At 40.4% G+C, this 72,089-nt stretch overlaps 4 protein-coding genes across 8 annotated transcripts; 2 read left to right on the forward strand and 2 right to left on the reverse strand.

Moving 5' to 3' along the window:
- Positions 1-9,043: 9,043 nt before the first annotated feature.
- Positions 9,044-20,931, reverse strand: LOC137813671 (uncharacterized). The gene is made up of 2 exons (XM_068616049.1): positions 19,981-20,931; positions 9,044-19,800 (listed from the first exon to the last, which is right to left on the reverse strand). The coding sequence occupies exons 1-2, from the start codon at positions 20,921-20,923 to the stop codon at positions 18,299-18,301; spliced, it is 2,445 nt and encodes an 814-aa protein (XP_068472150.1). The 5' UTR covers positions 20,924-20,931; the 3' UTR covers positions 9,044-18,298.
- A 1,938-nt stretch (positions 20,932-22,869) lies between these two features.
- LOC137813670 (uncharacterized) lies at positions 22,870-30,038 on the reverse strand. 5 transcript variants are annotated; one of them, XM_068616045.1, is made up of 3 exons: positions 29,710-30,038; positions 27,911-28,066; positions 22,870-27,786 (listed from the first exon to the last, which is right to left on the reverse strand). In XM_068616045.1, exon 3 carries the CDS (start codon positions 25,612-25,614, stop codon positions 22,870-22,872), a length of 2,745 nt encoding a protein of 914 aa, XP_068472146.1. In that variant the 5' UTR covers positions 25,615-27,786; positions 27,911-28,066; positions 29,710-30,038. The 5 variants fall into 5 exon arrangements, with proteins under 5 accessions (XP_068472146.1, XP_068472147.1, XP_068472148.1 ...); XM_068616046.1 differs by having other exon boundaries at positions 22,870-27,487; positions 27,664-28,066; XM_068616047.1 differs by having other exon boundaries at positions 22,870-28,066; positions 29,725-30,038.
- An 11,486-nt stretch (positions 30,039-41,524) lies between these two features.
- On the forward strand, positions 41,525-41,905 carry LOC137815585 (uncharacterized mitochondrial protein AtMg00820-like). Its single transcript, XM_068618700.1, has one exon. The coding sequence runs from the start codon at positions 41,525-41,527 to the stop codon at positions 41,903-41,905; it is 381 nt and encodes a 126-aa protein (XP_068474801.1).
- Positions 41,906-42,506: 601 nt separating this feature from the next.
- Positions 42,507-43,091, forward strand: LOC137815586 (secreted RxLR effector protein 161-like). Its single transcript, XM_068618701.1, has one exon. It carries the CDS (start codon positions 42,507-42,509, stop codon positions 43,089-43,091), a length of 585 nt encoding a protein of 194 aa, XP_068474802.1.
- The last annotated feature ends 28,998 nt before the right edge of the window (positions 43,092-72,089 follow it).

The raw sequence follows: 72,089 nt of genomic DNA on the forward strand, positions 1-72,089 counted from the left end.
TGTATTCATTTCTCTTTTCTATTTCCAACATTTACTCTTCAAAATTGTGTTTGTTATGTAATCTATTAAAATGTGGAAAATTATAAAATTAAATATTTATATTTACTTTTAATTATAAAATTTTAAAATTGTAAATAATTTTTTTAAATAAAATTATATAACTTTTTAATACTATTTTTTTTATAAAACTAATTAAAGTAAAGAAAAGTAAGTTAATAAATAATAAGATAAACATAGAAGGGTATTGATATATTAATTTCAAGTAAATTTCATTTTTTTAACAATATTAATTTATATGCAAAGGAATATGTCATATTTCTTTATTATAAAATTTAAGGGAAAAAAAAGAGAAAATATCCAAAATATGAAATTGATCAATTTTAAATGCAAATGATAACATTATAAAATACTTTTTTTAACTGATTTCATAAGACTGTTCTTGTCTTTAAAAACTCACATATTACAACATAAAAAAAATTGAAAATTTATAACTATTAATAAAACATGAAAAACATACTATCAATTTATTCCTAATCTTTATTCGTCTCTCCAATTTTCTCTTTTTTCTTATTAATTTTATTATTTCTTTTTATAATATATCAATTTTTCACAAAATGTGGGAAGTATGGTAAAAAAAGAATGTGGAAAGTAGGTACGTGAGAATGAAAGAGAGAGAGAGAAAGTGGGAAGTAGGGCAAGTGGTTTATGTGTAGTGAAGAATCATAAAATCTGTTTCTTAAATAAATTTTAAAACTGGTAGAATAGTGGAGAGTAATTAGGAATAATAAATGTAGTGCACCTTCTTTCAAATTTAATATTAACTATTTTTTTAAGTTTTAAATTTATGTAATTATAAAATGACGAAATAGCCAAAATAAAATAATAAAATGAAATATTGATATAAAGATAAAACAGGAAAATAAATTTATACAACCAAAAACAGTTATAATGAGGAATCTCCTTTATATATAGGTATAGAGTATAGATAACCAAAATAAATTAATAAAATAAAATATTAAATACAAAATTTAATCAAATTAAATAATATATTACTATTGTGTTAGTCTTTTATTACTTATATTTATATTTATTTTTAATTAAATAGGTTTAAAATAGTTAAATAATTATATTTTTTTATCACAATAAATTGAATGTAATATTATTGAAGAACTTAATATTTTAACAATGTGATTCTTAATGAGTGAAGAAATTGAAGTTATTAATTTATAAAATAAACTAAACATCTCTATTACTATTGAAAAAAAAATGTATACATTAAAGAAATGGGAAAAGAAAAATAAAATAAATAAAAGAGATGAAATATGAAGAAAATTAGCAATGCACAATTCCAGAATCTCAAAATTAGGGTTTTTGAAGCATTCAGGAGATGGAAGACATGGTGAAGTGACGGTGATGAAATGTGAAGGGGAACAACAATATACAGTTTCAGAATCTCAAAATTAGGTTTTTGGAGGCATTGAGGAGGCAGAAGGCCATAATTGAATTTTTTGAATTTGCGCGCACTTGGGGCTCTGTTGAAAGAATATCAAATAACACCGGACCACACTTTTTAATATGTTTTTATATTCTTTCTCTCTCACGGTTTTTTTATATATCACTCTTTTCACCCCTCTCTCTCCACTCTTCTCTAGTGGGAACAAATAAACTAAAATTTTAAAATTAAAAAACCACTTTATTAACTTCTAAAATTATAAAATGTCCAAATAACCAAAATAAATTAATAAAACAAATATTAAGCAAGGATAAAATAGGAAAACAATTTAGAGTAGTTAAAGTGGGGAATCCCCTATATATATATAGGTATAGATGTTGTGAAGAAAACATACCCAACATAATAGTTATATATAATAAATTTACAAATGTCATACAAAATTATTTTATTAATTTATTTTGGTTATCTATACCTCTATACCTATATATATATAGAGAGAGAGAGAGAGGGAGTCCCATTATAACTATTTTTGGTTGTATAAAAAAATTTCCCTATTTTATCTTTATATCAATATTTAATTTTATTATTTTATTTTGGTTAGTTCGTCATTTTATAATTACTTAAATTTACAACTAAAAAAATAGTTAATATTAAATTTGAAAAAAAAGGTGCACTACATTTATTATTCCTAATTACTCTCCACTATTGTAGTAGTTTTAAAATTTATTTAAGAAACAATTTTTATGATTCTCCACTACACATAAACCACTTACTATACTTCCCACTTTCTCTCTCTTTCCTTCCCACTTACCTACTTTCCACATTCTTTTTTTTACCATACTTCCTACATTTTGTGAAAACTGATATATTATAAAAAAATATAATAAAATTAATAAGAAAAAAAGAGAAAATTGGAGAGAGGAATAAAGATTAGGAATAAATTGATAGCATGTTTTTCATGTTTTATTAATATTTATAAATTTTTTATTTTTATTGTTTTGTAATATTTGAGTTTTTAAAGACAAAAACAATCTTTTGAAATCAGTTAAAGAAAGTCTTTTATAATGTTATCATTTGCATTTAAAATTTATCAATTTCATATTTTGGATATTTTCTTAAATTTTATAATAAAGAAATATCACATAAGTTCCTTTGCATAACTAAAGAGGATATAATCTCTTTATATTGTTATAAAATTAATATAAACAAAAACTAAAAATTGTAGTCGAGAATAAAATAAAATATAAAATCCTGTGAGACAGAGTTAGCCAAAAATATTTTTTTGCAGTACTTTATATTTAACTAAGAGGGTCTAAGAAAAAATAGAAGAAATATAGTAGGAAAAGAAATTTAATAATCCACCAGTAATATGTAATATGCAGGTATGCAAACTTTAGAATGACATGAAATGAGAATTAAGCTTTTTTCCAATATTAAAAAAAAAAGTATGAGATTCAAAATCATAATGATCCTGCCTGTTGCCCAGAACATTGGAACTTGCCTCGTCAAACTTGCATCGACGTGTGCACCGCTTCAACCTCCGTCCTCCGCCAAGATCCACCTCAAGAACCTGCAAAAGAACAGAGCGGCGCCGCTGCGGCCGATCGCACTCCAACGCCCAAGTCAGTGACCGAACCACCAAATACTAAGAGCAATAACACTCAAGAACTCTCAAGGAACCGTGCAATGTTCTCTCTCACAGTATGCTCAAGAACTCGCAAGCGTAAAGAGTATAATCTGAACGTGCGTACCTCAGAAGTTCGTTGGGGAACCCTTAAATACCTGGTCACTTTCTCTCTCCTGGCAGTTACAGACCTGGACACGTGGCTCGCATCCAGTCGTACACGTGCCATCATCTAGAGCCTCCTTGACTTGGGCGCTGCTTTTGACTTTCTTTTTGGCTAAGTTACTTATGCATGGTATTGCCCAGTGCATAGCTAACTTGGGAGTGCGATCTCTACTGGAACTGGCGAGTTAGGGTGCCTTCGTACACCTTCCCTGTGGTCTCGCCGGCCGCCTTCATAATCTGCACCACCTTCATCTTCGGCGATGTGCTTGCTCTGGCGATCTCCAATCACTTGGTCGCCTGAGTTTACATCTGGCGACTTCATCTTTAACCCGGTGATCGCCGGTTCTGGTATGCTGGAGTTCGGAACACGCCAACTTAATAACTGGCGACTTCACGAGCCCACCGACTTCCTTCCCTTCTGCCAACCTGGCGCCTTGTCAACACGCTTATACTGTAGCTGGATGCCACGTCATCACTTCCGACTGCCAGGGCGGTACACAAGCCCCCCAGTCTTAAGCGAAGACTTGTCCAGCGAAAAGACTAAAAGAGTCACGTCATCTACGTGGCACTGGCGCAGAATTCCAAGCGGTTGCACTTTCTGCTCCTCTGACGCTCCACCAGACATTCCCCATCGTTCGACACGTGGCTTCATCAACGGTTGCCTTCAGTTAACGTTTGCGCTTCCCAAACCCATTTCGAAAAACCCTTAAACCCATTTTCGCTCCACTGTTCCATCACTTTTCTTCGTATCCTCAAACGCTCCAACTCTCTTCTGCAAAAAAGCTCTCAGCGTTCTTCAACATTCTGAATCACCAACATTCTTCATCGCCTTCCTGATCATAAAAAGGTACTTCCTTTCCTTCTTCTGGTGGTTTTTCCTGCATTTTAACCGATTCGCATCATCCTTTAACTGTCTGGTGCATATGTTGTGGGTTGTTTTTGCTATTTCTCCTTCTTCGTAACTTAGGGCTCCGTCAACGTCACAACGAACCTACGTTCGTTCGTTTTCACCCTTCTTCCATGATCGAGTCAGCCTCTGTGAACCCTGATCATTTTTCCTTTTCTTCTTCCTTTGCAGCTTCAACAATGACTCGCTCAAAGATCACCCCAAATCCTCCTCCTTCATCACGAAACCCTTCCTCACAAGCACACGACCCACCACGAGCACGCGGCGCTTCGTCTTCTCAGGCTGAGAGGCCTGTACCTTCCCGCCCCAACCTGGCCCAGGCGACTCCGCCTGTCACCGGAGGAGCCTCCGTTCCCCCACCAGACTTCAAAAAACTATATCCCTGGGCCAACTCGACCTTGTTGAGGGAAACGTCTTCTGTGAACACTGCTGGGGCAGTTTTGCGATTGACGAAGGGGGATGAGCCTCACCAATCATTCCACAAGGAGCACGACGAGAAGATGACGGTGCTACCTTGCCCCCATGACCTGCCAGTTTGTGCTGACGACAAGGCAAACAACGGGGGACCCTTCTGCTTCGTTTACACAACCTTGTTCAAGAAGGTGAAACTCAGGTTTCCCTTCACTCGCTTTGAGAGGGAGCTTCTCACCGAGCTCAACATCGCCGCCGCCCAGCTTCATCCCAACAGTTGGGCGTTTGTGCAGGCGTTCCAAGTCATGTGCAACCACCTGGGGTTGCCAGCATCTGTGGATGTCTTCTTGTTCCTTTTTGAAGCCAAGCACCCAGGAGATCGCCTGTGGGTTAGCTTGAACGGGATTGCTGGGAGGTCGATCCTCTCCATCTTCCAGTAATCCTATAAAGACTGGAAGGGCAAATTCGTCCAGGTGCGTCCCAATGACAAAGACGCGTCGTTGCTCGACGGTTTCCCCTTGTACTAGGTAAACAAGGGGAACAAAGAGTCCGAAAGTTGCTTCAGGAGATCCAGAAGTCCTGATAGCATGGGCGCTTTGGACAGAGATCTCTGTTTCTTCTGGAAGAGTGTGGCGGACGCCAACATCACCTTCCTCACCACCACACTCATCTGCTTCGAGTTCTTTGAGGACCAACTCGAAATTCGAATAGGTTAGAACGTATAAGTTCTTGTTCTAATACTACTTCTGTTAACTGTTTCTGGGCGTCTTGTGCGTTGTGCACAAGACTTTGGTTTTATTTTTCTGCACCCTTTATCTGCTTTGTTGCATATTGCCTTATGCATTTTTTTTCTCTCTGAACTAACCCATGCATTTTTGCTCTATGCAGATAATATGTTGGGCCAGGGCAAGCTCGTTGAATTGAGGGCGCTCGCCCGAACCCACGGGTTGGCATCGGGTTCCCAAACCGTGCCAAACTCTATGGTGGAGATCGCCGCTGCTCAAGGCAGATCGCCACCCAGGGGCCCAACTTCCTCTGAGGCCCAACCCGCCAACCAACGGAAAAAGCTTGTCCTCAGGAAACCCAAGAGGAAAGCTCCCCAAGTAGTCCACGAGGAGGAAGAGGAAGACGACGAGGTAACCGAAGATGGCCTTATCACGAAGAGGAAGAGGGTGGCACCTTCTTCTCCACCTGCTCCACCCCCTCTTCCAACATCAACACCGCCGTCTACGCCTGCTCCTCCTCCATCATAGCCACCTCCACCAGCTCCTGCTTCACCAGTCCAAGCCATTCCATTGGCATCTGCGCCACCTGCGGTTGAGGCCCCCGAGCCAAACTTCATGGAGGACCCCCCGAGCGCCTCCACGCCTTGTGCAACAGCTGAAGGGGGTCCTCCTTCAAATGCCTCAGCCGCAGACGCTGCTCCAATCGGGGATGAAGTTGCTCATAACTCTCCAATTCTAATTACTGAATCCCCGACGTCGCCACCTCGCCAAGAAGCACCTGCTGATCAACCAACTAAAGAAGGTGGCGGCGAGAGCCAACAACAGGCCCAACCGGCGCCTCCACAGGCAAGTCTCTCCATCGAGGTTAAGAGGATGTGGGAGCCTTTCTCTGCTAAACTGAAGATGATGGCAGAAGACTTCCCCACCATTATCTCTAAAGCTGTGGAGAGCTCCACCAGGAAGCTCCAGGTCGACCTCTTCAACCTCCGAACTGAGAAGAGCACTATGAGGGTTGAGGTGGAGAAGTTGTCCTTCAATCTGACACTCGCGGAGGTTGAACACTCCCGAGTAGAAGATGCGATGAGCACTGAGCTCCGGTTGGCGCGCAAGGAAGCTACCGACCTCCGCCATAAGGTACAACTCTTGGCTCAAGAAAAAATCGAGCTGGAGAGCAAGATCGTGCCTTATCGCGTCAAGGTGGTTGACCTGGAGGCTCTCATAAAAACTGACACCGCCAAGGTGAAGAAACTGGAGCAAAGGTCAGCCGACTGGGAGGTCTTCCTTGGAAAGGTGGAGAAAGCGAGGGATGACGCCATGGCTGAGCTTGCCGAAGCCAACAAAGAAAAGGGGAAGATCGCTGCTGAATTGGGCCAAGTGCAGGCAGAATCCAAGAAGGTTGCTGAAGACCTTCTTCAAGCTCAAGGGACCATTGAACAACTCAAGAAGCAAGCTGACGAGCTGGAGCAGCAGAACAAGGGGCTGAAGGAACAAACTGAAGAACTCAAGAAACAGATTGAAGAGCTTAATCTGAGTTCTGCCCAAATTCTGGCTGCTGGATTCGAAGCTGCACGGGAACAGTTCGCCTGCTTATTCCCTGATCTGGATCTCAGCATGGTGTCCCTCAACAACGAGGTGGTGGATGGGAAGGTGGTTCCCGCTGAAGACTGATCAATTTCATCCATCCACTACCTTTATGTTTTCTCTTTGTATTTTGTAATGAATTTTTTTCTTTTTCTGTTTATGCACCCCGAACTGATACTCATTTTAATGACAAAGTCTGTGTATTTCCTCTTATATCTTCTTTAGCTGCTTTAACTTCCCTTGCGCAATTTACTTCAGAGAAAAATGACTTAGTAATTTCGTAGGCACGATCTTATAATTGACTGCTTCGAGCCACTTCAACTTCGAATAATAATCACTTTAACAACTTGTAATCTTAAGGCAATTAACCTTAGCGCAAAATTACTCTTCAAGCAACGAACTTTAACTCAACTATTGGCTTAAAACATCGCTTCACCCGATCTGCTTCATCAAAACGGGTTTTTAACTTTCCCGCCACTGTTTGAACTTTTTCTGGTTGCCAAAGACTCTTGGCGACATCAGCTTCTTTCTGGCTTCATACCTTGGCCATTGTTCTTTATCTGGGGTAGAGGCGCCTTTCGGATCCTTCTCTACCTTCCTGAACTTCAGAACAAAGACCAGGTGGCTAGGCGCTCTCTTCAAACCTACCTTAGCCACCTTCCAAACTTCTTCCACCCTTTACACCGTACCTGAACTCGTTCGAGACGAGAAGGATTTTATCTTGCCTGAACTCGCTCATAGGCGAGAAGGTCTTTTACTTGCCTCTACATTGCCCCGGGGGTTACATCTTCTCGCCCCCAGAAACACTGAGGACTTTTCACTGGTGCCTCTACATTGCCCCAGGGGTTACATCTTCTCGCCCCCAGAAACACTGAGGACTTTTCACTGGTGCCTCTACATTGCCCCAGGGGTTACATCTCCTCGCCCCCAGAAACACTGAGGACTTTTCGCTCTTCCTCGCCTGCACTCGCTCGACGGCGAGGAGGTCTTTAACTCGCCTCAGAACGCGTGAGGGCGTTGAGGTCTTTTAACTGGTGCCTCTGATCGCCGAAAGACGATGAGGACTTTAACTTATGCCTCCGATCGCCGAAAAACGATGAGGACTTAAAACTTTAACTGATGCCTCCGATCGCCGAAAAACGATGAGGACTTAAAACTTTAACTGATGCCTCCGATCGCCGAAAAACGATGCGGACTTAAAACTTTAACTGATGCCTCCGATCGCCGAAAAACGATGAGGACTTAAAACCTTTTAGAAAGCATGCAATATATCTTTAACTTGCCTTAAGTCACATATAAGTGACAAGGTCTTTCTTCAAAACTTTCTGAAAACAACAGGTACGCAATCTAAAACAACTTGTACTTTGAAAACTTCTCTTCATTGGGTGGCCTCATTAAAAACCCTCCTTAGGGAAAAAAGAGTGCCCCCTAAACTGTTTTAACAGAGACATTGTAATATAACTTCGTGTTTGTCTTTACTTACAAAGCTTCTTAACTGTAATACAACTTCAGGTGCGTGGCGTTCCAAGTGCGAGGAATCGCCCCTCCTTCCAATGTCTCTAATCGGTAGGCGCCGTTCCCGAGCGCCTCGGTTATTCTGAACGGCCCCGTCCACTTGGGCGACAGTTTATTCTCCATCTCGTACTGGTGGGCTTTCCTCATCACCAGGTCGCCTTCTCTAAACTGTCTTGGCATCACCTTTGAGTTGTATCTTCGTTCAATCCTTCTCTTCACCGCTTCAGCCTTCAATCTCGCCTCTTCCCTGACCTCATCCAGTAGATCCAGGTTCAGCCTTCTCTCTTCATTCGAGTCTTCCTCTACGAAGTTCCGGAATCTCGGCGAGCTCTCCTGGATCTCTACTGGAATCATTGCATCACACCCATAGACCAAGCTGAACGGGGTCTCATGGGTTCCTGACTGCTCGGTGGTGTGGTACGCCCAGACTATGCGGGGTACCTCTTCAGCCCAGCTTCCTTTGGCTTTCTCCAGCCTTCTCTTCAAACCTCTCAGCAACACCCGATTAGCTTACTCCACCTGGCCATTCGTCTGAGGGTGATCTGGGCCACTGGTTCTGCTTCGATCCACTTGGTGAAATACTCAATCGCCACCACCAAGTACTTCATCTGCCTGATCGCCAGCGGGAAAGGTCCCAGGATGTCGATTCCCCAAGTATGAAACGGCCGAGGGCTGTAGATCGACTTCAACTCCTCGGGAGGCGCCTTGTGCCAATCGGCGTGCTGTTGGCATTGTTTGCAACATTGGGCATACTTCTTGCAGTCTTCTCTCATCGATGGCCAGTAGTAACCTGCGCGCAGAGTCCTTGCGGCCAGAGCTCGACCCCCGACGTGGCTTCCGCATATTCCTTCGTGGAGCTCTGCCATGATTCTCGTGCACTTCTCGCCATGTATACATTCCAGGAGTGGGTGAGTGAACCCAAACCTGTACAGATCGCCATCAATCAATGTGTACTTGCTAGAATTTTTCTTTACCTTCCTAGCCTCTGCCGGATCCAGCGGGAGAAGGCCATCTGCCAGGCACCGCTTGTACTGTGTTATCCAGGTGTCTGGCTCATGGGTAGCTCAGACCTGTGTCATGTTCACCCTCTCTCCCCGACACGCTCTAATTATTGGCGATCTCAACGTTTCTTGCGTTAAAGACTTGTGACTTCTTGCCACTTTTTTCGTCGACCTGCTTATCTGAAGAACCAGGTGATCTGCTACAAATGCCCTCGGCGTCTTCAGAGTTTCTTGAATCACCGTCCTCTGCCTACCCCCCTTGCCTGAACTGGCGAGCTTGGCCAGCAAGTCAGCTCGGGCATTCTGCTCTCTGGGCACATGCACCACTTCAAAAGAGGCAAAGGAACTCTTCAATTCCAGCACATACTCCAAGTAAGCCGCCATTTGTGGATCTTTAGCCTGGAACTCGCCTGTTACTTGTCCTGTGACTAGCAGCGAGTCACTCTTAGCCATCAACACCCTGGCTCCCATCTCTTTGGCCAGCAAAATCCCGGCGATTAGCGCCTCATATTCTGCTTGATTGTTGCTGGCTTTGAAGGCAAACCTCAAAGATTGTTCGATCAGCACGCCGTTGGGTCCTTCCAAGATGACTCCAGCACCGCTACCCTGCTGGTTTGACGATCCATCCACCGAGAGTACCCAACGGAAGTCGTCCCCCTCAACTCGTGCCGCTTCGGATGAGAGCTCGACCACGAAATCTGCAAAGATTTGCCCCTTGATCGGGCCTCGGGGCTCATACTTAATATCAAACTCTGACAGCTCTACTGCCCACTTCACCATCCTCCCAGCAACGTCAGGCTTCTTCAACACCTTCTGGATGGGCAAGTCAGTCATCACTAGAATTGTGAAGCTATGGAAATAGTGGCGCAACCTCCTCGCCGAAAATACCACTGCCAGCGCAGCCTTCTCCAGGGCTTGATATCTCGTTTCGGGGCCCTGCAGCACCTTACTAACAAAATTGTACCGCCCTGGTGGTCGGGAGTGATGACGTGGCACCCTCCTACAGTATAGGCGTGTTGACAAGGCGCCAGGTTGGCAAGAGGGAAGGAAGTTGGGGGGCTCGTGTAATCGCCAGTTGTTAAATTGGCGTGTTCCGATCTCCATCTTACCAGAATCGGCGATCACCAGGTTAAAGATGAAGTCGCCAGATGTACACCCAGGCGACCAAGCAGTTGGAGATCGCCGGAGAAAGCACATCGCCGAAGATGAAAGAGAAGCAAATTATGAAGGCGGCCGGCGAGACCACAGGGAAGGTGTACGGGGACACCCTAACTCGCCAGTTTCAGTAGAGATCGCACTCCCAAGTTAGCTATGCACTGGGCAGTACCATGCATAAGTAACTTAGCCAAAATGAGAGTAGAAGCAGCGCCAAGTCAAGGAGGCTCCAGATGATGGCACGTGTACGACTGGATGCGAGCCACGTATCCAGGTCTGTACCTGCCAGGAGAGAGAAAACAACCAGGTATATAAGAGTTCTTAACAAACTTTCTGAGGTACGCACGTTCAGTTCATACTCTTTACGCTTGCGAGTGATAGAGCTGACTGTGAAGAGAGGATTTGCACGGTTCTTGTTCTCTTAGTATTTGGTGATACCGTCACTGACTTGAGCGTTGGAGTGCGATCGGCCGCAGCGGCGCCGCTCTGTTTCTTTGCAGGTTCTTGAGGTAGATCCCGAAGAGGAACGGAGGTTCGAAGCGGTGCGCACGTCGATCCTTTGACGAGGCAGTTTCCAGCGTTCCGGTCAACAGGCAGGATCATCAGGCGCCCACCGTGGGGCCGTGTAAAACTTGCTCCCATCCACAGCGTGAGTTTTTGGAAGTTTTCGAAGTTTTCTGCGTGGTTGTGTGCTGGTGCAACCATCGCTCGCTGTTTGCTTGAGTTCCGTTCGGTGAATTTGCGTTTTGCACCGTTCGTTTGGCTTTTCGATTGGTGGAGTGAGGTTCCCTGCTGTTTACACGTAATCTGTTTTATGGAAGGTCGAGTCCTTTCGCTCGTTTGGTTGTTTGTAGGGAAGCGACGGTTTCTGGTGAAGTTGTGGTTTTCTTTGAAGGCTTACGGTGTTCTTGAGTTTTCTTGCGCAGTCTCGCACTGTTTTCTCCGATTGATCGCTCTTTCGATCGTGGTTGAAGTGTTGTTCGCTGCATTCCTATGATTCGCTGAAGTTCATGAGAAAAATGAGAAGCAATCGTTCAAGCCCCGTGGCGCCTGTCGCTGCTGAAGGCGACGCCGCCATGACCATGGCGCAGATGGCAGAGATGATGTGTTCGTTGCAGGCAACTGTGGAAGCCTCACGCGTAGAGCAGGCGAGGATACATGAGGACCTGGTTGCCTCTCGCGCCAGGAACGAGGAGCTTAGCAAGGTGACTGAGAAGCTGCGTCAAGCTCTTCGGGAGCAGCAAGGAAGTTCTTCTGCTGAAGAGGTGGCGCCGTCGACGCCACCTCGTGTTTTCCCTATGCCTTTTGTTCAGGCCATTACCGACACGCCTATTCCCACGAGCGTGGTTCCGGTTAAGGCTGTCTTTATCGGCGTGGAGGATCCAGAGGCTCATCTAACCACGTTCCATACGCAGATGATGCTGTCGGGAGGGTCAGACGCTGTCTACTGCAAGATGTTCGTGAGTACGCTCCAGGGAACGGCGATGGAGTGGTTTGTGAGCCTGCCTAACGGCCACATAACCAATTTTCAACAGTTCTCGAAGATCTTTGTCGAGCAGTACATCGTGAATAAGGCACCGCCCAGGGTGTCTTATGATCTGTTTCATATAAGGCAGTACCATGGGGAGTCCCTCAGAGATTACCTGAATCGCTTTGGAGCGCAGATGGTCAGATCGCCGGCCAAGGATGAAGAAATGCTGGTCTATGCCTTCAAGAAGGGCGTGCAGCCAGGACCATTCTGCGAGGCCTTGATCAGGGCTCACCCAGCGACGTTTGCTGAAGTCAGGCGACTTGCGGTGGCTCACATCGCCGACGAGAGTGAAGTCGCCGAGAAGAGAGGCAGCGTGGCTCCCGCCAGGCCACGCGCCCAGACCAGGATCCAGCCGCAAAGGGTGCTGGAAACAGCGGCGGCGGCCAGAAAGGACCAGAGGACTCGCCATCCTTACGACAGGAGGAACAAGGGAAGGAGCCAGGGGCGCCAGCAACCAGCACGCCGGGAATACAATCGGCCGCCTAAGCACAAGTTTGTCATGGGATTAGCGGATCTAATCGCCATTCCTAATATATCTGATAGGTTGAAAGCGCCTGAGGAGGTGGGCGACAAGGTGCTGGGGTCAAAGCTGGATGCCTGGTGCGAGTTCCACCAATGTTTTGGCCACACTTTGGACTCGTGTTTGTCTTTAGGATACCAGCTCGACGATCTGCTTAAGAACGGGTTCCTAAATGACTATCTGCTGGACAGGAGGTCGGGGGGAGCGTCGAGTTCCCAGCCAGCAGGTGGAGAAGCCCAGCAACACGAGATGCCTATCCACGGGGAGATCCACACATTGCAGGGGGCTTCTCAGGTGGTGGATGCACCGCATCGCAGAGGAAGAAGTACGCGCGATCGGTGATGACAGTGGATATGTTAGAAGATCACTCGCCGGAAGTGGACATTACGTTCACCAAGCAGGATCTTCGGGAAGTTGTGCCTCATGACAACGATCCCATAGTTATTTCGTTGGTTACAGCGGGAAGGAAGGTCCACAGAGTTCTGGTGGACCAAGGAAGCTCGGCAGACGTGATGTTCTGGCCGACTTTCACGCAGCTGGAGTTGCCCCTTGACCAGCTAAGGCCCTATGGAGGGTGCCTATATGGGTTCGCTGGCGACCAGGTGGAGGTTAGGGGGTACATTAAGCTGAGAACCACGTTTACAGATGAGGCTGGGTCGAGGACGGAGAAAATCAAGTACCTCATCGTAAACGCCCCCTCAGCATATAACATCCTGTTGGGAAGGCCCACGCTTAACAGGATAGGCGCCATTCCGTCAACTCGACACATGAAGGTAAAGTTGTCGTCCATGGAAGGGGTGGTGATCACGATCAAGTCTGATCAGAAAGAAGCGAAAAGGTGCTATGAGAATAGCCTGAAAAACAAAAGATCAGTGAGTTATGTAACAACCACCCCACCTCCCGGTGTGAAGCCCAGATCGACGGTAACAGAGGAGCCCGCCGGAAGAGACGTGGAGATGATAGACGCTGAGCTAGGGGAGAGGAATGCTGGCCTGGAGGAGGAAGAGGCGCGGAATCGCCCTGAGGAAGCAAGGGAGCAGGGAATCGCCAGGGCGGTGATCGCCAGAGAATCCAGGCCTAAACCTGTCGAGCAGTGGCTCGAAAAGGAGATCGGAGGAAAGATCTTCAAGCTGGGAAGATCTCTGGAGGTCGAGCTCCAGGACCAGATCGCCAAGGTGATTGAGCGGCATCTGGACGCGTTCGCATGGTCCGCTTCGGACATGCCCGGGATTGATCCCGACTTCTTGTGCCATCATCTGGCGATGGACAATTTGGTGAGACCGGTGCGACAAAGGAGAAGGAAGTTCAACGAGGAGAGGAGGCAGGCGATCAGGGACGAAACACAGAAACTCCTCGCTGCAGGCCACATCAGGGAAGTCCAGTACCCTGAATGGTTGGCAAATGTCGTGCTGGTAAAGAAGAGTAACGGGAAATGGCGCATGTGCGTCGATTTCACCGACCTGAACAAAGCTTGCCCAAAGGATTCGTATCCTTTACCAAGCATTGATGCCCTGGTCGATAGTGCTGCAGGGTGCAAGTTGCTGAGTTTCCTGGATGCCTTCTCGGGATACAATCAGATCAAGATGCATCCCATGGACGAAGAGAAGACAGCCTTCATGACGGAGAGGTCATGCTATTGCTATAAGGTGATGCCGTTTGGGCTGAAGAACGCGGGGGCCACGTACCAGAGGCTGATGGATCGAGTACTTGCACCAATGTTGGGAAGGAACGTGCAAGCTTACGTCGATGACATGGTCGTGACCTCACAGGAAAAGAGCAAGCACGTTGCAGACTTGGAAGAATTGTTCACGACGATCGCCAAGTTCAAGTTAAAGCTCAATCCGGAGAAATGCATTTTCGGCGTGGAGGCTGGAAAGTTTTTGGGGTTCCTCTTGACTGAAAGAGGAATAGAAGCCAACCCAGACAAGTGTGCCGCCATCTTGGCGATGAGGAGCCCAACTACGGTGAAAGAAGTCCAGCAGCTAACAGGTCGGATGGCAGCCCTATCTCGCTTCGTGTCAGCTAGCGGAGAAAAGGGGCATCCCTATTTTCAATGTCTGTGGCGCAATAATAAGTTTGTTTGGACGAAAGAGTGCGAGGAAGCTTTCGTCAAACTGAAGGAGTATCTGGCGAGCCCGCCGGTTCTGTGCAAACCGCTGGTGGGAATCCCTCTCAGGTTGTATTTTGCTGTAACTGAGAGGGCGGTGAGTGCAGTACTCGCCCAGGATCAAGATCAGGCTCAGAAGCCTATTTATTTTGTGAGCAAGGTGTTGCAGGGCCCAGAAACGAGATATCAGGCCCTGGAGAAGGCTGCGCTGGCTGTGGTGTTTTCGGCGAGGAGGTTGCGCCACTACTTCCATAGTTTCACAATACTGGTGATGACTGACCTGCCCATCCAGAAGGTCTTGAAGAAACCCGACGTTGCGGGAAGGATGGTGAAGTGGGCGGTAGAGTTGTCGGAGTTTGATATTAAATATGAGCCCTGAGGCCCGATCAAGGGGCAAATCTTTGCAGATTTCGTGGTTGAGCTCTCATCAGAGGCGACGCGGGTTGAAGGGGACGATTTCCGTTGGGTACTTTCGGTGGATGGATCGTCGAACCAGCAGAGCAGCGGTGCTGGAGTCATTTTGGAAGGACCCAACGGCGTGCTGATCGAACAATCTCTGAGGTTCGCCTTCAAAGCCAGCAACAATCAAGCAGAGTACGAGGCGCTGATCGCCGGGATTCTGCTGGCCAAAGAGATGGGAGCTAGGGTGCTGATGGCTAAGAGTGACTCGCTGCTAGTCACGGGGCAAGTAACAGGCGAGTTCCAGGCTAAAGATCCACAAATGGCGGCTTACTTGGCGTATGTACAGGAATTGAAGAGTTCCTTTGCCTCCTTTGAAGTAGTACATGTGCCCAGAGAGCAGAATGCCCGAGCTGACTTGCTTGCTAAGCTCGCCAGCTCAGGCAAGGGGGGTAGGCAGAGGACGGTGATTCAAGAAACTCTGAAGACGCCAAGGGCATTTGTAGCAGATCACCTGGTCCTTCAGATAAGCAAGTCGACGGAGAAAGCAGCGAGAAGCCATAAGTCCTTGACGCACGAAACTCTGAGATCGCCGAGAATTAGAGCATGTCGAGGAGAGAAGGTGGATGTGATGCAGGTCTGCGCCACCCATGAGCCAGACACTTGGATAACACAGTACAAGCGGTGCCTGGCAGATGGCCTCCTCCCGCTGGATCCGACAGAAGCTAGGAAGGTAAAGAAAAATTCCAGCAAGTACACATTGATTGATGGCGATTTGTACAGGTTTGGGTTCACTCACCCACTCCTGGAATGCGTACACGGCGAGAAGTGCACGAGGATCATGGCAGAGCTCCACGAGGGTATATGCGGAAGCCACATTGGGGGTCGAGCTCTGGCCGCGAGGACTCTCCGGGCAGGCTACTATTGGCCATCGATGAGAGAAGATTGCAAGAAATATGCCCAGTGTTGCAAATAATGCCAACAGCACGCCGATTGGCACAAGGCACCTCCCGAGGAGTTGAAGTCGATCTATAGCCCTTGGCCATTTCACACTTGGGGAATCGACATCCTGGGACCTTTCCCGCTGGCGATCAGGCAGATGAAGTACTTGGTGGTGGCGATTGAATATTTCACCAAGTGGATTGAAGCAGAACCAGTGGCCCAGATCACCGCACACAAGATCGAAGGTTTCGTGTGGAAGAACATCGTGTGCCGGTTTGGAGTGCCTAAACGCCTGGTGTCGGATAATGGGACGCAGTTTGCAAGTCACCTGTTGAAGAAGCTTTGCGAAGGGGTGGGAATTCAACAAGTGTTTGCATCCGTCGAGCACCCTCAGACAAATGGCCAGGTGGAGTCAGCTAATCGGGTGTTGTTGAGAGGTTTGAAGAGAAGGCTTGAGAAAGCCAAGGGAAGTTGGGCTGAGGAGGTGCCCCGTATAGTCTGGGCGTACCACACCACCGAGCAGTCAGGAACCCATGAGACCCTGTTCAGCTTGGTCTATGGGTGTGATGCCATGATTCCGGTGGAGATCCAGGAGAGCTCGCCGAGATTCCAGAACTTCGTAGAGGAAGACTCGAATGAAGAGAGAAGGCTGAACCTGGATCTACTGGATGAAGTCATGGAAGAGGCGAGGTTGAAGGCTGAGGCCGTGAAGAGAAGGGTCGAACGAAGATACAACTCGAAGGTGATGCCAAGGCAGTTTAGAGAAGGCGATCTGGTGATGAGGAAGGCCCACCAGTACGAGACGGAGAATAAACTGTCACCCAAGTGGACTGGACCGTTCAGAATAACCGAGGCGCTCGGGAACGGAGCCTACCGCTTAGAGACGCTGGAAGGAGGGGCGATTCCTCGCACCTGGAACGCCACGCACCTGAAGTTGTACTATAGTTAAAAGCTTTGTAAGTAAAGACAAACACAAGTCATATTACAATGTCTCCGATGAAACAGTTTGAAGGGGGCACTCTTTTTTCCCTAAGGAGGGTTTTTAACGAGGCCACCCAATAAAAGAAGAGTTTTCGAAGTATAAGGCGTTTTCAGATTGCATGTTTGCTATTTTCCAAAGTTTTGAAGCAAGACCTTGTCACTTGTACGTGATTTAAGGCAAGAAAAGATATATCGCATGCTCTCCAGTTAAAGTTTTTAAAGTCCTCATCGTCTTTCGGCGATCAAAGGCACCAGATGAAAGACCTCAACGCCCTCGCGCGTTCTGAGGCAAGTTAAAGACCTCCTCGCCGTCGAGCGAGCGCAGGCGAGAAAGAGGAAAAGTCCTCTGTGTTTCTGGGGGCGAGAAGATGTAACCCCTGGGGCAATGTAGAGGCAAGTTAAAGACCTCCTCGCCGTCGAGCGAGTGCAGGCAAGAAAGAGGAAAAGTCCTCCGTGTTTCTGGGGGCGAGAAGATGTAACCCCTGGGGCAATGTAGAGGCGAGTTTAAAGACCTTCTCGCCGATGAGCGAGTTCAGACGAGTTAAAGACCTTCTCGCCGATGAGCGAGTTCAGGCGAGTTAAAGACCTTCTCGCCGATGAGCGAGTTCAGGCGAGTTCAAAGACCTTCTCGCCTACATGCGGGCTTAGGCAAGATAAAATCCTTCTCGTCTCGAACGAGTTCAGGTATGGTGCAGAGGGTGGAAGAAGTTTGGAAGGTGGCTAAGGTAGGTTCGAAGAGAACGCCTGGTCAGCCGGTCTTTGTTCTGAAGTTCAGGGAGGTAAAGAAAGATCCCAAAAGGCGTCTCTGCCCCCATACAAAGAAACAATGGCCAAAGCATGAGGCTAGAAAAAAGCTGATGTCACCAAGAGTCCTTGGCGATCGGGAAGAGTTCAAACAGCGGCGAGAAGGTTAAAAGACCTGTTTGATAAGGCAGGTCGAGTGGGACGGTGTTTTGAGCCAGCAACAGAGTTACAGTTCGTTGCTTGAAGGGAATTCTTACGATAAGGTTAGTTGCCTTAAGAGTACAAGTTGGTTAAAGTGATTATTGCTTAAGTTTGAAGTGGTTCGAAGCAGTTAAGTCAAAAGTCGTGTTTGCAAAGTCATTAAGTTAAATCTAATAAAGTTAAACATGCAAAGAAGGTTAAAGCGCTTAAAGAAGTCAGGAGAGGGAATACCCAAACTTTGTCGTTAAGATAAGTATCTGTTAAAGGCACATATACACGAGTTTATTACAGAATAATACAAGGGAAACACGAAGGTAGTAGATGAAGAAGAGTTGATTAGTCTTCAGCAGGAACGACTTTTCCATCTACTACCTCGTTGTTCAGCGACACCAGGCTGAGATCCAGGTCGAGGAATAGGCAAGCGAACTGTTCCCGCGCAGCTTCGAATCCAGCGGCCAGAATCTGAGCAGAATTTAGCTTGAGTTCTTCAGTTTGTTTCTGAAGTTCCTCAATCCGCCTCTTGAGGTCTTCAGTTTGCTCTTTCAGCTCTTTATTCTGTTGCTCCAGCTCTTCAACCTGCTTTTTAAGTTGTTTGTTGGTCTCTTGAGCCTGGAGAAGGTCTTCAGTAACCTTCTTGGATTCCGATTGTGCTTGGGCCAACTCAGCAGCCACCTTTCCCTTCTCTTTGTTGGCCTTGACGAGATCAGCCATGGCGTCGTCCCTCGCCTTTTCCACTTGCCCAAGTAGTTTCTCTCGGTCGATCGACCTCTGCTCCAATTTTTGCACCTTAGCGGCGTCAGCTTTCATGAGAGCCTCCAGGTCGACTGCCCTGGCACGAAGAGGCACGATCTTGCTCTCCAGCTCGACCTTCTCTTGGGCAAGTTGATGCACTTTGTGGCGAAGGTCAGTGGCCTCCTTGCGCGCCAGCCTGAGCTCGGTGTTCATTGCATCCTCCACTCGGGAGTGTTCGATTTCTGCGAGCGTCAGGCTGAAAGACAACTTCTCCACCTCGACCCTCATGGTGCTGTTTTCGGTTTTGAGGTTGAAGAGGTCGTCTTGGAGCCTCCTGGTTGAGCCCTCCACAGCCCTGGTTATGATCGTCGGGATATCCTCTGCAATGGTCTTCAGCTTGGCAGTTAGAGGCTCCCACATCCTTGTGACCTCCAAAGGGAGGTTTGCTGCTTGGAGAGGCGCCAGGTGGGCTTGTTGTGGGTTCTCGTCGCCACCTTCCTTAGCAGGTTCTTCAGTAGTTGCTTCCTGGCGTGGCGACGGAATCGGGGATTCGGTAATCAGAATCGGAGAGGTATGAGCAACCTCATCCCCGATTGGAGCATTTTCTGCAGCTGAAGCGTTTGAAGGGGGACCCCCTCCAGCTGACACATATGGCGTTGAAGCGCTTGGGGGGTCCTCCAGGAAGTTTGGCTCTTGGGCCTCAGCTGCAGGTGGCGCAGTGGCCAGTGGGACCGCTTGGACTGGAGAGGCAGGAGCCTGGGGGGGTGGCGATGCTGGAGGAGGAGCAGGCGTCGACGGAGGTGTTGAGGTTGGAAGAGGGGGTGGAGCAGGCGGTGAGGAAGGTGCCACCCTCTTCCTCTTTGAGACCAAACCGTCCTCGGTGGCCTCGTCGTCTTCTTCCTCTTCCTCATGGATCACCTGAGGAGCTTTCCTTTTAGGTCTGAGGACCAGTTTCTTGCGTTGGGTGGGTTCCTTGGGAGGTGATCGCCCTTGGACGATGGCTGTCTCCACCACCGAGTTGGGCACCGTTTGCGAACCCGTCGCCAACCCATGGTTTCGGGCGAGCGCCTTTAGTTCAGCGAGCATGCTTCTGGGCAACATGTTGTCTGCATGGAACGAAAATGCATGGATTAAATCAAGGGAAACAAATAAGTGCATGAGGTAATAAACAGCAAGGCAGATGGTATGTGCAGGAAAGGTAAAACCAAAGTCTTGCGCATAACGCGCAAGGCGCCCAGAATCAGCTAAACAGAAGTAGTATTAAAGCAATAGTTTAATGTCCTAACCTATTCGAATTTCTAGCTGATCTTCATAGAATTCGAAGCATATCAAGGTGGTGGTAAGGAAAGTTATATTGGCGTCCGCCACCTTTTTCCAGAAGAGACAGAGGTCTCTGTCCAATGCTCCCATGATGTCAGGACTTCTGGGCCTCCTGAAGCAGCTCTTGGACTCCTTCTTCCCCTTGTCCACCCAGTACAAGGGAAAGCCATCGAGAAGGGAGGCGTCCTTGTCGTTCGCACGCACTTGGACGAATTTCCCCTTCCAGTCCTTGTAAGATTGCTGGAAGATAGCAAAGATGGACCTCCCAGCAATCGCGTTCAAGCTGACCCATAGGCGGTCTCCTGGGTGCTTGGCCTCGAAGAAGAATAAGAACACGTCCACCGACGCGGGCAACCCCAGGTGGTCGCACATCACTTGAAAGGCTCGGACAAACGCCCAGCTGTTGGGGTGGAGCTGGGCGGCAGCAATGTTGAGCTCGGTAAGAAGTTCCCTCTCGAATCGGGTGAAAGGGAACCTGAGCTTGACCTTCTTGAATAAAGTCGTATAGACAAAGCAGAAGGGCCCGTCGGCGCTTACTTTGTCATCAGCACAAACAGGCAGATCGGGGGGGCAAGGCAGCACCATCATCTTCTCGTCGTGCTCCTTGTGAAACGATTGATAGATCTCGTCCCCCTTCGTCAGCCGCAAAACTGCTCCCGCAGTGTTCACGGAGGATGTCTCCCTCAGAAGGGTCGAGTTGGCCCAGGGATACAAAGTTTTGAAGTCTGGCAGAGGAACGGGGGCTCCTCCAGCGATAGGTGGAGTCGCCTGGGCCAGAACAGGACGGGAAGACGCAGGCCTCTCAGCCTGCGAAGATGAAGCGCCACGAACTTGTGGTGGGTCGTGTGCTTGTGAAGGGAGATTTCGTGATGAAGGAGGAGGATTCGGGGTAATCTTTGTGCGAGTCATGGTAACAGCTGCAAAGGAAGAAGAAAGGAAAAATGATCAGGGGGTTACAAAGGCTGACTCGATCATAGAAGGAAGGTGAAAAACGAACGAATGTAGGTTCGTTGCGACGATTGACGAAGCCCTAAGTTACGCAGAAGGAGAAATGGAAAAACAACCCACAGCGTATGCACCAGGCAGTTACAGGATGATGCGAATCGGTTAAAATGCAAGGAAAACCAGCAGAAGAAGGAAAGTAGGTACCTTTTGATGATCAGGAAGACGATGAAGGTTGATTCAGAATGCTGGAGAGCGCTGAGAATTTTTCGCAGAAGGAGGTTAGAGCGTTCGTGAATGCGAGGGAAAGTGATGGAACAGTGTTGAGTGGAAATGGGTTTAAGGGTTTTTTCGAAATGGGTTAGGAAGCGCAAACGGCAACTGAAGAGAGTCGTTGATGAAGCCACGCGTCAAGCGATGAGTGAGGGGTTTGGTGGAGCGTCAGAGCAGCAGAAGGTACAACCGCTTGGAATTCTGCGTCAGTGCCGCGTAGACCGGTGTTGACGTGACTCTTTCAGTCTTTTCGCTAGACAAGTCTTCGCTTAAGACTGGGGGGCTTGTGTACCGCCCTGGTGGTCGGGAGTGATGACGTGGCACCCTGCTATAGTATAGGCGTGTTGACAAGGCGCCAGGTTGGCAAGAGGGAAGGAAGTTGGGGGGCTCGTGTAATCGCCAGTTGTTAAATTGGCGTGTTCCGATCTCCATCTTACCAGAATCAGCGATCACCAGGTTAAAGATGAAGTCGCCAGAAGTAAACCCAGGCGACCAAGCAGTTGGAGATCGCCGGAGAAAGCACATCGCCGAAGATGAAAGAGAAGCAAATTATGAAGGCGGCCGGCGAGACCACAGGGAAGGTGTACGGGGACACCCTAACTCGCCAGTTTCAGTAGAGATCGCACTCCCAAGTTAGCTATGCACTGGACAGTACCATGCATAAGTAACTTAGCCAAAATGAGAGTAGAAGCAGCGCCAAGTCAAGGAGGCTCCAGATGATGGCACGTGTACGACTGGATGCGAGCCACGTATCCAGGTCTGTAACTGCCAGGAGAGAGAAAACAGCCAGGTATATAAGAGTTCTTAACAAACTTTCTGAGGTACGCACGTTCAGTTCATACTCTTTACGCTTGCGAGTGATAGAGCTGACTGTGAAGAGAGGATTTGCACGGTTCTTGTTCTCTTAGTATTTGGTGATACCGTCACTGACTTGAGCGTTGGAGTGCGATCGGCCGCAGCGGCGCCGCTCTGTTTCTTTGCAGGTTCTTGAGGTAGATCCCGAAGAGGAACGGAGGTTCGAAGCGGTGCGCACGTCGATCCTTTGACGAGGCAGTTTCCAGCGTTCAGGTCAACAGGCAGGATCAAAAATAAATAGGCTTTTGAGCCTGATCTTGGTCCTGGGCGAGCACCGCACTCACCGCCCTCTCAGTTACAGCAAAATACAGCCTGAAAGGGGTTCCCACCAGCGGTTTACACAGAACCGGCGGGCTCGCCAGATATTCCTTCAGCTTGACAAAGGCTTCCTCGCACTCCTTCGTCCAAGCAAACTTCTTATTCCTCCTTAGGCACTGAAAATAGGGATGGCCCTTTTCTCCGCTAGCTGACACGAAGCGAGACAAGGCTGCCATCCGACCTGTTAGCTGTTGAACCTCCTTCACCGTAGCTGGGCTCCTCATCGCCAAGATGGCGGCACACTTATCAAGGTTGGCCTTTATGCCTCTTTCAGTTAAGAGGAAACCCAAAAACTTTCCAGCCTCCACGCCGAAAATGCATTTCTCTGGATTCAGCTTCAATTTGAACTTGGCGATCGTCGTGAACAACTCCTCCAAGTCTGTAACGTGCTTGCTCTTCTCTGGCGAGGTCATGACCATGTCATCGACATATGCTTGCACATTCCTTCCCAGGATCGGTGCAAGTACTCAATCCATCAACCTCTGGTACGTGGCCCCCGCGTTCTTCAGCCCAAACGGCATCACCTTATAGCAGTAGCACGATCTCTCGGTCATGAAGGCAGTCTTCTCTTCATCCATGGGATGCATCTTGATCTGATTATACCCCGAGAAGGCATCCAGGAAGCTCAGCAATTTACACCCTGCAGCACTGTCCACCAGGGCGTCAATGCTTGGCAAAGGATATGAGTCCTTCGGACAAGCTTTATTCAGATCGGTGAAATTGACGCACATGCGCCATTTCCCATTACTCTTCTTCACCAGCACGACATTTGCCAGCCATTCAGGGCACTGGACTTCCCTGATGTGGCCTGCAGCGAGGAGTTTCTGTGTTTCGTCCCTAATCGCCTGCCTCCTCTCCTCGTTGAACTTTCTTCTTCTTTGTCGCACTGGTCTTACCAAGTTGTCCATCGCCAGATGATGGCACAAGAAGTCGGGATCGATCCCGGGCATGTCCGAAGCGGACCATGCGAACGCATCCAGATGTCGTTCTATCACCTTGGCGATCTGGTCCTGGAGCTCATCCTCTAGGGATCTTCCTAGCTTGAAGATCTTTCCCCCGATTTCTCTCTCGAGCCACTGCTCGACGGGTTTTGGTCTGGTTTCTCTGGCGATCACCGCCCTGGCGATTCCCTGTTCTCTCGCTTCCTCAGGGCGATTCCTGGTCTCTTCTTCCTCTAGACTAGCGTTGCCCTCCCCCAGCTCAGCATCCACCATCTCCGCGTCTCTTCCGGCGGTCTCTTCTGTTACCGTCGATCTGGGCTTCACACCGGGAGGCGGGGTGGTCGTTACGTAACTCACCGATCTCTTGTTTTTCAGGCTATTCTCATAGCACTTTTTTGCTTCTTTCTGATCGGATTTGATGGTGATCACCACCCCCTCCATAGATGACAACTTCACCTTCATGTGCCGGGTCGACGGTATGGCACCTATCCTGTTGAGCGTGGGTCTTCCCAACAGGATGTTGTATGCTGAAGGAGCGTTTACAACAAGATATTTGATTTTTTCCGTTCTTGAACCCGCCACATCTGTAAACGTTGTCCTCAACTCTATGTACCCCCTGACCTCCACCTGGTCACCAGCGAAACCATACAAGCACCCTCCATAGGGCCTCAGCTGGTCAAGGGGCAGCTCCAACTGTGTGAAAGTCGGCCAGAACATCACGTCTGCCGAGCTTCCTTGGTCCACCAGCACCCTGTGGACCTTTCTTCCCGCTGTTATCAACGAAATTACTATGGGATCGTTGTCATGAGGCACAACATCCCTAAGATCTTGCTTGGTGAAGGTAATATCCACTTCCGGTGAGTGGTCTTCAAACATATCCACCGTCATCACAGACCTCGCGTACCTCTTCCTCTGTGATGCAGTGCATCCACCTCCTGAGAAACCCCCTGCAATGGTGTGGATTTCTCCGTGCGTAGGCATCTCGTGCTGCTGAGCCTCAGCACCTGCTGGTTGGGAGCTCGACGCGCCCCCCGTCCTTCTATCCAGCAAATAGTCGTTTAGGAACCCGCTCTTAACCAGATCGTCGAGCTGGTATCCTAATGCCAAGCACGAGTCCACTGTATGGCCAAAGCCCTGGTGAAACTCACACCAGGCGTCTGGCTTTGGTCCCAGCACCTTGTCGCCCACCTTTTCTGGCGCCTTCAACCTAGCAGATATATTGGGAATGGCGATCAGGTCCGCCAATCCCATGACAAACTTGTGCTTAGGCGGGCGATTGTATTCCCGGCGTGCTGGTTGCTGGCGTCCTTGGCCCCTACCCTTGTTCTTCCTTGGATCATAAGGATGGCGAGTCCTCTGATCCCTTCTGGCCGCCGCTGTCTCCAGCACCCTTTGTGGCTGGATCCTGGTCTGGGCGCGTGGCCTAGCGGGAGCCACGCTTCCTCTCTTCTCGGCGACTTCGCTCTCGTCGGCGATGTGGGCCACCGCAAGTCGCCTAACCTCAGCAAACGTGGCGGGGTGAGCCCTGATCAATGCCTCGCAGAATGGTTCCGGCAGCACGCCCTTCTTAAATGCGTAGACCAGCATTTCTTCATCTTTGGCCGGCGATCTGACCATCTGCGCCCCAAAGCGATTTAGGTAGTCCCTGAGGGACTCTCCCTGATATTGCCTTATATCAAACAAATCATAAGACACCCTGGGCGGTGCCTTATTCACGATATACTGCTCGACGAAAATCTTCGAGAACTGTTGGAAATTGGTAATGTGACCGTTAGGCAAGCTCACAAACCATTCCAGCGCCGTTCCCTGGAGTGTGCTCACGAACATCTTGCAGTACACGGCGTCTGATCCCCCTGACAACATCATCTGCGTATGGAACGTGGTGAGATGAGCCTCAGGATCCTCCACGCCGGTGAAAACAGCCTTAACAGGAACCACACTCGCAGGAATCGGCGTGTCAGTAATCGCCTGAGCGAAAGGCATAGGAAAAACACGAGGTGGCGACGACGGCGCAACCTCTTCAGCAATAGAACGCCCTTGCTGCTCCTGAAGAGCTTGACGTAGCTCCTCAGTCACCTTGCTAAGCTCATCATTCCTAGCGCGAGAGGCGGCCAGGTCCTCATGCATTCTCGCCTGTTCTATGTGCGAGGCTTCCACAGTTGCCTGCAACGAACGCATCATCTCTGCCATCTGCGCCATGGTCATGGCGGCGGCGCCTTCAACGGCGACGGGCGCAACCGGACTTGAACAATTGCTTCTCATTTTTCTCATGAAACTTGGCGAATCACAGAATGCAGCGAACAACACTTACTTCAGCTACGATTGATTCAGCGATCAATCGGTCAGAACCTCGCAAAACTTCGCAAAAACTCAAGAACACCGCGAATCCTCCAAAGAAACCTGCAACTCCACCAGAAACCACCGCTTCACCTACGGATAACACAACGAGCCAAAGAACTCAAACTTCACCGAACAAATCTCGCGTAAACAGTAGAAAACCTCACTTCACCGAACAAAAACCCGAACGAACGGTGGAAAACGCGAAATCACCAAACAAATCTCAAACGAATAACGAACAGTGGTTGCACCAGCACACAACCACGCAGAAAACTACGAAAACCTCCAAGAACTCACGCTGTGGATGGGAACAGGTTTTACACGGCCCCACGGTGGGCGCCTGATGATCCTGCCTGTTGACCAGAACGTTGGAACTTGCCTCGTCAAACTTGGATCGACATGTGCACCGCTTCAACCTCCGTCCTCCGCCAAGATCCACCTCAAGAACCTGCAAAAGAACAGAGCGGCGCCGCTGCGGCCGATCGCACTCCAACGCCCAAGTCAGTGACCAAACCACCAAATACTAAGAGCAATAACACTCAAGAACTCTCAAGGAACCGTGCAATGTTCTCTCTCACAGTATGCTCAAGAACTCGCAAGCGTAAAGAGTATAATCTGAACGTGCGTACCTCAGAAGTTCGTTGGGGAACCCTTAAATACCTGGTCACTTTCTCTCTCTTGGCAGTTACAGATCTGGACACGTGGCTCGCATCCAGTCGTACATGTGCCATCATCTGGAGCCTCCTTGACTTGGGCGCTGCTTCTGACTTTCTTTTTGGCTAAGTTACTTATGCATGGTACTGCCCAGTGCATAACTAACTTGGGAGTGCGATCTCTACTGGAACTGGCGAGTTAGGGTGCCTTCGTACACCTTCCCTGTGGTCTCGCCGGCCGCCTTCATAATCTGCACCACCTTCATCTTCGGCGATGTGCTTGCTCTGGCGATCTCCAATCACTTGGTCGCCTGAGTTTACATCTGGCGACTTCATCTTTAACCCGGTGATCGCCGGTTCTGGTATGCTGGAGATCGGAACACGCCAACTTAATAACTGGCGACTTCACAAGCCCCCCGACTTCCTTCCCTTCTGCCAACCTGGCGCCTTGTCAACACGCCTATACTGTAGCTGGATGCCACGTCATCACTTCCGACTGCCAGGGCGGTACACATAAGAATTAAAAGAAAATAATACCATTATTGTGGAATATTTTTATACTATATTTAATCCCCTTCACTCATCACCCTAAAAAATCAGACCAAACATTCCACGAATGTGAAAATACATTAGTCAACAGTGGTTGGTGGTGCCTCATTGCTAACTGTCTGACTGCTTTGTGAGGCCTCAACATTGTTAGAATGGTCAATCACCGGCTTCAGATGCTCCATCATTAGTAGTCAGTGTTTTAGAAGCAGGAAGTTCCTTGTGAAGGTTTGCGCTTAGGAACTAAGGTCCAATTGTCTTCTCTTCCATGTAATTTGGTAACTATCATAATTGAGAAGCAGTAATATACTAAATATAAAATAAGATAATAATAATGATTTAATATGACAACAAAAGTGATTATAGTTCTAACCGAGACATTCTCTCTAAACTAAAAAAAATTCTAAATATCGAAATAAATAAAACCTAAAAATTATTATAATTTTAAAAAAATCATAAGAGTAATTATTTTCCACCAATCTCATTTCCATTAACAACTAAAAAATTCGTTTCCCTGTCCTTATTGAACTTGAAGTTGCCACATCAAGGCAGTGTTCGTACCCTAAATAATTGTTTTACCTTGCATACACTGGAAAAAAAATAACCTCCTGCCAAAACTCAAACAAAACACATGAATAAGCAAACAAACAAATAGTGGACGTGGGACTGTTACTCTAGATTTTTTATAATAGTTGGTTATTGTAAATGGTTGTGTTTGGGTGCAAGGAAATTGCGAGTTAATGCTTCTTGAATGAATGATGAAATAAAGGAGATATGATATGACCTCTTCTTCAAGCTTTGCATGGCGAGCAATGCCTGCTCTCATTACTTGATTAGCCTTTCGCTTTCGCCCTCCAAGAAGGAGAGAAAACTCCATTTGTTTTTAGCACCATTCCAATCACACAACCTTCAATAATGAATACACAGTAATAACCCAATTTCTTCAAAACACATAAAATTCATGATGGCGAAAGCCCAATTAGAAAAAATGAAAATTGATATTGTAGAAGTAAGATCCGGGACGAACAAACCCCGTTTGTTCTTGAAGCCGTGAAGAAAGGAATCGGGAAGAGGGTGCTTTTTTCTTGCGGGTAGGTAAGTCCTCAATATCACTACCACCCAACCAACCTCGTAGGTAAAATCAACACTCCGGTTCCTTTTTGGATCTACCTCGGTTCAACAGCCTTCTGTAACACACAAAAAAATTTAGCAGTGAAATAAATAAATAGGAACTTGGAAATAAATTCTACATAGATATTTATAAAATTTAAACGACACATAAAAGAAAACATAGAAGCATAACAGATGAATTTTCGATGAGTGATGTTGGTGGGTGTTGCAAATTTGAGAGAATAAGTCGTTGGAGGTTTCTCGATTAGCCAACAAAATTAATGAATCCTCATTTTTTTTTGTATGCGAGGTTTAAAAACAAATAAACCACAATGTTAACCAGAGATTCACAACTAAATCATAAAACAGGGGAACAAATATAATTAACTCTAACATTAGGGAGAGAAAGAAAGGAATCGGGGAACAAAATGCAGAGGTCGAAGAAGATTGAAAATTGAAGTAAATCCTTAATTCACAATTTGTTTCAATTAAGAGCAAAAAGAGAGAAACGAATCCAGAAAATCAAAAGTTGGAAGTAACCGCTCACGTTTAGCCACTACTTACTACGTCTCCTAATATTTTTTCTCTCTCTCATAATTTGAACAAATACTAATTCAAAACCGCTCCTCCATTTATTCCAAATATTTTTAAAAAATGACGCAATATCCAAAATAATGAAATAAAACCAAATATTAATCTAATGATAAAATAGAAAAAAATTTGAGAACAGAAAAATCTCCTTTATATATAAAAGATCTCCTACAATATCTATGCGTATGTGACATTAATAGAATATACAATATACATTAACATAAGTCAGACATGGTGTAAAAAAGAATTTAGCCAAAATTAATGCACAAGTGGTGGTGATAACTTTTCTTTTCCATGGAGTTTAGTAAATCCTTCTCTCAAGTTTATGCTCTGCCAAATATAATGGTCTCTATTATTTTAATCTCTTAAACCAAGGTGTTTGAGATCAACCAAATGTGACCATTCTAATACATTTACATGACATGTGCCTTGTCTCTGAATTATTTTAACCGAATAAAAATAACTAACGACATATATTAACTTGATGCATAACAATATATATATGTAACTGAATGTTTCGCTTCTAGACACTTAAGATTGAGTCCCGATCGAACCTTAGTGTGTAAAACTACAGGACTAAACCTATGTTTGGAAACCCCTTAGTAAATCTCTTAACGTATGTTGAATCCAAAAGATAGCAAATGTTAAAGGATACCACACCTTAACTAGTATAACATTACCCGACTAACCCATATAACATTATACATGTCTAATAATGATTTCAAGTTGATTTGCATAACTAAGAATTGCTCCTACATAAAATCCTTTTCCATAAGTTAATTGTTAATTTGAATACGTACAAAAAGTATTGCTTTCAGAAAAACTTTATGTCCCGCATTCATATATATCAAAGCCACAAAAACTTACACGGATTCTTAAGATTGTTAATTAAAGATAATATGTATATATATACTATCATATTAGTAGTTAGAATATTGATAGAGGATGAATCTGACTGATATTGGCACGGCTCAATCAGACTAAAGAACTCAACAAATCTCTAAGAACTTTGATTTGATTGAGCCAAGCCAACATCAAAATGATCAAATGGTTATAATTCACCAATCCATGATAATCAAAAGAGAAAACCTTGTGCCAAAATATGAAATGGGCATATAGTTAAATATACCACCAAAACGAATACATTTTGATGCCTCCAGCTTCTAATCCATCGGGTAGATCGCGATTTCTGCAACGATTTCAAATCTCTGTACTGATCGAAAGCATAGAATTAATGATCTAGACCATGAAATTGCTGCACAACAAATAAAATTGAAAAATACTACTTCAGGTAAAGAAATAGACGAAAAGTATTGAGAAGGTTGGAGAATTGAGTTAAAGGGTAAGAATATTAAGCTTATATAGGAGAGAAAGGCCAAGAGAACATAAAATCACATAATTTTTTATTGGATAAACGATCAGGTTTTGGCTCCGGTTAGAAACTTTGTATATCTTCTGTTCTACCTAATGCAGTTGGAAAGACAGCCAGATGGACCCAGAAGTTATTCTTTTATAATTTTTAGTTTCTACAAAAAAATAATTGTGATCATCTTCAGTGTCATTATCGCATCATCAATTCATTGTTTGTGTTATATTGTTCCTTTCACTTTATATCCATCTTCATCACTTAAATCACTTCTTTTGCACGACACAGGTGGGTTTTGTTTTGTACGTGGTTTCTGTGATGCAAACCATTGCATCGGATATAGTTCTTCCACAACACAAGAAAATCAATCAAAGAATGCATATTAAGGTCCGAGTACCAAGTATAATGGGTACATTTTTCTTATCAGCAAAAAAATATATAAATAAATAAAATGATACTGGGGTTGTACAACAATTCTAAAAGAAACATCTATCACTAAAAAAAATATATAAGATATGACAGTTTTAATTTGAAGGTTATTCGTCAGAATTCTCCTTCGAAATATAAATTCTCTCGTGTTTCGTTCCCTCGTACCATTTCTCTTTCCCAAATTTGTTCCTCATTCTATTCTTTGACCCCTTTGGAAATATACACTAACCCCTATTTAATTCTTTCGAACTTTCGAACCCTCTCATAAAATCCTACCACAACCCTTCACACTCTTCTCACTCTCATTACTGCAAACCCTCTCATCCCTCTCGCAAAACCCTAACACTTAACGCTTTAATTGGTTCTGACCACCATTACCGCCAACAATTATTGGTTTTTGGTTCTCCTCACAACGATTTCATTGCTTCGTCATCGCAACAGGTACGTATTGAACCTAAAGCTTTGATGTCTCCAAATCCATGAAGATTGCTTGAAGATTGGGTTGTTGCTTGTGGGCATGGGTTTTGGGTAGATTCGAATTTGTCAATCCACTCTTATCTTAATCCAGAACTTAATCAATCAAGTTGTTTCAAAAGAAAAGTGTTATTCAAAGTAGTGAAAAACAACCTGTTGATTTATTGTTTCAATTGATTGTTTTACATTCAGTGGTTTTGAAAAGGATTTGAAAAGGCTAAAATTGGTTGACCTCACAATCAAGGTCAATTTAATCGGCTGAATCGAGTTTTCAATCGATTGTTTAAAAAAAATCTTAATAGAATTTGTTAAGTATGGTAAATCTGTTTTCCATGATTCTAAACTGTTTTGGCCCTTGATTAAAAGTCTTAAACGACTATTTTTGAGACTATATAACTGGTGTTTACATCTCTGAATAGAGAGAGATTAGTTTACCAAAAAGATTTTCAAGATTTTCAAGATTGCAAGATTGTCTAAGGCTTTGCTTTGGTTAAGAGTGAAATAGGAACTGGTGTAACTCTTTTGTATCAGGTGTGATCTTTCCTGTTCTTACTTGTATTTGTTTTCATATTTTTAAAACGTGTAAGGTACTAGTATACAGTCAGAGGGTGTTCTGACTTGTAGTGGATTGTGTATCAAAGAGAGTGAGTGTTCTTGAGGGGTTCAAGATCACCTCTTTGGTGTTTGTGTGTTTGTAATCTAGGATTGATTACATAGTGAATTCCCAGTGGTTAGTTGAGGATTGGATGTAGCTCAGGTTAAGAGTGAACCACTATAAATTCTTGTGTGAATTTCTCTATCCCTCACTCCTTAAAACTGTTTGAACTGTGTTTTTATAAGCTCCTGATAAAAACAATCGGTTGATTCGCATAAACAATCGATTGATTTTCTAGAATCAATTAAAAACAATTTTGATTCTTGACTGATATGGATTTCTTCTTCTTTGCTTCTTCATTAATCTTCATTCTTGTCCATTATTTTCGAAAATCTTCCATTAAACAATTCACCCCCCTTTTGTTTAAAGCCTTTAATTCTAATAGTATGTTGTTTAACCTATTTCGTTGATTCTTGTTTTTGTTTCACATTTGGATTCCCAAAATCCTCCTTTTGTTTCAACTCAGTTTGTTTAAGTTTCCCAAAGTTCCAAAATAAAGATGTTTTATATGAAGGAAAAACTATCAGATAAGTTGCAGGTCTTGATGAAATGAGAGAAACTATAATATGACAAACTAGTTCGCAAGAGGGACATGTGGGATTAAGCCAAACTGTACAAGCCTTTCGCTTCAATTGAGACCCCTTTAATTGATAGAGATAAATATTTTCAAATGTAACGATTTAGAAGAAAATGGGTGAAATGCACATAAAAACTTTTGCTCAAGTTGCAGTTAGGGACTTTAAAACTTGAAACTAAATGTATCATATACTATTGGTGTGTGCACTACACAGTCAATCCTGAGATTTTTTTTTGTGCATGGTTAGATTGATGTTTGGTATCGTGTTTTTTGTATTTCCATTGTTTATGAAAGCTTGACTGATTTCAATCTCATAATCTCTCTTGTTTTATCAATTTTATTATTATAAAAGCATACTTTTACTATTTATTCTAAGTATAAATGTTGGGAGTTCAGTGGATGCATATTTGCACCTCGTTACTAAGTTGTATATACAGATCATCAGAAAACAGTGAAATTAGCGATATTTGTTTCATATTGACCCTTCTGGACAACATCTTGGTACAGGTGGCTAGGTATGTTGAGCATTCCTCTTGCAATATCCATGATCGTCAATCAATATTTAATATTTAGTCTCACTTGGTAAGAATAATAAGTTATAACTATTTCTAGATTTATAAATAAGAGAAAACAACTGTAAATGCTATGGGTATGACATGTTTATTTGAGAAAAAAAGCATCTGAATGATATGAACACTTCTACAAAAAAGTCCTTAGGCTACGATTTTGCAACTGTAGTCTATCAGCACATACTTTATACTGTTGGGGAATAGATAGCAGTTCGAAACCACAGTTTATAAGTCACATTTATACGATGGTTCTTTTGACCAATCGCAGTGTATAAGGAATAAAAATATGACTATAGAATACCTGGGTAAGGGAAACAACGGCGGTTTGGGCCACAACTTCCATCCATTCCGTTACTTGAGAGCGCTTAATTTTGTTTATGGTCAAGGTATAAATGGTGGCTATGGCCCAAAATCGTTGTCTACTAGGAGAATTTTTTTTAATTCATTTTGTTTTATGTGTTTCCCTTTCTTAATAAACATGTTCATTTAAAACCTCAGTCAGATACATAAATTCAAACACATTCATTTAAACAAGAAAATTATATATATTGATAAATGCATAACAAACACTAATGCATATTCATATCTATCAAATTCCTATATTATTCATCAGCTATCCTAAAATTATAGTAATTAGCGAAATATGTGGCTCAAGCATTTCTCACATAATCTAAGGCTTCCAAAGGTAGTGGTTGCTTATCCGTAAAAAACTGCATTACCAAATAAGTTCAAATTAGTGTTAAGATACATATACTTTTATTATAAAGAATAATTTAAAAATTATTACCTGCTCCCAATCTTTTTGCAAAACGTAGTAGCCACACTCATAACTTCCTGGTTGTTTATTACACTACACTTTAATATAAATTAAAAGTTAATATTGATATTTTGATAAAAATAATTGAAAGAGGAAGACAAAAATTACAAACCTTTAGGTTCAACCATGGCAGCTTTTGATAATTTCTACACCATGCCTTGATTAATAGAAAAAACCTTGATAGTAGATGTTTAAGTATTATATACAGGTAAGTTTATAATGTAATTACACATCAACTATTTGCTTCAAATGTGTGGATGACTTCTTGTGCAATGAACAAAACCACACAACATTGTTCTCAACTACGGATAGCAGAAGTAACTGCTAGTGACCCCTACATTATCCATGAAAATAGTTAGTAAACATTGAAAACATTAAATACTAATAATTGAAATTAATCATTCATATAAGGGCAAAGATATATTTTCTTTCCCTCTTCAATCAGAGTGTTGGTGATGTATGAATGGGTTTCAACTTTCTTCGCTCCAATTGGATTAATGAAATAGGGATCCAAGAATCCGTAGACATATTGATTCCCATCATTAATAGAAACTCTAGAGAAATACCAACGAGTTATTAGTTAAATCATAATCAATAATAATTTAACATAAAGAAAATTAAAATATAGGTGAAAGATACTTACATAAAAAATTGAACGATGGTTATATTGAGCTCCTAATTTCGAGTTGCAAATTCTAACACATCTGACATGTATATCTACAAGGAGATGTTAATTTTTCTTCCAAAAAAAGTACCATCTCATGAAACCTCGAGTGGGTTTGTACCAATAGCCTTAGCAACTGATAATAAAAAAATCTATAGGATCGTCAATCGTAACCGAAAGCTTCTTTTGCAGACTTGGTTTTCGACGAGGTTTTACAACATAAACATTTGTATTAAATTAGATATGATACACAAATATAAATATAATGAAATTAGATTCTTACCGGGGGTTCTCAAATAACTCGAACAAGGTGTCTGGGCCAAGCTATGAATGACTGAACTGGCTCGACCACAGTAGTTACCTCATCTATAGGTAGAGGAACACGAGCATCAACAACTTGTACTTTGTCCACCATCACCTTAACCACATCGGGGAGGAGTGGCATGTTATGTAAGGTAGTGGCCCCTTCAAAGCCTTTTCCATTGGCCACCACTTGAGGAAAGATGTCGTCCTCTATAATTAACTAACATTGCCTTATCTGGCCAATGAAATCCCTTTTGTGCTCTTGAAAGTGGGAGCCACAAGCAGTCCAACATAAAGTTGTTGCAATAGAAACTCCTATCGCAATAACTGATTCTTCTCCTCAAATTCTAGTCACATTCGCTCACTCTCCTGTTGCATCTTCTGGCTTAAATCATCCATTAATTATTGTCATACTCTAGACACCATTTCTTCATTGGTCTTTGCGACAAAGGAGGAGGATGAATTTCGTGGTCCAACTCTGAAATATTTTTGAATTCCAACCTTTTTCTCAACTACACGCACACGACCAAGCTGCTCAAATTGTCCAATACCTTTTTCTGAGACTATCTGTAATTGCTTAGAACTATATGTACCCGATTTTTTCATTCAGACCATCTTCCATTTTTGTGTGGTGGATAGGTGGAGATGGAGGTTCATTGACCCCTGTATCATTTTTAGAAGTAGTTGCCTATCTCAATTGCTCCTTCTAATTTACCAGAGATTCTTCAAGTTTACGATATCCTGCACGAGACATTAGGTGTCAGGTAACATTCTTGGATGCTATGTCTTAAAATTTCTTCCTATGACCTTGTGATAAATGAAATAAACAAAGTGAATCAAATAATATTAAATAATTAGTGTTATGATGAATAAATAAAATAATTAAGTAACTTCACTTACCGTCCACTCCTCGTATTCACAACTTTCAACGAAAATATGTCATGTCTCCTCATCAATATTGGAGTACTTCAAACATGGATTTTGGTCTTTATAAGATCCAAAAACATATTTCATCCTCAGCTATGACTTAAACTGATGGAATTTAATTGCGAGCGAAGATAGAACCTTCGATCTTAGACTCTCCACATTAGGGATATCAAAATGCGCTTGCAAAAAATATCATGAAATTAAAATTGATCAATTAATATTAAAAAGAAATATATAGTAACAATAATAATGTATACATTACCAGGATATCCTGCTAGTGCATGGTTCGGTCGACCTCAGTCACATGATCCCACAAAGGTGTCGATATGGAGATCCTCTCATGAGCAATGACTCCAAGATAGCCACTCCAGTATTTCTTGACTCTTTACCAAACTCAAGAAACTCGTAATCAAATTTCTTCCGTTGAATAGAATCAGCTAGATGGCAGTACATGACATCACATATCCTCTCATCTGCGTGCCATATAAGATTCTTAACACCACCGACAACTGTGTGAAGTTAGTTGATCTAGGATATAATGGGGTCTCCGCATTGCTTGATATATTTCCATATCCATGCGTTTATGCTGAAGACTCAACTCCAACATCATGAATCATGTCCTCCAATCGATCATCGTGTACTTCAAAATGTATTGCATCATCCTTTGTGGACTGAACATACTCTTGGGATACACACTAGTCAAATAACACATTCTATAATGATATATTAGGTCAATTTATTGAGAACCAGTATAAATAAAAATAAGATGGCAATTTTGTAATTATTTGGCATATATTACAACGGTTGTAAGGACCAATCGGTGTAATATGTTATTTTCAAATTAAAAAATAACTTTTAAAAAACCTTCATTTAGCGTTAAACATATTACACCTGTTCAATTGCATGTTTGTATATTTCAGAATATAGAAATTGACTTAGTTGGCATTCTAGTTTGATTTAAATGTTACAGGTTGGGAAAAATCACATTTTAAAAAAATGTTACATATTACATGAGTTGTGGTCTTAATTGGTGTAATATGTACACTGAGTATTTCACTTGGAGCACATAGATTAGATCCCATAACCAATGTAATATCTGCTCCAAAGTCACACACTCAGTCCACATATTACACCAGTTGTACGTCCCTACCGGTATTGGTTGGAACTTGCAACCGGTGTAATAGGTGCTCCAGATTCATATACTCATGCACATATTACACCAGTTGGGATGTACAACCGGTGTAATATGTCCCTAATGGGTACTATATTTTTGAACTATTTCACTCAAATTTTGGTACTATACATCGATTTTTACAACCGATGTAATATGTGATTGACATTTTACATTGCTGAGATCTACATCAATGGTAGAAACGGTGTAATATGTCTTCTAGAACTGGTGTAGTACACGTTATTTGTAGTAGTGACGAAAACACTTGGTAAATTTAATAATTTACCATGCCATGTTCAGGTTGTATAAGATCATTGAAACCCATCACATAGAAGGTGCTCCCTAATTTTGTTAACATCCAAGCTCCTCCCGTTCAAACAACTAACGCCCAGACACCTAAACTTTAATCCATCATGACCACTACTGTTGGTCTTACGTTGCGCAAATTGTATAAATTCTTCTACTCCTCTTTCGTATTCATCAATTATGCAAACTGAGTTAATCCAATCTCGATCCATTGTGTTTTGTAATGGTTATTGAGGTGTTCATTAATGCGTGTGAAATATCACATTTTTATTATAAGTATGAACCTATCCGATTCGAGAAGATTCACTTTTATTATAATTTAATAAAACAAAAATTTAATTAACATTCCTTATATTTAACGAAATTTAGGTCGTATTTCGCATTGGTCTTCAGGTGGCACGAAACAAAAGTGGTGACACGAAATCTCCACAATAAAATATGCACCCGAAGAACAACACGTAAAATTATGTAAAATATATGACAAGTCAATTACAAGTTACGTACTGATAAAAAATGATTGCTCTTCTCAAACTGTTGGACAATTAAAGACTCAATACAATTACTGTCACTACAACCTCCTTTGCTTTTTAAAAAATATTTAAAAAAAATTACAATTGGAGGAGTGGTAGACAAGTACATGTATTAAATCTCAAACGGAAAATTAAGGGTCTCTCATAGGGAAAACAATTGCCAATGGTCCAACACTCCTGAATTCAATACCAACACGTATTAAAGAATTATAAATACACATGCAATATAAAATTAACAAATTTAATCATACATACATTTCAATAAGAAATATTAATTATAAATCATTAAGTTATTTATAAAATAATATTACTCTAATTACAATCTAACTAATTAATAATTCCATTCTAACAATTAACAGATTCTAAATTAATAATAACTACAATTAACATAATATAAAATTATAATAACAACCTAAAAAATTATAAATACTAAAATATACACATTATAATAAATACTAAAATATATAAATTATCATAAATACTAAAATATATAAATTATCATAAATACTAAAAAAAATATTTATAAAATTGAAAAACAACACCAACCTGCAACGATGGTGATGATGGGAAGCGGTTGCGGCGAAACAAAGAAGAGCACACGGTGGTGGTGGCATCGGTGACGGTGACAACAAAACAAAGAAGAGCGTGCATGATGGTGGCAGTGACGAACACACAATGGTGACGGAAAAATACAAACAAAAACCTAAAGCAATGAACCCAGTGGAAGAATGAGCAATGACGGTGGAGGAAGAATAAACAATGAGGGTGGTCGAAAAACTTACAAAGTCAATGAGTTGAAGTTGAAACCGAAATGAAGAGAGCGATGAGCGCGAAGAATGAAAACCGTTGTATATTTTACACTGATAGACGACGATTCCACCCAACAATCGTTGTCTATTTTCTTAGTAAGTGAAATATACAACGGTTTTACGAGGAACTGCCGTTTATACCTTTATTTTAATTTAAAAAATGTCACCGCATTTTGATGGACAATGTTTGACAATGAAACCGGTGTATATTAGCGGTTGTAAATGGACTTTTCTACACTAGTGAAAATGAGGTAAGTGTATGGGCAAAATAAATGGTCAATCCAAGTTGCCTGTGCTCACCTATTTCGTTTTGTAAATCATTTTACTTTTGGTAACAATCAGTTCATGCAACTCTGTATTTGTGCATTCATTCAAGTCTAGGTAGCAAATCATTTTATGCTTTTGTTCAAAGAACTATATATAGATGCTACTTTATTATAGACCATTCCATTGGACCTACCTTTATCTAAAATGCCTCTGCCATGGTCCATCAACATTTGTGTTCCCAGTCGATTTTACTAGAAAAAACTGTTTCGATATGCAAATCATATGAAATTGTTGAATAAACTTTAATGTAATTTGTGGGTTTTAAAGTTAGAAGTTACTAGAAAAGAGTAGAATGGGAGTTTGGATATGTAAAAGGTCAAAAGTTGGGAGTGAGATTTTAATTATGTTGTTAGTGGGGTTTTAAGGCCATAATGAAGATTTTTCTAGAAGAGCTTCCTAAAGCCTATAAAAAGGATGCTCTCTCAATTGTAATATGCACCACAGAAAGAAATACAATAGAGAGAAATTCAAAGAAGAGTGTTTTCTTTAGAGAAAATTAAAGTTTGAGTGATTGCTTGTTTTACAATTTGGTATCAAGAGCCAATGGCGAATGTGATGGGTCAAATACCGCTACCACGGTTATCGAAGGCGACCACATATGATAATTGGAGCATTCAAATGAAAGCTCTTCTCGATTCTCAAGATACATAGGAGGTGGTCGAAGAAGGTTTCGAAGAACCAACAAATACCACGGGTTATACGGCAGCTCAAACCAAGGTGTTGAAAGATATGCGATCAAAGGATAAGGCGGCACTATACATGTTGTTCCGAGCGGTTGATGAGTCGGGCTTTGAGAAGATTGCCAATGCAACTACTTCAAAAGAAGCGTGGGACATCTTAAAAAAGGTGTTCAAAGGAGCCGACCAAGTTAAGCAAGTGCGTCTACAAACTCTTCATGGCGAGTTGGAGAGCATGAAGATGATGGAGTCAGAAAGTGTATCTGACTACATTACGCGTGTACAGACTGTGGTGAATCAACTCAACCGAAATAGTGAAAAGTTGACCGATGCACGAGTTGTGGAGAAGATTTTGAGAACATTAACTGACAATTTTGAGAGTATTGTGTGCGCAATAGAAGAGTCAAAGGACCTAACGACGCTCACAGTCGACGAGCTTGCCGGTTCTCTCGAGGCACACGAGCAACGAAAGAAGAAGAAGAAGGAGGAAACACTCGAGCAAGCACTTCAAACCAAGGCGTCAATCAAAGACGAAAAGGTACTCTATCATCAAAATTCTCAATATAGAGGGCGTGGTCGTGCAAGTCGTGGAAATGGTCGTGGTGGAAAAGGCAACAACCATGAAGGGTACTATAAGGAGAAGGAATAGTCGAGCCAACCAAATTGGCGTGGAAGAGGACGTGGTAGAGGAAGAGGCGGCTGATTGAATTATTCCAACATCGAGTGCTACAAATGCCACAAATATGGTCACTATGCGAAGGATTATAACTCTGACAAATGTTACAATTGTGGTAAAGTGGGGAATTTTGCAAAAGATTGTCGTGCTGATATAAAGATAGAAGAAACAACCAACCTAGCCTTGGAAGTAGAAATGAATGAAGGTGTTCTCTTGATGGCTCAAGATGAAGTCAACATTAACAGTGACACTCTGTGGTACCTCGACTCAGGAGCAAGCAACCATATGTGCGGTCATGAGTACCTATTCAAAGATATGCAAAAGATTGAAGATGGTCATGTTTCATTTGGAGATGCATCAAAGGTGGAGGTCAAAGGGCGAGGTACGGTTTGCTACTTACAAAAGGATGGCTTAATTGGGTCACTCCAAGATGTTTATTACGTACCAGACCTCAAGACCAACATTTTGAGTATGGGGCAACTCACAGAGAAAGGTTACTCAATATTTTTGAAAGATCGGCTCCTGCACTTGAAGAACAAGCAAGGGCATTTGGTTGCTCGAATCGAGATGGCAAGAAATTGGATGTACAAGCTGAATTTGAGAAGCATACGAGAAAAATGTTTGCAAGTCAACATAGAAGATAAGGCATTGTTGTGGCATCTCCGTTTTGGTCACCTACATCATGGTGGACTAAAAGAGTTAGCGAAGAAGAATATGGTGCATGGGCTACCCAACATGGACTACGAGGGAAAATTTTGTGAAGAATGTGTGCTCAGCAAGCATGTGAGAACCTCGTTTCCAAAGAAGGCTCAATATTGGGCTAAGCAACTTCTCGAATTGATTCATACCGACATATGTGGACCAATTACTCCAGAATCCTTTGGCGGTAAAAGGTATTTCATTACCTTTATCGATGATTTCTCACGAAAGACTTGGGTTTATTTTTTGAAGGAAAAATCCAAGGCATTTGAGGTGTTCAAAAAGTTCAAGGTGATTGTGGAGAGGGCAACTGATAGACAGATCAAAGTTGTACGATCTGATAGAGGTGGCGAGTATACTTCAACGACTTTCATGGAGTATTGCGAGGAGCAAGGCATAAGGCGATTTCTAACTGCACCATACACTCCTCAACAAAATGGTGTGGCCGAGAGGAAGAACCGGACCATTCTCGACATGGTTCGATCAATGCTTAAGAGCAAAAAGATGCCAAAGGAATTTTGGGCGGAAGCTGTGCAATGCGCCATCTATGTGAAAAATCGATGTCCACATGTGAAGTTAGATGATCAAACACCACAAGAGGCATGGAGCGGACAAAAGCCAACAATTTCTCATCTCAAAGTGTTTGGTAGTGTGGCTTATGCACACGTACCAGATCAATGAAGAACGAAGCTCGAAGACAAAAGCAAAAGGTATGTTTTTATTGGGTATGATGGAAGACAAAAGGATACAAGCTCCTTGACCCGATAAGCAAGAAGGTGATGGTGAATCGTGATGTACGAATAAATAAACAAGCGAGTGGGATTGGAACAATTTTTCAGAGGTTATGATTGAAGTTGGAGAATCATCAATTGTTGCACCTACAAGTATAAATTTCGAAACAACCGATGATGAAGATGAACCACGACAACCTAAAATTCGAAGTTTGCATGATTTGTATGATTCGACAAATGAGGTACATCGTATGTCTTTTGGCAGATGCAGAAAATATCAGCTTTGAAGAGGCGGTGCGAGACAAGAAGTGGCAAACTGCCATGGATGAGGAGATTAAAGCGATTGACCGCAACAACACATGGGAGCTAACAGAATTGTTAGAGGGAAGTCAGCCCATTGGTGTGAAGTGGGTATTCAAGAAAAAGATGAATGCTCAAGGCGAGATAGACAGGTACAAGGCGCGACTCGTTGCGAAGGGATACAAACAAAAAGAGGGAATTGACTACGATGAGGTGTTTGCTCCCGTTGTAAGAATGGAACAATTCGATTGCTCATTTCCCAAGCGGCTCAATTTAAATGGCCGATATTTCAAATGGATGTCAAGTCGGCATTCTTGAATGGTGTGCTTGAAGAAGAAGTCTACATCGAACAACCACCTGGGTACATGAAAATCAGAGATGAGAATAAGGTGCTAAAATTGAAGAAGGCCCTTTATGGGTTGAAGCAAGCACCGCGGGCATGGAATACTCGTATCGATACATACTTCAAGGAGAACGGGTTCAAGCAATGTCCTTACGAGCATGCTCTTTACGCAAAGAACAATGGAGGTAACATGATATTTCTTGCTCTTTATGTTGATGATCTCATTTTTATGGGTAACAATAATGAGATGATAGAAGAGTTTAAGGGCACAATGAGACGGGAATTTGAGATGACAGATTTGGGATTGATGAAGTTTTTCCTTGGCTTGGAGGTTAGACAAAAAGAGACGGGTATTTTTGTATCACATGAGACATATGCAAAGGAGATTTTGAAGAAGTACAAGATGGAAAATTGCAACCCAGTATCAATACCAATGGAACCATGTGCAAAACTCTCAAAGTTCGATGCAGGAGAACGTGTCGATGCAAGTAGATACCGGAGTTTGGTAGGAAGCCTTGTTATCTCACATGCACGAGGCCGGATCTTTCATTAAGTGTCGGCATCATAAGTCAATTCATGGAGGAACCGGTTTACTCACACTGGAAAGCGTTGAAGCGAGTCCTACGGTACATCCAAGGTACTGTATCACTCAGATTGTTCTACTCAAAAGCAGAAGATTACAAGTTGGTGGGTTACTCTGATAGTGATTGGTGCGGAGACATAGATGATAGGAAAAGTACATCGGGATATGTATTCTTTATGGGGAACACAACATTTTCTTGGCTTTCAAAGAAGCAACCGATTGTGACGTTATCGACGTGTGAAGCTAAATATGTGGCAGCATCTTGGTGTGTATGTCATGCGATATGGCTTAGAAACTTGTTGAGCAAGATGGAGCTAAAGCAACTAGGTGCAATCGTGGTTCAAGTTGACAACAAATCAGCAATTGAGTTGGCAAAGAACCCAGTGAACCATGAAAGAAGCAAACACATTGACGTTCATTTTCACTTTATTCGTGATCATGTGAAGAAAGGAAGTGTGGAATTGGTGCATGTGGCAAGTCAGGATCAAGTTGCAGATATCTTCACAAAACCGCTACCGAAAGTCTTTTTCGACAAATTCAAGAAGATGATTGGCATGATGGATGGTAGAAACATTTAAGTTTATGGGGGAGTTTTGTTGAATTAACTTTAATGTAATTTGTGGGTTTTAAAGTTAGAAGTTACTAGAAAAGAGTAGAATGGGAGTTTGGATATGTAAAAGGTCAAAAGTTGGGAGTGAGATTTTAATTATGTTGTTAGTGAGGTTTTAAGGCCATAATGAAGATTTTTCTAGAAGAGCTTCCTAAAGTCTATAAAAAGGATGCTCTCTCAATTGTAATATGCACCACAGAAAGAAATACAATAGAGAGAAATTCAAATAAGAGTGTTTTCTTTAGAGAAAATTAAAGTGTGAGTGATTGCTTGTTTCACATAAATGTGTCAGTTTAGTATTTAATGAGACATCAATTAGTAACAGAAGGAACCCAAAGTTGGTGCCTCTATTCAGAATTCAGTTCCAATGGTGGATGAGTATCTACGAAATTTGTTAATGGGTGATGCAGATAGAAAATAAGAAAAGTTTGTTTTCACAAAGGTCAAGTGTAACACTACCAGAGAGACAGAGTGTAAGTTCCAGTAGTATAGTATGATCACTATAGTGTATCACATTGACAAAATTAAATTTAAAAGCAGTTAAAATATGTTAAACTGTATATATGACATAATTTAAAAGAGAAGGTAAAAAACTGAATGAGGTAAAATATATTTATAATGAGAAAGCACTGAGATGTTAATATTCTCCTAGATTACTTCAATTAGACACGTGAAGATGAAAAAACTTCTATTAGACATGTGTTTTAAGACTTTAAATTGATAAGAAAAGATGCAAGCAGCTTAATCCAAATTTTTTCTTTGAAGTTATTTAGCCTCAACTATATAATGGCGAAAGTATAAATCCAATGTCACTGCCTTAATTAATCCCAGTTTATGAATACCTCTTCAAAAATATTCAATAATTTCCACAAAATAGTTTGGTGTAATAATATTTTATAGTATGTACTTAGAAAATTGTTCTACTATGTAATAAGTGAATACTTTCTTAGTTAATGAGTTTTTCAAATAGCTTTCTCATTTTGATAACAACATGCACCAAAATACTAGATTACTAGTCGTATAAAGATGCATATGCTAGATCTTTATTTATAGTGCTATTCATCTCCCAATGATGATTGGTGAAGAAAATTTTAACTTTCAATCTCCATGATTAAATTCTAAATCTTCCCTAACACCCTAAAACTATTTTCCATCTTAGCATCTCTATGAAGTTCGCAACATGGGATGGCTACATAGCATACCGTGTTTATTATCGTGGATTTCTTTTCTTATATATTATTTTAAGCACTGCACTAGAATTAGAAATTAGTGATATGTAATTGTAATATGTAAATTATAAATTATTAAAGCATGGCTTTTATGCTTATAACCCCCCTCTCGTTTACACATTATCTCACTGCTTTTATTTACAAGGCGGAATAAGGGACACACATCAAGAGTTTAATATACAGATTTAACAAGTCAGATAATGTACACAAATTAAGCCCAGTATAGATGCAATTCACACTAAGCTATCACATACATGTCTTTACAGTGATGCGATAAACTTAATGATGAGATCCACCATCTCAGCGTCATAACCAAGCCGTTCCATTTGGAAGTGGCCTACACCATCGACTAGACGTGTTTCAACACGTACTGATGTAGAATTAAGCTTATTTCTCAGCTGCTTTACGCTTGTGAATCCGTCTTGCGTTCCCATAATGAAGAGTTTTGGTTTGGCAGACTGTCGTCCAAAAAGGATTGAGGCAGATATATTGCAGCAATTCTGATTACATTTTTCCTTGATTATAACATTCAGTTGTCTTTCCTTTCTACCAATCAGATAGACTATTCATTAAAATAAAGATGGTTTTCTTGTCCCGTTTTATCAGTTTTTTTAATGATTTCATATGTGTCTTCTTTCTTCAAATATTATCTTTAGAATCATCGTTGGCTGGTGGAGAAATCTAATTGAATAGTACAACACCAATACTGTTTAAGTAAGTTTTGATTGTTTGTTACTAATTTCTACAAACCTTTATAGTAGTAGTAAAGGGGAAAATGCATGAGTTATTTGCTTAGTGGGGTTCGTAAGCATAATGTTGTTTGGCTTGTGCTTGCCTTTGAGAATTTTTTTTTTCACTCTTGTATTATTTCCTTAGTGGGTTTAAAAAACAAGATTATTGTGTTATTTTCTTAATGGATTATGTTCTCGCCGGTTGACCTTAGGTTGACTGGATGGGCAAGCTCTGCCTCTAGTATCTCTCCTCTTGATGCACTGGAACAACGCTCCGTTAAAACAGAAGGGGCTCTACTTGTTGATCACACTCCGACGATCAAGTCAGAGAGAGCATACAAAATAAGTAATCAGTTTCAGTCTAAAGTACTCAGAAACAGCATACCTTTACCAGGGGTCTCAAGTGCCTTTTATAGTTATCCCTTTATCAACTTTTATCCACGAGAATATAATCTTAACTGAAAACATATATAACAAAAAGATATATAACTCCACTTACACAAGTGAGGATTGGGTGGCTATAGCCGTGACAAAAAAGTTTTTCATCTATCAGGGTATATCTCCCTGCATTCCCCTTAACTGTCTTAGCCTCCGTAGGCTCAGCAGGAAGTAACCCATAAGCTAGGTAACGCTGGTAAGGTGTTATCCAAGTCTCTGTGGAGTCGACTTGAAAAACCTCAAGAAACTCATCTCCTAACAACCCGTAGGTAGTTATCCTTGGGACTTTCAGCGTCTCCTGAGTCATCGATCGATGCCTTATCTCTTTTCCTGAGCTGATCCCCAGGACCTCCATGTGGCTGACCTTGGTTGGTTCTCCTTCAGTTGTCCTAGGCGACTTCAATGTCTCCTGAATTACTGACCTCTACCGACCTCCCATCCCTGAACTAATCAACTTAGAAAGCAGGTATGCCCGAGAGTTCTGCTCTTTGGGAACGTGAACGAGGTCGAACATAGAAAAGGTTGCTTTCAATATCGTTACATACCTGAGATATGAGGCTAGCCACGGATCTTTGGCCTGATACTCACCCGTGACTTGTCCAGTGACAAGCAACGAGTCACTCTTCACCAACAAACTCTAAGCTCCCAAATCCTTAGCTAGCAACATCCCTGCTATCAAGGCCTCATACTCAACTTGATTGTTACTCGCCTTGAACGCGAACCTCAGAGCTTGCTCGATCAATAGCCTGCTTGGTCCCTCTAAAATTACCCTAGCCCCACTTCCCTACTGATTGGAGGATCCATCTACCGAAAGAACTCACTTGAAATCATTGGGATTGAGTTGGGTGTCATTACATGAAAGTTCTACCATGAAGTTAGTGTATACCTAACCCTTGATCACCCTCTAGGTTCATACTGTATGTCAAAATTAGATAACTCCACCGTCCAACAGACCATCCGACCTGCTATATTGGACTTTTTAAGGACCTTGTGAATGGGCAGATTGGTCATTACAATGACGGTGAAGTTCTGAAAGTAGTGGCGAAGTCGCCGAGCTGTAAACACCACGGCTAAAACAGCTTTCTCGATAGCCTGATACCGAGTTTTCGGTCCCTGCAGTACCTTACTCACAAAGTAGACTGCCTTTTGGACCTTGTCCTGATCTTTCAAAATGACCGAGCTAATCACCCAATCTGTTATCGCAAAATAAAGACAAATAGGGATACCTAGGACTGGCTTACGAAGAACAGGGTGACTGACCAAGTACTCTTTCAACTTGGTGAAGGCTTGCTCGCATTCTTTGGTCCACAAAAAATGGTTGTTCTTCTTCAGGCATTGGAAATAAGGATATCCCTTATCACCACTGGCTTGACAGGAAGCGAGACAGGGCGGTCATGCGCTCAGTTAATTGTTGGACCTCTTTCACATTGACCGGTCTTCTCATTCCTATGCCTACATCACATTTGTTAGGGTTCGCCTTTATGCCCCATTCAGTTAGCAAGAAACCTAAGAACTTCCCAACTTCCACCTCAAATACACACTTATCTAGATTAAGCTTCAAATTGTACTTTGCTATTGTTGTGAATAGCTCTTCCAGGTCGGCAATATGCTTCTCTTCTGATGTGATGACTACATACGTCTATACATTTTGCCCGAGCATTGGGGCGAGGATCCGATCCATCAGCCTTTGATAGGTAGCGTTAACGTTTTTAAGGCCAAAGGGCATGACCTTGTAATAGTAACTGGCGAACTCGCCATAAAGGTTGTCTTACTCTCGTCCTTTGGGTGCATAGGAATTTGGTTGTATCCTGAGAACGCATTCAGGAAGCTTAACAACCGACAACCCGATGCGCTGTCCACCAAGGAGTTTATGCTCGGTAAGGGTACGAATCCTTGGTACAAGCCTTGTTCAGGTCAGTGAAGTCGACACACATCCTCCACCTTAAGAAGCTGACCAAGCACCCATCGTATGGTCCCCAAAACAACACATTAGTCGAGCTCCCTTGATCAATCAAGACTTTGTGCACCTTCCTTCCCACGGTGAAAACAGATATCACCACCACATCATCCTTGTGACGAACCACATCTTCCATGTTAAGCTCGTCAAGCAGAGAGTGGGCTCCGGTGGATGATCAAGTATCCTCGCCTCTAGGGACATCACTGCTCGCGCATATCGCTTACGTTTGGAAGCAGAATTTCCTCCTCCTAAAAATCCTCCCGAGATGGTGTTCAGCTCTTCGTGGACCAATGGCTCATGTGCTTGGTCCTTGAGAGTGATTCTCCTTTTTGTCTCTTCCTGGTCAGCCTCAAGATACTCCTTCACGAAGCTAGCCAGTTGGTGGCCCAAAGCTATGCATCGCTCAACATTATGCCCAAATGCTTTGTGGAACTCACACCAGGCATCTTTTTGTGATCCCAGCTTCCGATCGGTCTTCTGGGGAAACTTTAGCTTGTCTGCTACCCCTGGCGTGCTCAACAATTGTTTGTAGGACACTCGGAATTTAGGTCGAGTTGGTGACTCCTCCCAGGCCTTTGTCATGGGCTCGTCTCTCTTGGCTACGTATGACATGTACCTCGAGTTCGTTCTCTTCTCAGTCAAGGTTTCGTTGACTCGCAAGGGTCAAGCTAGGCTGCTTTCCTTAGGCCTAGGTTGCCTTAAATGCGAGCTATTGTTCTTTCTGACCACGGTCTCCTCTGCTTCGATGTGAGCGACAACTCGTTCTCGTACCTCAAAAAATGTCTTCGTTGGATTTCTGATTAACGAGTCGCTGAATGGTCCTGTCGTGATCCCTTACTCGAAAGCAAAGATCATGATATCTTTATCATGCATTTGGAGTCTTACCATAAGTGCACTGAACCTATTTAGGTAATCCTTGAATGGGTCTCCCTCCCTTTGCCTCACGCCAAAAAGATCATACATCCTCGGGGGTTTGACACTGCTGGCGGAGAACTGCTCTCTAAACATCATGGAAAATTGAGAGAAAGAGGTTATATGACCATCAGGGATCCCACTGAACCATGGTAGGGTTGTACCTGTAAAAGTGCCCATGAACATTTTACATTGGATGGGATCTGTTCCTCCAGAGATAGTCTTCTGAGCATTGAATGTCCTAAGGTCATTTTAAGGGTCCTCTATCCCCGTGAAAAAAAGGATTTTAGGTGTGATGTAATGAACTGGCCCAGGCTCATCCATGATCTCCTTCGAGAATGGTTTGGGACTATTCCTCGCTGACAAGTTTTGAGATCGTTCCCTGGTGGAACGTTGGACACGTTGGTGTAGGCTCTTGCGTAATTCCTCATTGGTTTTGCACAACTCCTCATTGGTTTGCACATGCCCCTCCATTGTTTCCTGAGATGCCTCAATTTCTGCCATCAGGCGATTCTACAAAAGCTCTTGCTCAGCTTGGGCTTCCGCTTGTAGCCTCTCCTTCTTAGCCTTGGCTTATTCTTGGATCCACTCTTGGATTCGTTCTTGCTCTCGCATGTGCTCCTCGTTGGCCTCCTGGAGAGCCCTCATGGCATCCATGAGTTGTTGTAAGACGGGGTCACCTCCTTCAGATCCCTGCGGCCTTTCCTTGTGTTTCTCATCACGTCGAGAGGCTCAATCACGAATGCAGATTGGATCAAGTTTTATCAGACCCCACGGTTGGTGCCAAATGTTTTCGCCGGTTGACCTCGGGTTGACTAGATGGGCAAGCTCTGCCTCTAGTCTGTCTCCTCTTAGTGCACTGGAACAACTCTCCACTTAGATAGAGGGGGTTCTGCCTTTTGATCACACTTCGACGATCAAGTCAGTGAGAGCATACAGAATAAGTAATCAGTTTCAATCTAAAGTACTCAGAAACAACATACCTTTACCGAGGGTCTCAAGACCTTTTTATAGTTATCCCTTTAACAGCTTTCACCCACGAGAATATAATCTTAACTGAAAGCATATATAACAGAAAAATATTCTTCCTACGGACACCTTCTCTCACGGTGCTAACAACAGAAGAGAATCTCATGCACCCTTTATTCACGGGTGCTCCCTACTTAATTCATAGCTGTATTCATTTAACTAACGGCTTTATACATATATTCTAACAACTTTTACATATATTAACATATATATTGAACAAACAACTTTATATATATTGACATATCTATTCAACTCAATATTGTCTCTACTTTAAGTACCCTCCACCGTGCTTACCATTAAAACTGGGTCGGGCTTATGACCCACCTTTTGGGCCCAAAGTCAAGTCGACCATACCCAAATGCTTGGACTGAGGTCCCGATCACTTCTCTCCAATACAGGTTCCATGAACAATATAAGTTTATTATTTTTGTAATTTGGTTAAATTTATCTAATGCTTTTTGTTTAAGTTTACATAAGATATAGGTGAATATTGTACATATTTTTTATTTTCATGATAAGAGAGGTCGTTTCGTCACAATCCATTCTAGACTTCAATTCTTTTGAAGTCACCATCTTCTTCCATCAAACTCATACCAATTTTTACAATTCGAGTAGATAACAGACACTTCCTTCACTCTTAGCATTTCTTTTTACAACAGAGAACACCACTACCCTCATTCTCCATTCAGGAAACCACATACCACCAAACTCCATAGACACACTCACTCACAACTCCAAAAACAATTGTTAAGGATGAAGAAAACTAAGGAACTTCTTATTATTACCTAAAAATATACAATGCAACTTATGTATAGTTTATAATTTTGGTATCAAAACCAAAATTACTAAGCAACATAGTTATTAAATTCTATTTATAATTTCTTATTACATTCCATGTCCCGTTGTTGTAGTTATAACTCAATTTTGTTGTCACCCCAACATTTGAACTCTCTGCAACAATGTTAGACCTTGGACCTATTGGAGTTATACCACTACACACTCATCCTGGTGCCAATGAAATTCTAGTAGTGACTTAGGGTCAATTAACAATTCATTAGAGGAAGGTCCTTGCTTTTGTTGTTTTCAGGCATCAGATATTTCATCTTATAATTTCCTAGCTAATACTTGCAAGTTCAAGTATACTTTTTCAACCACAAAACCATGCTTATAAAATTGCTTTTTCATTCCATTTTTACCAACACACACTCATAATTTGAAATGCAATTTTGTTTGTATGATCCATAAAAATTACCAAACAACTATTTTGGTAAATTTAGGTTTAGGGTTTAGGGTACAATTGTAACTTTTCCATATTGTATAAAATTGTTGTTGTTTACACACTATTTTTGGCTTCAAAATACTGATCATTGTTTCTAATTTTATCAAGCAAAAAAATTGAGGAGCTAATGTTGGAAAATCCATAAACTACATCAGATATATCTCCAAATTAATTTCAAGAAATCCACAACAAGGTTAAATGATATGAACCATGCTTCCTCTAGTGGGTCTTCACCAAATGTTGAAGAGAAGGTAGAGCATATGGACATTGAACTTGCAACTGTAAGGAGCCAAATGCATACTCTGCTAGCCTACATTGCTTATAGACCAGACGTGCCTTAACAACAATTTTGGTACAAGCATATATTAATGAGGTATAAAATAGTATAATTAAATGTTTTATTCTAATATTATTTTCATTTAGTTTTAAAATTTTAAAATTAACTTTAAAAATATTTTTATTTATTTTAGTCACCGGATGTTGGATGTAGTGCTCCTCACCAAACCAAAATATTATAGGATCAAGCGAACGTAGCAAGACAGATTAGGATGTATCTTGTAATGTGCTAAATACGGAACAATTGATATTTTGAAAATTTAAAGTTATTATTTTGATGCACTTGTAGTTTGGAATACTTTGACATAACATATCAACTTTGATCTATCAATCAATGAAGTCATCTTTTGATTATAAATATGTGTTTATATTATTCAATTATTAGTATTTATCAAGTTTAATTATATTTTGAAACTAAATTGTGTTATGAAGTTTAATTATATTATGAAGTTCAATTATATTATGAAATAAAACTATAAAAAAAACTCAATAAAATATTAAAAATTATAAAACATAAATTAAAATATTTAATATTCGAATTACGACAGTTGTGATGAGGACCTGAGAGAGTGCACCCACTAACCAAGCCCAACCTTCTAGGAGGATGACTCGGAGCATGACTCAAGATATAGGACTAGGTCAGGATCCACTTCTAGCCAATGTTTCAACACCTAGTCTTCCCTAGAGGATCAGGAGGAGTAGAGCCCAGGCCATGGGGGTTGAAGATCAGCTAGTGTCCTTATTTTTAATCTTAGCATAATAGGCTTCTTTTAGCATAATAGGGGGTGTGCTTATCATTTTAGCTTGTGTCTAGCCTTTTAGGGTAGAAATTTGACCTAGCTTCTAGAAGAGTGAGCCTAGGGTGCGACCTTAACTTTGTCAACCCTAGAGGTCGCCCCTCCCTTGTTTCCAGTCATGCCCTTGCCTATCTTGTTTTCCAAGGAACCCATCTATAAATAGGGTGTCTTACTCCATGTATTCTCATGTTGAATTTTGATATAGAAGGAAAACTCTGCACAAATTGTGTGAGACTTGTATTCTCCTAGCTTAGCTTTTATCTTGTGTGAGTAAGAGCCTTCAAGTGGCGACCCTCCTCACTTATCTTGGAGAACCCACACTCCAAGTGACGTGTTCACTCTTGTCCATCATCATATGCTTTCTTTCCTTCATCTAATCTTCTATTTTCCATTACACCTTTACTCTTTGTGTTTATGTTCTTGCTTTTGCTTCCATTTTTTAATTCGGTTACCTTCATCATAATTGTTTCTTTTTATGATTTTTCAATTTCGCAACTCTACATCATCTTTACTATACATTATGTTTTTCCTTCTGTCTTTGGAAGTGAACCTTCACACTTACTTAACCACTTGGTTAAGTTCGTGTTCAGTGGGGATCTTCCCTAGGTCTCACCTTACAATTGATAAAATCCTAATCATAAACAAAGTGTCACCCTTAAAATAGACAAATCTAAAATCAACTCACATCAAGTTGTAACTAAGGTGAAATAAATCACAACTTAATATAATAATGACGATTACAAACATCATACTATACCATATAAAGTAACTTTTAAATTTGTCGTTATTTACGTTGAAATTGTTTTACCCAGTTAAAAAATAGTGACATTTATAACTAACATAAATTACACGCTTAAAACTGTCACTTTATAGAAAGTATGATATGACACGTGCTATGACAGTTTGCAATAGACCGCCACATTATATTTTTTGTGATCAGATTTGTGACGGTACGCAAAACCGCTACATACATAAATTGTGGTGTATATAAAAGACACAATATATGAAAATAATTATCATCACGTATAAGTTTTTTAATAAAGTTTTTAATTATGTGTACATAATTATGTGCACAAATTAGCCATTCAAAATCAATATCAACCCTAGTGTCTTCCTTCTCCCTTACAATGGATACATTAGTTGCATTCTCTTTCCTTTACATTATTCTCAATATAATGTTTATTTTATAAAGTAATAAAATAAATTAAGCAATTGTTGTATTTTTGTGTTATATTCTAAAATGGAAAAAATCTTCCATTTTAAAAACTTATACACCATCATCTTTATACTTAAAATATGGAATGTGGCGTTCATTTTCTTTTTAACAAAGAAGTGTTAGAGAAAGAAAATGTATAAAACTATTTTTAAAAATAACAGGAGAAGCAACCTTTGTAGAGACATGTTGAATATTTTATGACACTTATTGTTAAGATTATTTTAAAATAAAATAATCTTAACTACTCATATAGATTAGCATAATAAAAATATATACCCATTTTTAATTAAATAATATAAATATGTAGCGGAAAGCTGGAAAAGAAATTTGAACTCTCATCTGGATTTTCTTTTCTTTTAGATTTGATCTCTTGAATTAAAAGCATTTATTTTAATTCCTTTAAAAACTTTATACTACACTCATTAATTTAATAACATGTGACGACTGTAACAAGGAATGTCGTGCTATCCCAATTATTATCATTAGTATAAAAAGTCATGAAAAGACTAATTTAGTTGAATTGAGATACTTTAGTAAATAAAAGAGGAAATTTTGGAATTAAAATAAATTGAATTATAAATATGTATATGAGAGATAAAAAGCTATTTTAACTCAAAAGATAATCAGATGGTTTAGGTTTAGGTTTAGATCACAAAAAGGATTTCTATGATAGGATGGCAGTGATGACATATGCACAACACAATTCTCAGTAGGCCGTTGAAATGCACAAAAATTCATTTAATAGTCTTTAGTACATTTAATCGGGCCAAGTTCCCAATATGTGGCCCACTAATTAAGTTGTTCGGTCAATTCTCCTGTAATGATTAGATTGACAATTGGAATTGGGACTCTTTTTTCTTCTTTTTTCTCTTAATAATAGGACACTGTTAGGCAAAATTAATAGAGAAATATTAGTAATATATTTTCTAATATACTTTTGAATAATTTTGTAATTAATTGAAATTTAATAGAAATTAAAAAATTTGCGTAAATCGTAAAGAGTGTATTTACTTGTACCTTTCTTACCTGATTGTATTTTCTGTTTTCACTTTTTAATAATAAAATTGTCATTGGTTTTCAATCTATTTTTCAGAAATGTGAATTTACACTGAAAATATCTTTTCCGCTTTCAATATTTCTTGTAAAAATATTTAAAAATAGAAATTGAAAACAAAGTATAGATTTATAATCAAATAGAAAAAAAAAACGAAAACCCTATTTTTAGCAAGTCTTAGTTATAATTTTATTATTTTTCATAAATTTTTATAAATCTCAAAGAGTAAATTAAAATAATGATAAGATATTTTCTTATAACACTCCTCCAATTAGAATGCCTAGCCTTGCATGATGCATTGCTTAAAATAAATCTGTTATTTATTATTTGGTCTCCCAAAACACATGTATACCATCATTCTAGTAAAAGAAAAAAAAGGTATGATTCTTTTGTCAAATGTAGAAGAACTATGAACTTTAAGGAATGAGTGTGTCTAATTTGGTGCCACAAACATGAATTGATATTTGGGATCCGATTTAGTATCATATACAAATAAATAGATATTTGTGTGTAGTGAGATTATGAGAATGGAATTAAAATGGTCAATAGTGCTTATATTTGAAGCAATGTGCTGTTCTTTTTGTTCCTCCAAGCTGGTTCTCGTTCTTTTTATGTGTATATTCATGACAAGGACCCATGGTGGTTTGATTAGTTTGTAGTTAACCTGTCACGATAAAGGGAAAAAAGGAACCCTAACTTGTCTTCAATTAGCATCTTTGTCCCACGTGGAATTAGAAAGGGTGATTTAAATGAATTTATAGCAATTATAAGGTTTATGGAATCATTGGAAAAGAAAATAATCTAAATCAAAGAAATTAATTTATTTATACAAAAATGTGATAAATATAACATTTAAAGCAATTGATTAAAGTATTAGATAAGAAAATAACTTTAATCGTTTTTAAACTCAGCTTCAAAATAATTTTATTAAACACTACATCTCAGATCTATTATGCATGAAAAATATACATTTTTTTTATCATTAAGAGTTCACTATGATTAAACTTAAGTTACCTTCATCTTCTTCACCTATAAATAAGCGATTCTCATCTTTTATATCGAGATTTGATAATATTGAATGCCTAAACTCAATATTCAGACTTTATTTTCTCTCAAATCTTCTTTTGCTAAAGAGCCTCAAAAGCCTAGTGAGCCCTAAAAAGTGGGCTCAATCTCTTTCTAATTCAAGCACCTTTTCTCACTATTCTCTTCTGCAAAACACCTCTAATTCTCGATGCAACATTCTTATTCCACTTCCACTCCATTCTTCATCCATAATCCATCAACTTGGATTGCATCATGAATCTTCCATACATGCTTATTAGGAGTTCTAATTGTGTGTACTTGTGTACTTTTGCAATTTTTAAGTCTCAATTTAGATTTCATTCAGTGTATTAGTATTTTGATGTTTTAATTTCAGTTTTGAATTCATTCCATGTTTTCATAAGTCATGTTAAATCCATATATGTCATAAAATTAAGTACTAATTTTGTTCAATTTTTGTTTCTTGATTTACATTGAATAAACCACGAGTGTTTGATATAAATGTGCATTTGAGTATTTTCTCATTTCTATTCGTGAGTCTCTTGTCTGGTTATTAATTCATTAACAGGTTCATTAGAGTTAGGATTCTATGATATTTGAGTAGACTATTCTTTTCATTCAAATTTCTTAGATTTCTTCAATTTGTACTTTTGTTGAATTCTAGTATTGGTTGGAAAAAAAAGCCTATATCAATTTGAATACTACGAGAATTGACTTGAAAATATTAATATGACTTCATATATGTGTGAGGAATAATTTCCTAAAAACTATCCAGAAAAATCGAAGTGAAAAAAAAAATATAAATTTGGAAAAGCCATAAGTTCATGTTCAAAAGGTTGAGCAAGTTGAACTTGCACCCAACGAGTTGAATCTGTGTGGACTTATTATTTTCTATTCAAAAAGAGATTTGATTTGGAAATTATGCCACTCTTTTTTTATTGAATTCATCTAGAATTGATTAGATTTGCAAAGCCAAATCAAATCTAGAAAAAAATCATAAATCAGCCAAGTCTAAGTTTGAATTCTATAATCTTTGTTTTTTTAATCAACTCTAGTGTTATTCCCAGGATTTCAATTCATGTGCTCACTATTTTTACAACTTTAATTCTTGATTTGTGTCTTCAAATTACTCCTCGCAGTTGTTAATTGAAATTCATTTGATTTTAGCTAGGTTTAATTGGGCTTTTCTTGATTTTATTTCTTGTCCACTTTAGGTGAGTTCATTTTGTGTGAAAATTTTGGTTATGATGATTTGAAGCTAATTTATAATTGATAATCCATGGGAAAGACATGAAAGAAAGTGTTCATTTGTAGAGGAAAGATTGAAGATTGAAGATTAAAAGCATAAACAAGTTGGAGGGAAAGTTGACAAGTGAAAGGATAAATAAAAATTCTCTGTATTTTGCTTTGTATCATAAAACCTTTGTGTTCAATTCTTTATTCATTGCATATTTTTCTTTGATTGAGAAAATTCTTTCAAAGAAATCTCTTTAATAACATTGCAATATTCATTTATGCTTTAGAAGGTGAAATTGTGTTAAGGGGCTCAAAGTGTAACTTGCATTTTCACACAGGAAACATCTAGTTTTTCATTCCTTTACTTTCTTGCTAGTTGTCTTGCTTTACTTTACTTCATTTGTTAATTTCTTGCTTTTCTTTTATTTTCTAAGTCTTTGTGTTGCCTAAGGTGTCTTTCTCATTTCTCTTAATATAGTTGACCTTTCTTTTGCCTTTAGGACCTTCCACAAACACATTTTAGAGAAAATTGTTTTGAAGTTTGCTTTGAGGAAGAATAGTTAAAACTATTTGAGGACCCTCTGAGTAGGAAAGACATTGATTCTTAAACAGTCTTAGTGACTGACTACTCTTTCCTGGAAGTGAACTCAAAATTTTTGACTATTTGACCTTGAGAGAACTCAAACTTTTAAAACCTATTTCTGAAAATTTTCATCACTCATTGTTGAATCAAAAAAATTGTGAAAACCTTTTTCATTTTATATTTAAAATGAGTGATCATATTCATGTATCAAGTTTACAAGGCAGTAAGTGATGGAGTTCCTTCTTCATGAACCGAAAACTATCACAAATTGAAGTGTAGATGGAGGTAGAAGCAATAAAGGAATGAAGCCAAGAAGAATTCAAAGAGTTCTCATGGAGCTTGGAGTGTCGTGAGGTGTTTTGGAAAGTGATAGGTGAGGCCTAATCACTTGGAGAGGGAAAAGAGATCAACAAAGGTGTATAATCTAAAGAGAGGCAAGACAATGAGAGCTTTTGCTAGTAATGTTGGTATCATAACTCTACTATTATTGATCTATCTTTTCATGAGCCAAACATCCCTATTTATAATTACAGGGTCTAATCAAAATAAAAAAGAAATGGAAGGAGAATTCAGATTCAAAAGAATTCAAAAGTGGCGCCAAAGGAAGTCACACTTGCCATGTGAAGGCAATATGAGTCATGTGCACCTTCTAGGTTTGAAGATGGGCCTAAGGTTTACGATGGACCATAATTGAGCCCAATTAAACCATAGGTAGGTTTAGAAACCACAACCCTAACCCTAGTTTAATTGAAGGCAAATACGAAACCTAAAATCTAATTTTGTAGGTCAAAATTATTTTACAAGAAATAAAATACTATTCTAATTTTAAATAACAAGAACAAGGTCTACGAAATGTAAGAATGACCCTTAGATAGTCCCTGTTGAGTTCCATTCTCCTTGGAGTCTTATGATCCTTGCTCTAGTAGAATATGTGATTGGGTGGTTTCCATCAGTAAGGAGGAATATGGGTGGATATATGGGGTAAGATGATGGAGGACCATCCACAAGTTCCAATTCACCATACACAAGGCTAAGAGCAAAAACATGTACAACATAAATAAATTGTCTTAGTTTGTAAAAACAAGTAGAATAGTTTCAGGTCTTCACTTTCTAGAATGGACTGTAAATAACACATGTACACTCTAGAAACCCTCACTTGACATACAAGCAAGGGTTTCTAAAGCTCTTAGGAACACGAAACCCTAACCAAATAAGCATCAAGAAGTCACCCTAGGTTAGCTAAGACTAACCAAGATTAAGGTAGCTTAAACCATAAGCTATATTCACCATGGAAGCCTATAAATATATGCTTTCACACTCATGTATTCAGATTTTATATTTTGTGAATGAGTAAACTAAATTTCAAACTTCATTCTCTCCCAAATCTCCCTTTGCTAGAGAGCCTAAAAGGTGCAATGAACCTTAGAAAGTTGGCTCTACCTCTTTCTACTTCAAGCACCTAATTTATTTCATTTTTCACCGAAACTCCTCTATTCACGGTGCAATTCACTCTCCTTCCACTGCATTTTCATCTCATTTCATCCCAGGCACACCATAGATTACATCAGGTGGATCAAAGCTTCAAGATCCAAAGTAAAACTTCAATCCAGCTAAGTTTTTTTAATTCTTTTTATGTTTCAACACTTGTTGATTCTCGATTTTGTCTCTTGTTCTTGAGTGTTCTTCACTTCTTCTTCACTTTCCATAGTTTAAAATCAAATTCTAGTGTTTATAATTCAATTCCACTGATTAAAAACTCATTCCACTGTTTAAAATCATCAAAACTTTTATCAAACACCTTGTCAGTTTTTCCGCTGCCAAACCTTGATATTCTTCACTCTTTTGGTATGTTCTTACTGTTTTCATCCATTTAATCGATATTTCTATGTTTTCTTTGATGTTTCACTGTTTAATATCTATTATAAACATTCTAAACAGTTTATATTGTGATTTGTTCAATCAAAATTGCTTCAAACTTATTCAAATTTCATCCACATACAACCCTGCCAACACCGTATGTTCTTGCTTTTATCAATTTGTTCTTCTTTTCTGCTTATTTTTTTTCTTTGTTTAATTCAATTTATGTGTGTATTTAGGTATTTTCTAATGCTTCTAATTATTGCATGTCAAATTTCACGTTCAATTGTTGTTTAATTTTGTCTGAATCATTCATGTACTCAGTTATATGCAAAGTGTTTGATGAAATGTTTCTAGTGCACACATAGTATTTGTGAAAAGTCTATTGTGTCAAATCTGAGTATAAGCTTTGGTGAATTTTGTTTTTCACATATTTGAGTATCTATACTTTCTATTACTCCATTAGTAAGTCTATTAATTCAATTCCATCACTGGTCTTGAAGTTTTGTTCACTCATTCATTGGATTCCTTAGGATTCTATCCAGTTTCCATATTTGTAATACTTCCAAAATAGTTTTGCAAATTTATTCTGAACTCATATTACATCTAAATCTTATGAAATTTTTATTGTGAGAGCCTTAGTATGTTGAACATAGACATTGAAAAAGAAAATTCCTAATTTCAAATAAAAAAAAATCACAAAAGCCAAGACATTATTTTTTGTTTGATCAACAATTTCAGTGCATATTTGCTCCTGGTTTCAATTTTACTGCACCTATTTCCTGTGGTGTTTTGCTTTGAAAATTTTACCACATATTGCTTAGTATGTTAACTTTATCTGGTTAATCTTTCAGCATCAAAATCGCATGACAAAAATTGCAATAATTTTAAAACCAACTCTACCAACTCTGAAACTAAATTGTTATTCTGGTGACCTTATGCTATTGATATTTCTCAACTTGTTTGATTTGTTTCTCAGTGTATACATATCCAATTGACCTCAAATTTGTTTTATTTTATCACTTGTTGAGTAGAGAATATACCATAAAAATTTTACCATAAAAACTCTATGAAAAACTAATACATATTTTGGAACACTAAGTGCCAATGTACTCTAGATTTTTTTTTCTCATCCATTCTAGAGCATTATAGGTTCTTTTATAAGTGCTAGATTTTTTGTGTAGCTTTAATTTTTTCTTGTCAATTGTTTCCTTTCCTTTTCTGACAGTCATATTAATTTTCCCTTGAGTTTAGCTCCCAAATTTGTAGTTTTTCTTGCTTTAATTCTTGGCTTCTTTTGGTACAAAACATTGTTGAATTTTGTGCTAAAAGTTGTTGATGGAAAAATTCTCTTCTAGTAGTGATCTTTTTAATTTCTTCATTGGATGGATGATGAAGGAGATCAGAGGAGCGAAAGCATTAAAGAAACTCAAGAGGAGTTTCTATGAATGAAATGGATTTAGGAATTTGTGAGAGTGAGAGATGAGGCCAACTCACTAGCAAAGAGTCTAGGCTAAGTTTTGAATGAGACTAACCTTGGAAGAACTTAGGAACAAGTAGAATGGACAACATTTATTACTAATTCCAAGTTTAAAATACATGTATAAGAGACTCCTATTTATAGGAGAAAGTTTCTCAAAACCTCTCAAATGAGAGTGTGACAAGTGTCACCTCCTTATTGGTGCAAACCATTTCCATTATGAGAGTGACAAGTGGCATGCCTTCATTGGAGTAAAATCCTCTCCATTAAGGAGAGGACAAGTGGACCATCATGCCTTCCTTGCCTACATTTCAATTTGCACCCCTCTTTTACTATTTTACACTTTACTTTCTTTTCTATTTACATCCTATTATACTTTGGTCCAAAATACAAGACCCAATACTTCCTAACTACTTTATACAAATTTTAAAAGGCTAAGAAGAAGAAAAAGACTGTACAAACTCTCCATTAAAGCTTGATCTTCATCTAGGGAAATACTCAAGGGTTTCTAGAGTATCCTTATTGCATCTATAAAATACTCTAGGGAAATGTAAAATACAAATCCTATACAAGTATATTCTAGTATTTATACATTTTTATGACTAGAATTTATAATGGAGCACATAAAGAGAATTTATTCCTCTAGTCATTTATTTGTGGTAACGTCACCTGAAAAAGGAGAAAGATTAGTGATATTAAAAGTAGGACTAACACCATAAGTATCAGGCAGATCCAATAGGTAAGCATTGCCATTAATTCATTTTAAAACTTGAAAAGGAATAACACCTTGTGATACAAAGCACCTCGACCAGCATATTACTAAGGACACAACAAACACTTCACAATTAGAGCAGTCATCTCAGCACACAAGACTAGTTCCTAGCAAATCTCAAGAGAGCCTCAGCAGAAGAAGAACCAGACATAAACCACAATATCAGATGTTCTTCCTTCTAGTTTTTTCACAAGACAAGTTTATCTAAATAAATTGAACTCACTTTAGGGGTCCAAATAGAAGAATAAGGTAGAGTATGGTGCACTTAGTATATTTTGGGCTTGTGCCAAAGCCCACATTTCATGACAATGCACCAAGGATTAGGGTTTTTAACCTAGTTTATAAAAACTAGGCCTAAGGGGGTGCCATTGACCTAGAGTCAAACCCTAGGTTGTCCCTCTCCTCTCCCTTTCACTCTCTGCTCTCATCTTGCTCACTAAGTGATGTGACCCAAAAATACATGAAGATGACCAAGGTTGTTATACTTGAAGGGTCATCTCAACAAGCAAATAAAGACTTCATCAATAGAAGAAATGGACAAGGCCCAAAGCATTTGAATTTCTTCTTATTAGTCTTCTCAAAATGAGGCCCAAGCCCAATTAATATCTTTTTGTAATATCTTTAGAATAGATTCTAAATAAAACATTAGAAGGGAAGTAGTAGGAAAAGACATTTTTCTATAATAAGTGACTTGGAAAGGGGTGGCATTTACAATGTCTTTTCATGTACCTTGCCTCTTCATTTACAATGACTCTTCATGTATCGTACATTTCATAACCGGTCTTCTATTCCTATATAAAGAGGAGCCTTGCTTTTGTAAACATAAGTTGAATATTGAAATTGAAAGTGAAGTTACTCTCTTGAATTTGAGTGGGTTCTTTGTGAGACTTGCTCTCCTTCTCTTTGTCTTATCTTGTGGGTCTTGGGAATCCTCAAGTGGCGGCACTCTCACTCATCTTGGAGCCTTCCACCATCCAAGTGGCGTGACTACTCCCATTGTCTTCAACCACATAAGTTTTCTTCAACTTTTCATCTTCTTCTTCCATGTCCACTTCTTATCAAAATCTCTAAACATGTCTCTTGTTGTTCCTTATTGTTTCAATCAGTAGAATTCCTTTTAATTGTTGTTTCATACGGTTGTTTGTTGTTTTCTTTAGTTTTAATTAGTTAGAATGATTTGTTGGAGTTTCTAATCGGTTCATGTGCTTTGGTTTGTGATAATAATCGGTTCATGTTCTAGAAATGGGTTTCTATTTTGGTTTCTTGTTCTTGTTGTGTTCTTGAATTGCTTGTTGAATCTTGATCCAATTCTTGAAAGTGTCATATGATGTTTCATCTCCTAATCAACTCACATCACCAAGGCACCCTCTCCTATAATTATGGTGTCTTTCCTCATGTAATACACATTTAATTTTGAAAAGAAAAGAAACTATGTCAGAGTGTTTAGTGAGTCTTGAAAGCTCTTCTTTTGGGTCTTATCTTGAGTGTTTGTGCACTTAATGTGTGTTAGGATTGGGGGGTGGCACTGTAGTCGCAAATGGATGAGAAGGTGCCACCCCCGTTTGGATCTGCTGATGGTGGAGGTGAAGAGTGAGGGTGAGTGGAAAGTTGACCAAAATGAGGGACCTCTCATAAGTGAAGAGAAAAGAGAGTGTGTGGGAGTGAAAGCCACGTAGGACCACTGCAAAGACATTTGTGCCCTTAGTTTTGCTGCTTTATTTTGGACGTATATGGCATGGCGTTACCTGAGGAAGCATGCATGCACATTGGAGCAAGCTTTTCCAGTAACGCGCATAATGAATGTATAATTGAGTTGGTGAGAGAGTGGATGGATCATAATAAAGACTGATGCACCATTATATAGTTGCTTCTGGAGCTCGCAAAGCACATAACACATTCAAATCATCTTAAACAATTCTTCATTTGTTTAGAGGGCTTGGAGAAGGTCGTGAGTAAGCATAGTGGTAGGAGAGTGAGTTTGGTTCTTCGTCTCTTACCTCAGGTGAGCTTTCTGTGAATTTTGTTTCATGCATAACCGATTACCACTAAAAAGCAACATATGTCATAATCGATTATGTAGTTAAAAACAATTTATAATCGATTATGCTCATGACATAATCGATTATTTGTAAATTTTTTCGCAACATAATCGATTATAGGGGCTATGCAAACGTGAACATAATCGATTATTTATGACCATAATCGATTATATTGTTTTTTTAACTGCATGAATAATCGATTATATGTATTAAAAGTTTGCATAATTGATTATGTGGTATTTTTAAGGGAAGTGATAATCGGTTATGTTTATTATTTTTCCAGATTTTTGATTTTGTGTTTTTTCATTTAATTTTTTAATGATTATTTTTTCAGGCACAGTTTCATCTTGCTTAGAATTGTGTTGTGGTTTTTTTATGTTCTCTTAAAGAATCATAAATAATATTAAAATTATGTAAATAAATTAACTTAAGTAAAAAAAATTAAATTAATAAAATGTTAAATAATAAAATTATACTTAAATTTTAAATTATAATTCATTATTTCTTTCAATTTTACATTTTTTTTGTTTTATTTATAAATGAAACTTAAATTATTTTAATTAACTAAAATATGCAAAAAAAATTAATCATTATTTATTTTTCTTTTATATACAAGGGTAAATTTGTAATCTTACAACTTTTACTATTCAAAATAATTTATAATATTCTTACAACCATTACATCACTCACCAATTTCAATAAACTTTCTTCACACATCCACTCTAACATACCCCAATCCAAACAACCTCAACTTTCTTCACACTTTCTTCACACTTCCACTCCCACATACCCTCAACTTTCCACTCCCCCACAACCTCTAATCCAAACAAAGTCTTAAAGTGGCAGCTCTTCACCACTCATGTTGGAGTCTCCCATCACTCCAAGTGACGTGACCACCATCTTTATCCATAAGCTTTCTCTAACTCTTCATTTGTTCCTTTTCTTTCCTTGCGCCATTTTCATTCCTTTTTATGTTCTTATGTTCTTCCTTTACCATTTCGTCATCATCTTCATTGCTTGCTTCATTATATGTTCTTTAATTACACACCTCATCATCATTAACACCATATAATTATGTTTTTTTCCTTTATCTTATAGAAGAGAACCTTCACACTTACTTAACCACTTGGTTAAGTTCGTGTCTAGTGGCAATCTTCTTTCATTTTCTAACCATATTTTGCTTAAGTAAAAAACATGCAACTTGACATCCCCATCTTTTTGAACTTCCTCCAAAGCCTATATAACTCCATAAAACTCAACAACCAAAACAGTTTGAACATAAAGAAATGTAGAGAAACCTCTAATAAACTCCTCCATACTCCACGGAAAATACCTCCTCAAGTAGCAAGACCAGACTATCCCTTAGTAGCCCCATCAGTGTTAATTTAAACCCATCCTGGAAAAGGGAACTCCCATCTAATAGGAAGAGGACTCGAAACTTTACCAGTACGAGTAATAATACCAAAAAAATTAATGAGGCTAAAATCTAACATATCATTCTTCATTGAAGCTTTAGACGAATTTCTGACGAGACAAGTTAAATCTTTAATTACCGAAATAGCCCGAGAAACATCAATCTTATCCTGAAATCTAGCATAATTCCTCATACGTCATATAATCCAAATAGAATAAGTTACCACAACAAGCTTAAGCAATTTAACCAAAGAACTACCATCACTCTTAATAAAAGAAAGAAGATCTTCCTTATTAGAGAGCTGAGGAGTAAGAAAAATCTGTCGAACCCAACTCCAAATATGCAAAGCATTAGAACATTCAAAAAATAAATGCTGAAAAGATTCCTCGTGTTTTCCACAAAACGTACACATAGAATATATTCGTAAACCTTTATGCTGAATATGTTGATTTGTAGCTGCCCATGAAAAACTTTCTAGAGTACTAGAGTTTTGGAAGGCATAATATATGAAGACCAAATGAATTTACCCCAACCACAAGGAACTCCTGGTTCCAAGAAAAAAAGTTTTGGTCGATTTAAGAGTAAAACGACCAGACTCATCTAAAATCCAATAAGGAATATCTTGTGTCTCTATAATTGTTCTCGCTAGTTGACCTGGATCGGACTTTGATGGTGGACTCCGGATAACTTTTATTTTTTGTTGTTGCTGCTTAGAGATGCTTATAATTCACAGTGAGGGGAGCTCCACTATTTATGAGACTCCGACGATCAAGTCAGTAAGAGCATATAAGTATCTAAATATAGTGTATGTGTATAGGTGTAGTATCACAAGATTGAACTTACCTTTGTTCAGGGTCTTCAGGCCCTTTTATATCATTTGTAGATCTCCCTTCAAGAGTTAATAAACAAAAAGATATTTTGTTAATATACCCCTTTATTTTAGGGGTGCAGGTAGAACATTATCTCTAACTGTTTATTTTCATTGAATCTCAAAGTAAATACCTATGCTTAGCTAATTCAATTATTCATTCAGTTGTTTTTATTTTAGTTATCTTATTAAAATGCTTTATCAGTTGTTTGGGCTGACCACTTGAAGTATCATTGGGCCAAGCTAAGTGATGTGAGTTGATTTTAGGATTGTTCATTTAGATGACACTTTAGATTTATGATTGAGATTTTTAGGCAATGAAGAGAGAAAACCTAAAGAAAATCTCCAGTAGACATTAACTTAACCAAGTGGTTAAGCAGATGTGAAGGTTCATTTCACAAAGGCAAAAGGAAAAAGACAATTATAAAGTGACAATGATGCCAAGATATGATGCGGAATTAAGTATGGATAGCAACTATAAAGACAATGACCGAATGAATAAAAGGAAACCAAAAGAAGAACATATTTATGAATTGAATGTTATGACAATGGAAGGAAAAGATGAAGGAAAATGAAGCTTATGAGAAATGGAGTTTGAGATGATGAGCACGCCACTTGGATGATGAAATGACTCCAAGATAAGTGTTGGAAGCCGCCACTTGAGAGCTCTCAAATTCTCACAAGATAAGACTAAAGTCTAAGAGGAACAAGCCTCACTAGCATCTCACACAAAATGTGCAAAGTAACTTTTATGTATTTCATTCAACTTGTAAAATACACTAGGTAGGCCTCCTATTTATAGGTGAAGGAGCCTTGGAGAACAAGATAAAGGGGTAGGATGGGAAAAGGAAAAAAATGGGTAGCCTTAGGGTTTGATTAAGTCAATCCCGCATCCTAGCCTTGTCCTTCTAGAAACTAGGTCAAAATGCCTACAAATGGGTTAGAAACAAGCTAAAATGCTACTCACACCCCCTATTATGCTAATGGTACCTTATTCTAGCATATCTTTGTTATTTGGACTCCTAAAGTGAGCCTAACTTATTTACAACATATTTTAAACTTTTAAGAAGACTAGCAGGAAGAACTTTAGGTGCTCTGGTTTATAGCTTCTTCTTCTGCTGATGTTGTCTTGAGGTTTGGTGGGGCCCGACTTTGTAACTTGAGATGACTGACCCTTTTGAAAATTACTTGTTATGTCTTTAGTCATCTGTGGGTTTGTATCACTAAGCATTCAACCTTTATAGACTATGTGGGTCAAGATGGTGCACTTAAGTGCTTAGGTCGGGCCCCGAGCACGTCCGACCAGTACACAACCCCCCAGCCTCGAGTCGAGCATGGCGAGGCGAAGAGGTTTAATTGTTGACAAGAAATTGAGTCATAAGGTAGTTGGCTCATGATTTTCGAGGCATCACTAGACGGAACAATTTCAGGATAGCCTTAGCAATGTGCACACATGTCCCCTGATCAACGGTTGAGGAAAAGTGTTGCTTCGATACCCTCATTTCAAATTTTCAAAATCCCCGAAAACCCCTCTTCTTCCCTTACCGTTCCCTTGCTTGCTAAAACTTAGAGAGACATAAAAGAAAACCTATTCCCCTGTGCCGTCGTGCTCCTTCGCAAACCGTTGTGAACCAAGTACATTCTTTTTACTCCCGTGCTTAGAATAGAAGAACTTATACCATGCTTCCTTATGCGTTGTTTAGTTTACTTTGCATGATGCCCATGTTGAACTGATTTTTGTATTGTATGTTTGTTTTTGTTTTAGTCATTTTTAAAGATGGATTATGCCTCTGCTTACCCTTGGGCCAAAAAAGAATTGCTTAAGGAAAACTCTGTTTACACTACTTGTTTAAAAGTTAGAGAGTTGAGCGAATCGGGGGGTGATCTGAGCAAAAAAAGTCAGAGTTTAGAGAAAGTTATGGTTCATGCCATGGCTGGAGATCCATCTTCGCTAGATGGTTTCCCCTTGTATTGGTTTCCTAACCCCCGATTCTAGAGTGCTCGACGTCTTGAAGACTTGTCCCCAAGGGAATAAGGTATCTGTGAATTTTTGGAGAACCTCAAGGTTGTCTTCGACACGCCAACACTTTTGACAAAAGAATACGGGTTCCCTCACGACCTACATTGCTATACCCCTCTTTTAGCCTCAATTTTCAAAAGAGCCATTTATTCATGAATTCTGAAACTACCTCTTTGTTTGTTTTCCAGAGAACATGCTTTGTTCAATCAGCAAGGTCGAGCTGACCGAGTGCGCCAAGAGGATGAGGGCGGCCAAGGATTCTTCGGTATAGAAGAAGAAAACCTCAGCTGGTGTTGTCCACGTCCAATCTGAACAAGATGAACACACAACTTTTGGGCTTGTCTTTAAGAGGAAGAGAACAGAAGCTGCCCACCCCTCCGAGCACTCATACTTGGACGACTAAGCTCCCAACCAAAAGGTGTTAACCATCCAAGAGTGTGAGGTTGTGGAAAGTTCAAAAGGAAAAAGATTATAGGATCTCAACTTTTATATCTCAGCACATGGTGAATCATGCTTCTTACTAAACGAGGATAGAGTTGGACTGATGGTTCCTGATAAAGATCGACTCTACCAAGACTCTATGAAACTTCTTGGCCAAGCGTTCGGCCTGGCGTGCTTAGCTGATGCAAGGCAGAAGATCGTAAAAAGACCAAAGACAAGAAAGCCCAACAAACTGCCAAACTCCAACAAAAGGTTGAGCACCACTGAGGTAGTCCAAACTCGGATACAATATATTGATGTTGACGTCACTGAGGTAGTCCAAACTTGGATTCGGATAAGCGGTAAGTACAATGACACTTAGAAGGGGTTTGTCCTCGAGTCCGTCCGACCCATGGGTTCGGCCAGTCGGGGTGTAATGTAATTGTAACTATTCCAAATTAGTTTGACCTTACGATGTGGTTAATCGGGTTTTAACAGTAACTATTCTGAATTAGTCTGACCTTATGGTGCGGTTAATCGGGTGGTAATTATAACTATTTTGGATTACTTTGACCTTAGGGTGCGGTTAAATGGGTGGTAATTATAACTATTCTGAATTAGTTTGACCTTACGGTACGGTTAATCAGGTGGTAACTGTAACTGTTTCGGAATAAACCTACCTTAGGGTGTAGTTAATCGGGTGGTAACTGTAACTTTCTGAATTAGTTAACGGTGCACTTAATCGAGGGTAACTATAAATTTTCCTAGTCAGTCTGACCTTACAGTGCGATAAATCGGTTGGTAACTGTAACTGTTATGAATTAGTCTGACCTTACGGTGCGTTTAATCGGGGGCAACTGTAACTGTTTCGAGTTACTCTGACCTTATGGTGCGATTAATCGGTTTGTAACTGTAATTGTTCCGAATTAGTCTGATATTACGATGTGGTTAATCGGGGGTAACTGTAACTGTTCCAAGTTAGTGTGACCTTACAGTGCGGTTAATCGGTTGGTAACTGTAACTGTGTTTAGATTTCCAAAGAAAAAATTATTTCAGGGCAATCTCATTAAAAACCCATTTTCGGAAAAAAAAAAGTGTCATCCAAAAGAGAACATCAAATGTTTAAGAAACATCCCAAACAAACATCTTTAACTGAAATAGAATATGAGACTTGTCGTGTTCCATGTTCGTAGGATGGTTCCCCTGTCCAGAGTTTCCAACCTATAACCTCTGTTACCGAGCACTATGCTTATTTGATATGGGCCGGTCCATTTTGGGGACAACTTGTTCTCAATTTGATAAGGGGGGGCTTTACGCAGAACTAAGTCGGCTACCTTGAAATTTCGAAGTTTTGTTTTGGTTTTGTGTCGTAACTTCACTCTTCTCTTCAGCGCTTCTGAGTTTACGTGTGCATGGTCGCATACTTCCTCCAACAAATCTAAGTTTATCCTCCTTTTCTACTAGTATCATGGCATTCGACCCGTATACCAAACTGAACGGTGTCTCTCTCGTTGTTGACTGTGGAGTGGTGTGATATGACCACAAGATTCTGGGGATTTCTTCCAACCAACCCCCTTTCACTTTTTCAAGACTTCTCTTTAGACCTCTTAACAAGACCCTGTTGGTCGACTCGTCCTGGCTATTCGTTTAGGGGTGTTTTACTGAGGTGAAGATCTGCTTAATTCCTAGCTCTGTGCACAGTTTCCCGAGCTGCCGACTTGCGAATTGGGTCTCATTCTCTATGAAAGCCGACTTGCAATATATCGATTCCTCAAGTATGGAAAAGCCATGGACTAGATATAGACCGCAACTCCTCTGACGGCGAGTGGCCCTAGTCAGCATGCTTCTGACATTGTTCATATCTTAACATACTTCCCACAATCCTCCTTCATCGTCAACCAGTAATACCCTGCTCGGGCAACCTTTAAAGAGAGAGATCGCCCACCGATATGACTACCACAAATGCCCTCGTGTAGTTCGAACATTATCTGTATGCATTGATGATGGCAAATTCATGAAGCTCTTCTTGGATGTTGTGAAAAATGGTGCGGAAGCTATGGATTGAGATGTGCAAGATCCTCCTAGGAGCTATGGTGACCTTGAAGGTGCATGAAGAGTGTGGAAATGGGGAGGTTCAGCCAGCCCCTTTCAAGGTGGTGAAAGGTTTGAAGATTAAAAGCCTATTCCTAAGAGAGTTTAGGCAAGGAGTGAGAATGGCACAATTTTGGCAGCATTTCACTATTCAATTAATCTTGAAAATACATGAGCCAAACCCTCTTATTTATAGTGTTTAGGGGGCTGGAAATTAAAAAGAAAGTGGAGGGAAATTCAAATGAGAAGCATTTGAATTTGGAGCCAATTCCTAGTCACAAGGGAAGTGTGACTTGGTTTCTATTTTTGGCACCTCCTAAATCTATACCTACACCTTCTTTTGTGTCACATGGAAGGTGTGACTTAGCTTTATACATTTGCACCTCTTATATTTATATCTACACCTCCCTTTATGTTCTACTAAAAATACTCAAAAGTAATTACAAAAGAAAGACATCCAATGATGCTTAGTTTGCCCATATCTTCTATTTGTTGGGCTTGAGTTGAAGCTTGAACTTGTATTTGGGCTTGGGCTTGGGATTTTTCTATCATGGGCTTGGGCCTCTTCCCTCATCCCCTCCCTCTTGAAAAGGATTTGTCCTCAAATCCAATGCTTCTTCTTCATCATCATTATGTGGATGTATGTGGCTGGATGGTTTCCATCATCCCCTCCTTCTTGAGAGGATCTGTCCTCAGATCTACAGGTTTGATCTCGAACAACAACCTTATTCCTATTTTGAAAACTAGGCTCGTCCTCCAGGATCAAATGTCCATCTCTGTGAGTCACCAAACAAATCAAATGTGTTAGTTTGAGCAGTTGTGTAAACATTAATTTTAGGAAGTTGCCATTCCTTTTGTTTTTCTATTGTTTTTGGCAACTTCTCATAATATTTCTCTATTTGTTGTTGTATTTGTTCTTGAATCCTCTCATGCGTTTTCTTAACAAAATCATCTTTTGTAACTCCTTCCTTATGCACAAAGGTATGTGGATTAGGAAGGGGTAATAAATCTAAAGGAGAAAGAGGATTAAGTCCATATACAACTTGAAATGGAAAAATATTGGTAGTTTTGTGAACTACACTATGGTATGTATGCTCATCTCTAGAGTTGTGTTTGTCCTTTATGATTATTCTAGGCATAGTAGAAAGAGCTAGATTTTCAAATGTATTTTGACCATGCTTTTGAGGATGATAAGAATTTAAAGTGTACAACTTAGTTGCAAGTTTTCCCAAGAGAATCCTCAAATCATGGTTTGCGAAATTTGGAGCTCTATCCAACACTAGGCTTGAAGATAAACCATGAGGATGTATCACTTCTCTAGAGAAGAGTTTATCCATATCCATGAAAATGGAATCAAAACCTTTTGTTGTCCTAGGAAGCTCTAATATGAAATTTGTGTCTTCCCAAGGATCATTTGCAAAAGGTGAAGGAGTATAAAGTTCTTGAGACATTGCCTTAGGTGTAGTTTGAAAACAAGAATTGTACCTAAGGTAATGTCTTTGAACCTCTTTTCTCATTGGGGACAAAAGTTTTCCTTTTAAAAGCGCTAGAGTTTTATCAACTCTAATTTGACCCATGAGTTCTCCTTCATGAAGACTTTCTCTCTTATGTGTAAAGATAGTCTCGTTGTTACAACCATTGTGTTTATGAGAATTTGTACACTTGGCAATGGTTGTCTCAATAAGACATGACAAGTTTCTTTAGACACTACCTCACATAAAAATTTGTTTTTGTAAATGCTTATAGATAACTTGACATTCAATTGGTGATATCCTAACACATATGAGAAATAATCTACTTTATCTTTATCTATGCAAGCTTCTTTTAAAGACTCTTCTTTTTTGCTTATGCTTGCAAGTGTTCCTTTACAAAAGGTAAGGCTTTGAGGTTGTTCAACAAGACACATATTTTCAAAGGTATTTTTAAATCTTTTGTCTTGTTGAATGACCTTGTGGGAAGGAACACTCTTCTCCCACGCCTTTTGTTTCTCAAGGGTCTTCTCATGCTTTTCTTTTTCTTTTTCTTTTTTTATAGCTTCCCTTTCGACTTCCTCTCTTTTCTTTTGTATTTTTCTTTCCTTTCTTTCTTTATGGGAAGCAAACAATTTTTCTACCCTCATTTCCCAATCTAGGCAAGCTTCTATATTTTCTTTTCCATGGAAATG

This window comes from Phaseolus vulgaris, chromosome 1 (genome assembly GCF_000499845.2).
Source record: "Phaseolus vulgaris cultivar G19833 chromosome 1, P. vulgaris v2.0, whole genome shotgun sequence".
NCBI classification, from domain to species: Eukaryota; Viridiplantae; Streptophyta; class Magnoliopsida; order Fabales; family Fabaceae; genus Phaseolus; species Phaseolus vulgaris.

What these genes read in the sequence shown, in the direction of transcription:
- LOC137813670 (XM_068616047.1), bottom strand. Translation starts at nt 25,614, where the DNA reads ATGAGAAAAATGAGAAGCAATTGTTCAAGTCCGGTTGCGCCCGTCGCC.
- LOC137813671 (XM_068616049.1), bottom strand. Translation starts at nt 20,923, where the DNA reads ATGACTCGCACAAAGATTACCCCGAATCCTCCTCCTTCATCACGAAAT. An exon ending in TCAGCTAGAAATTCGAATAG is followed by an intron (nt 19,801 to 19,980) that starts GTTAGGACATTA and finishes CGTTCCATGCAG; the next exon opens with ACAACATGTTGCCCAGAAGC.
- LOC137815586 (XM_068618701.1), top strand. Translation starts at nt 42,507, where the DNA reads ATGGAGGAACCGGTTTACTCACACTGGAAAGCGTTGAAGCGAGTCCTA.
- LOC137815585 (XM_068618700.1), top strand. Translation starts at nt 41,525, where the DNA reads ATGAGGTACATCGTATGTCTTTTGGCAGATGCAGAAAATATCAGCTTT.